Below are 53506 nucleotides of genomic sequence, written 5' to 3' on the forward strand. Positions count from 1 at the left end.
GTCCCCCCCACCTCTTTTCTACTTATCCTTTTCTCTCTTTTCCCCTCTCTCTCTCTCATATTTACTATCGAATAAAGCCCATACTATTGACTGGCATATGGTCTCATTTGCACCTTAATTCGGGCAGAGGTATTTCCAAAGAACCTTAATAATTGGATCATAACACATGGCTTACCTGGTTTCACCCTCATGCTGCAGCATGAGCCTCCCAGAACCATCATGTCTTCTGCTAGGTTCTCCTGGTTGTCCCAGAAGGAGTTACCAGGAAGCTGAGGAGGATAATTTGAAGCAGCTCTGTGGGGCAGCAAGTACTAACAGGATAGCAAGATCTCATCCACTGGTAGCTGGGGGCACAATGGTCAAGCTGGTGTGGCAGCAGTTCCAGCAGATGACGCCATGGGGAGCTGCAGGGGTGCTGTGAGGGCTTCCCAGAGTGCCCTGGGCAGAGGGCTACTGCCAGTAGCAGGGCCAGCAGGAGCAAAACACATGTGGGGTGTGCAAGCAGGTCCATAGTGAATCATGACTGGCTGGAGTCGCCTGGTAACAGAGGAGGAGGCAGAGCTGGGGTGGTGCTCATGTCACAGCTTGGAGCAGGACCAGGGCTTCAGGGATGGAATATCCATCACCAAGAGACTATGTCATACTCATAGCATTCACGGCATAGAATCCTACAATGGACTGGCTTAGAAGAGACCTTAAGGATCGTCCAATTCCACCCCCCTGCCATGGGCAGGGACACCTTCCACTAGAACAGGTTGCTCCAAGCCCCATCCAAACTGGCCGTAAACACTTCCAGGGATGGGGCAATCACAACTTCTCTGGAAGCCTTTGCCAGGTCCTCACCACCTTCATACTGAAAAATAAAGATAAAAATCATAGCAGGACCTTTTCCCGGAACCTTTTCCAAGTAGATGTATCTGGAAAATCTTCTTTGGGGATACAAGCCCATCCTGCCTTCTCTTGCATTTTAGTCTTTACTACACTCTGTTCCTTCTGGCCTTAAATCCATTCCCCCATCCCAAATCTACCCTCAGCACCAAATCCACACCCTAGCTCAAAATCTGCACCTCCTAGTCCCAAATCTACTCTCCTCAGACTCAAATCCACTCTCCGGCCCAAATCTACTCCCAAATTGCTCCCCAGCTCCAAATCTTCCCACAGTCCCAAACCTACTCCCCAGTACAAATCTACCCCCAAATCTGCTTTCCCTGCTCCCCAAGCTCCAAATATGGTGCCTTAATCCCAAATCCACATCCCAAGCCCAAAATCCACCCTGTCCCATTGGCCACTCCTTCCTCCCAGCCCCTCACAGTGGCCTGTCCCACCCCAAAAAGCAGAGACATATTGACAGTAGCAGGTTTATTCTGCAGTTTTCTTTCAGAGGAGCAGGGCAGCCATGGTTGGCAAGAGGCTGGAGTGGGAACGGAGCTATCCCCGGTGTCAAATGGTGCAGTTCCCCTCTCCAAAACGCCGGCACTTCATCACCTTCAGGTAGGTCTCCACCTTGTGCAAGTCCTTCTTGAAGCAGGAGAGCAAGCCGTAGTTCTGCAGCAGCGCATCCTCACTGCGCAGGTGGATGTCAAATTTCTCATAAGTGGGTTTGAGGATCTGGGGACTCAGCAGGCTTTGGTCCTCCAGCTCCTGCAAGAGCATTGAGAGGTGCTGGGGGACGTCGTGGGGGCCTGGGAATGAACTTGGGTCACAATAACCTCCTGCAGTGCTCCAGGCTGGGGCAGAGTGGCTGGGAACAGCACTGGGAATACTGATCAACAGGAGTTGAATGTGAGCCCACATGTACCCAGGTAGGCAAGAAGCCAGTGGCACCTGATTTGCATTAGCCACAGTGTGTCCAGCAGGACCAGGGCAGTGACTGCCCCCTGTCCTGGGCACTAGTGGGGCACCTCCGGTCCTGGGGGCAGTTATGGGCCCCTCCTGACAAGAAAGGCATTGAGTTGCTTGAGCCTGTCTAGAGAAGGAAACTCAGCTGGCAAAGGGGCTGCAACACCAGGAGCAGCTGAAGGAGCTGGAGTGGCTCAGACTGGAGAAAAGGCTCAGTGGGGACCTTTTCACTCTCTTTAACCCCCGACAGGAGGGTGGATTCAGGTGGGGGTCGGGCTCTTTTCCCAGGCTCTGTCTTGTTAGTAACAGGACAACAGGACACAGCCTCAAGCTGTGTCAGAGGCATTTCAGGTTGAACATCAGGAAGAATTTCTTCGCAGAAAGGATTGTTAAACATTGGAAGGAGCTGCCCAGAGAGGTGATGAAGTCACTGTCCCTGAAGGTGTTCATGTAATGGCTGGGCATGGCACTCAGTGCTCTGGTCTGGTTGACAAGGCTCCCACTGAACTTTAAATGAGGTCAGAAGTTTATCCCTCCAGTCTTAAAGCATATTCAAAATATACATTTGAGTGTATATGTTTGCAGGAAGGACAGTGATGCAGAGCTGATGCTACAATGAGAAGGGAGCTGGGCACAGGGCTCCAGGGAAGGAGCAGTTTGTCTTTGGGGTCTTAAAATAAAGAGGAAGTTTCAGGGTCTCTCTGTACCTCCTCCAGTCTGGGAGACAGAGAAGCAGGCAAATAATTCCTTCTTCCACTTTACCAGCAAACAGAGCTGCAACCCAGACTGAAGCCATATACATTTGGAGTGGAAAGCTGCAGTTAGCCTCTCCTCCTACTCTGCTGTAGTCACCAGCTGCCGCAAACAGGACAACGTTGGTTAAGGAAAATGTGCCATAAATGGGTGAAATATGATTGTTTGGCTGGTTTCTGTGTACTGTTTCCTAATGCCCAAGCACATACCAAACGGAGACCTTAAAGACTGTCTTGTTCCAACACTCCCTGCCACAGGCCTGGACACCTTCCACTAGACCAGGTTGCTCCAAGCTACACCCTACATGCCCTTGAACACTTTTATAGTTGGGTAGCCACAGCCTCTCTGGGCAACTTGTGACATGGCCTCACCACCCTCACAGTAAAGAATTTTTCCCCCCAAAAAAAATCTGGAAGTGGTACTGGTACCTATCCCTACTTTCTCCTGCTGAAGTGCCACGACAAAAGGTCTCTGTTTACTCTTTGAGCCTGAATTTAAGAGTAATTTTAATGGTGGAAGATGTCAACAATATTCCAGACTCATTTCTCACAGCTGCAGGCCTCAGAGCTCTAGCTACAGGGTGAACCTTCTACATAAACTAAATTACAGAATAAACCTAACTGAAAAGGTGTTCTGGCAGATAATGCCCAACTTCATTTTAAAAAAACACAGCAAAAATAAAGTAGACTATATAGGCGACTTAGAGCAAAGGTGGTGAGTGACTTTTTACATGGGCAGATAGAGACAGGACAAGGGGAAATGATTTTTAACTAAAAGGTGAGAGAGATATAGGTTAGGTATTGGGAAAAAATTCTTCTCTATGAAGATGGTGAGGCCCTAGCACAGGTTGTCCAGAGAAGCTGTGGCTCTGACATCCCTGGAAGTGTTCAAGGCCGGGTTGGATGGAGCTTGGAGCAACCTGGTTTAGTGGAAGGTGTCCCTGCCTGTGGCATAGGGTTGGAACAACATAAGCTTTAAAGTCCCTTGCAACCCAGACTATTTGATGGATCTATGATTGGTTGTTTCTTGAATAGGATCACCCCTCAGCTCTCAGGATACTGTATTAATATATGAGGGAAACACCAGAGTATAGGTTTCTGTCTGTACACAGATGTATTTATAAAATGTTGTGAATCCTCACAAAATTTGCTGCATTTCAAAGTATTTTGCATGGAGATGTAGCAAATATTATTTTGCTATTAGTACAATTGAATATTGTTGCTGGGTTTGGGAAGACCTTTAGTGTGGATTGTTGTGATTGTTGATCAGTAGTGCTTTGTGATGGGTGTTAACATTTTTTATCCTCCCTAACGATGAAATCCTATGTGCAGTGTCATGATCTCATTCTCTAATGGTAAGCAAAGTCCTAAGGATGCCACTGGTCTTAGAAGTGGACGGTGGTGAGATTTCTCATAGTCTTTGGATCCCTGAGAGATGAGTGCCCTGTGTCTGGGATATCTCTGTAATTCCATAGTCATGCTACATGCTGCAACTTACCCTCATCAAAGCTTGGATTCCTTCCTCCAGGTCCTTTAGTTTTTCATACACTCTGTCCGAGGTGCCAAAAACCAGATTGTTTGTGAACATCTTGCTGAGGTACTGCACTGGGGTCAGCCAGGACTGAATGAGAACCAGGGAAAACCGAAGCAGCTCCATGTCCTGAAATTAAGACAAGAAAGGGTCAAAGCTGTGCAGGGGTATTTGGTAGAGGGTCCTGCTCCCTCTGGAACACCTGGAGACATGGCACCGCTCCTGCACCATTCAAGCTGGGGAGCACCACTCAGACCTGTGTCCTGTGCAGACAATAGGTTTTCTCATCCTTGGGGTGGGAATATGACTTATAGTGTAGCCCAGAAAAGTATTTATTTCTTCATGCAGGGTTCAACGAATCAAAAAGGGAGGGGAAGGAAGAATCACCCAAGTGTTCACAGATAAAAATCTTCTATTCCTGCAGTGAAGCACAGCTGGGGTCTTCAGGCAGGTCTGTGCTTGCCCCGAGGGCGAAAAGAACTTACCGATTTCTGCTGGGCATCATCCTTCTTCAAGGGAGCAGGGATGGTTTCCGAGTAACAAAATGCTACCTGGGAATTCTTGTTTGTGTGTCTTTGGTCCTCTGGAATGTAGGTGCGTTCCTATGGAGAAATCCCAAATACACTCAGATCTGTTGCCCATATTCTGGAGAAGACCTCAGACACATCCCAAGCTGTTCTGAGTGATTACTCTTTGCAAGAAATAAATGTGAGGCATGAGGTGCCTCTGGACAGGGTTGGCAGGTAGGAAGCAGGAATATCATGTTGGCACAATGGCTACTGGACCTAATGATCTCCCTAAACCAAGGTGCTGAGGTGAACACAAACCACATCTGGACTAGGTTCTCCCAAGGAGTAAATTACCCCAAAGGACAGCTCTTGCCAAAGTGACAGCTCATGCCAGCTCCTTTCAGCAGAAGAAACTAGACAGTTTTAAGCACTCAGACTCTCCTAGGGCCAGAGGTGACTGACACAGGAAAGTCTTGTTGCATATCTGTGCCATGTCCCAGCTGATCCTGTGAAGCCATGATCCTGAGAAGTGTGGTGTGCAAGATCAGAGTAGGGGGACAGAGCGCTGAGAGGAGGAAACAGGGTCCAGTCTGATGAGACATAACCTGTCCTATCCTGTTAACACCCTCTATCCTCATCAAAAGTGAACAGAGGAGACACCAATATTTTAAAGGTCTCTGTTACACAGTCCTTAACCCATCAAGCTAAAGTGGAGGAGATGCTCAGAGTCCACACCACTTACAAATTCCTTGTATGTCTCGGCAGCCAGGAGGTGAAGGTGCTGAGCCCTCAACACAGCATTGGCAAACAGGCTGGAAAGGGGTATGGCTGGGAAGGTGGCAGCTTGTTGTGGCCACTGCAGTCCCAGAATGATCATGGCAATGGCGAGAGGAGAGAACCATGACCCTGCAGCAAAGCATAGAGGAAGGTGTTAGCAGTCTTCAGGAAACTGGACTGAGGAGAGAGAGTTAATTCCCAGTCTCTTCTGTCCATGCTGGCTGATTGCTTATCTTCCACCAAGAGTAAGCTTAGCCCTCTCCAAAATTCTTCGAAACCCTTTCACTGAGACCTGCCCCCTGACCTTCTGCTTTTCCTAGTATTATCAGCAGTGTAGTCCTGGCTGGAGTCATGGTTGCTCCATGAAAACTAGTGTGTGTCCCAATGCTTTTCCCTGATACACTCATGTTTTTCCTTTTCTCATGAGTACTTGCCCATATGAAAAGAGCATGGTGCACTCTGGTTCCATGAGCAAGCAGAGGATGATGAGTGCCAGGTGAGGGCCTGGGAGCACCTCACTGTAGCCAGGGTTTATGCCATGCTGCTGATGTGACATGGGCTGTCTGCTCTTGCTGGGGTGAGAGATGGTGACATTGCCTGTGCTCCAACCAGCTCTCTGGGATATGCCTGTAGAATTTGGTGATCTTTGTCAAGCCTAAATATTTTCAGACCGTGACATCTGACTCACACTAGTGTCTGTCTGTGCCGCAAAGACTACACACTTAATCTCAGACAAGTACCCCTTGATGGAGAAACACCCTGGAACCTGTAGAACTTGGCCTGTTGGGGCTAAAGATTAAGTTGTGGATTAAAGTCACACTGCAGGGAAAGGTATTCTTTTTCATTGGTTTATAAATTGCCATACTTTAGGTTAGGGCTGTCACAAGAGTGTGTGTATCCCACCACATACCACCCCATTGCCATCTCCTCTCACCCTACACACATGGGAACACTGACAAATTCTTTAAAACTGAAATTAAAAGTACCTGGAGCCATTTCTGCCTGGTGAGTTGCTCAGGTGTTGCTTGACAGTGAATATTTCCTCCTTTCATCTGGCAAAGGGAACTGTTGAGCCACCCTTTATATAGCTGGGCATCTGTTTAAAATGTATCTGTGTGTCTATGATCACAACAACTCTGCATCTTCTATGTGCATAAATGCACAGGTGTTCACAATGATGCTACCTCATTGTAGTCATTTATACACAGATGTACAAGTTGGGAAGGTTGTTTGCCTCAAGGATGAAATCAGTGCTCAATGATTTCACCATATCCTGCTGTTTATTGCAAATAGAAATTTCCTAGTCATTGGAAGACCCGTCCCAAGTCACACTTTTATATGGTGGAATTTGCTTTGTCCACCTGATTTTCCTGCCTGGCTCTGCAGCCTTGGCTCACAGTTCACAGGCTTGACATACCAGTCTGGGAGATTTCTGACTTAAAGCAAATGGCAAGTTGTTCTAGGGCAGGTCTAGATTGGATATGAGGGAAAATGTCTTCTTCAAAAGGGTTGTCCAGCCCTGGCACAGGCTGCACCTGGGACTTTAATCCACAACTTAATCTTTAGTCTAAAGAGGCCAAGTTCTACAGGTTCCAGGGTGTTTCTCCATTAAGGGGTATTTGTCTGAGGTTAAGTTTGTGGTCTTTGCAGCACAGACAGACACTAGTGTGAGTCAAATGTCACAGGCTGAAAACGTTTAGGCTTGACAAAGATCTACCACGGGCAGTGGTGGAGTCCCCATTCCTGGAGGGATTCAAAAGTTTTGTCCATGTGGCACTTGGAGACATAGGTTAGTGGTGGGCTTGACAGTGCTGGGGGAACAGTTGGACTTGGTGATCTCAGAGGGCTTTTCCAACCTAAATAATTCTGTGATTCTAAGATGTGTTTCCCTTTATTGTTAGTGGGGATAGAGCTGGATGGATGTTGTGTGATTAATCCTATTTCTTTCAATTTCTTCCAAAATGTCAAATGTTCAGCAAATAGTATTGCTGAACAGGTTTGCTGTGGGTGCGACAAAGAGCTGTCATGCCTAGGCGCTTTTTTGGGTTCCAGCCTGCCGACTTTGCAATCCAGATGCCAGAGCTCTGGGAGGTTTCTCTCATCCTCATTCTGTGAGAAGATCTGGTTATGGACATCTGCCTGCTCCTTCCTAAGCAGATTAAGCAGAGGGCTGCTGTGGAAAGGAGGTAGAAGAGATAGGGAAGAGAAGATGGGGAGGAGAATCATAGAATCATGGGACGATTTGGCTTGGAAGGGACCTTTAAGGTCATCTCGTTCCAACCCCCTGCTATGGGACACCTTCCACTAGACCAGGTTGCTCCAAGCCCCATCCAGCCTGGCCTTGAAGAGGAGAGGTCACAGCATACCTATCCCTTCTTTTGAGCAAAACGAAACAGAACCTCAGATGGGCAACTACAGGGGCATCTTGAAGGTGTTCTACTCCTTATAAGGCACCGATTACCCCAAACCGCACTGATTTGAGTTTTTGTTTGGAGTTCAGGGTCTGTTTCTGGTCGGGTGTTGATTTGGCTTCTCTAGACCCTGTGTTTGCCATGCCTCCCCCAGACCCTGTGTTTGCCATGCCTCTCAGTGTGGTTCAGTTTCCAAGAGGCAGCATCATCCCCAGAGCAGCTGGAGCAGACGGTGGAGAGCTAGTTAATAAACACGCTGGGGAGAGCATGGTCTGTTCTGATGAGCCCATGAAGAGGTGGAGATGTGGTGGTGTCACAAGGTAAATGTCAGTCCTTGGAGAACTGGGAACAGCTATCAGGTGTCCTGTCACCCAATAGCTGGCAACATCTGGTTGTGTTTTTCTACTCCAGATTGTATTTAAATATGTCAATATTTGTCAGAGATGAGCAGAGCAGCAGGACCTCAGCACAACCCACACTGCTGCCTGTGAATGATGAGGTACAACTGCAGCACCTTGCACCCATGTCCTGCCGCCTCTTGCTGTCACTGGCTGGCTCTCTAGCTTTGTTAGTGAGAGCCTGATGCTAAGTCAACATTTTTTATGTTGTAGCCAAACATGGAAATGCTGGAATGATCAGCCTGTACAGTTCCCCTGAGGCTTGGGTTCTTCCCAGTCCTTTCTGGGGATTAAAGGAGAAAGAAACATCGTAGGGAAGGCAGTATGTCACTGAAATATTGGGCTGGGGAAACACACACCACTGGCAGAGCTGCAGTTGCATAAGATCACAAAGCTCAACTTAGCATTTTTCTATATTTCAAAGACAGGCCTTCACAATGTAAAGTAGCACCTCCTAAAAATAATGTGTCACTGTAATTTCCAAGTTCCTTTTTTAATTTTTTTTTGAAAGAGAAAAAAACCACTTCTCTTCAGGATGTTCCCATGTCCACCTACCTTACCCTGAGAATCACTACTTGAACAATTTGAACTGAAGAAGTGAAACAACTTGCTTGCAGGTATGTGTGCTCCTTGATTCCTGGGGACCTGCCAGGATGGGGTGGCTGTGTGGAGAGGATCATCGCAGCCTGATGGGAGAGTACAGATGATAAGTCCTCACTCAAGGACCCACTGCCATCCCACAGCCTAGTCTCTGCAAGCTGGAAGGCAATGATGTGATTGACAGAAGTTTGAAGTGACAGTTGATGCCTCTTCCAGCTCATTGTTCAGAAGGTAAATTCCTTTTTGGATTTGATTTACAGGTTTTATTTACTAGAGGTAGGACTGCATTATTTCACTCAATCCATTTGGAAAGATTTTAGAATTATAAATTCTAAAATTCTATTTTTATATATCTATGTGTGTGTGGGTGGGTGTGGGTATTTATGTGGGTGTGGGTGTGGGTATTTATGTATGTGTGTGCGTATATATATATATATGCATATATGCACATGTATGTGTGTGTATATATATATATATATATATAATTTTAAAATTCTGTAAAATTCTAAATGACCGGCATTGGAAGGGACCTTAAAAATCATCTCGTTACAAGCCCTGCCCAAGGCAAGGACACCTTCCACTAGACCTGGTGGTTCCAAGCCCCATCCATTTTGGTCTTGGGCACTTCCATTGATACGGCAGCCACAGCTTCTCTGGGCACCCTGTACCAGGGCCTCACCACCCTCACAGGGAATATTTTCCTCCCAGTAGCCCATCTAACCTTGCCCTCTGCTAGTGTGATGCCATTCCCCCTTGTCCTCTCAGTGTGAAACCATTTTCCCTTATCCTGTCATTACACTGCCTTGTAAATAGTCCCGCTCAATCTTTCTTGTAGGCTCTCTTAGGCTAAAGAGGCCCAGGACTGCAACTCAGTCTGTGCAAACTGGCCCCCCCTGTTCAAGCACCCCTGACTCCAGTTTCCAACCTGTGGAAATATATTTTATGATTATTTATTCTGAAAACCCTCCTGTTTTCTGCATCTATAAATGTTGGTTGAAGTTTTTAGACTGGTTCTTTACTAAACTACTCTAAAACATGCTGTGTTTCTGATGACCAGTCAGCCTGGAGGTCCACTACTTGTGCTCATTTGCCACATGGATCATTACCTCTCTTCCCTGCTTCTGCAATTGTTTTTCTGTGATAATTAGCCGTAAGAAAAACCATATCCAGAGAAGTGTGCAAAAGCAGTCAGTAAGACTATCTATGAAGTTCAATTTCCCTGTGACTGGCTTCGGGCTGCAGCAAAGGAGCCAGATAAAGAGATTTCAGATCCCGGGAATAATCCCTATCCATGCCTTGGGGAATGTCACAGTCACTGCCCATGCCTCAGTTTCTCCATCAGTAAAATGATGGTGCTGAAACTCATTAGCAACACAGCTGGAAAGCAGGTAATGATTGCAGAGAGGTAAATTAAAAATAGATCTCACCTCTTCTGCTGAAAAAAAAGCAAAGCCAGTCAATTGAGCCAGTTTCCAATGGTTTTTTAAAAAATCTTTAAATTGAAATGCTGCAACAGCAAGTTGTCCAGGAACAGGCTGCAGCAGGGAATAAAAACAGACTCTGTGAAGAGTCATTCATTCTGATTTTCTCAGTCTCTCTCTCCACCAGTGGATCTGACACCATCACATGTCTCCCAGCATGAGATGCCACTGAGGAACCCTCAGCCTTAACCTTCCTGGGCTGAATTGTTTGGTCAGTGCCTCTCCAAATAAATGCACTGTCCTATGGGATGGGGAGGGAAGGTGCTGAGGCCAAATCCCAGCTCTATCAGTTCCACAGCCCCATATGGAGATTCCCAAAACAGGTTATGCTGAAGACTTTGCTGTATGCCGGTGGGTGTGGAGAGGAGCCATCCCAAGGTGCACAGTATGAGGAGAACTGGAGCCTCTCTGCTCTGGAGACAGGCTGAGAGAGCTGGGATTGAGAAGGCTTCTGGGACAGCTTAAAGCCCCTTCCAGTGCCTAAAGGGGCTCCAAGAGAGCTGGAGAGGCACTTTGGACAAGGGCATGGAGTGACAATACAAGGTGAAATGGCTTCACACTGACAGTGATGCCTGATGGGTTTTTGTATTTTTTATTTTACTTTTATACTCTCTTTATATATATCCTTTATATATAACCTTTTTTTTTTTTTCCGTTTCTGTACTTTTTACTCCCTGTATCTTAACCCTACATGTCTATTACCCTAGTACTCCTTGCCCTGCTCAGAATCTTTTGGGAAGACGAAACAAACCCACAATCTCAAAAGCATAATGCACAACTTTGAACAGGGCCCCCATCACTGAGTTTTTTGTAAACTAAGTAGCAATCTTTTGCGGGGGGGCAATTTTAATAAGGGGGCAATTACTTCATTTGTTAGACTTCTTATTAGAGACTTTTAGATAGGTATTCTAATCTAGGCTGTCCATAAATTGTATACGGGGGATATCGTCGGGACTTTTGGGGCTTTTTGCTTGCCTTTGGGGCTTGCTTGTTCGTTGGTGCACATCTGGAACCCTATTAAACCAAGGTAAAACCCCTTTCCTATACTGTGTGTCTGCGTCTAAAAATTTTTCTAGCAATTTAAGGCATCTGTTCTGGCGAGCCAGGCAGGAGGAAAAGGAACCCCAGGTTCTGATCTTAGACCGAGAAACACCCCGCTGCATCCCCCCCACTGCTGGCACTAGGAGAGAAAGGCGGCGATTTCAAGATCGAAATCCGGGAGTTTCCCAAGACCGCAGGAACACAACTAGAGAAGTAAGATCAAAGGGGTTGTTTTATGATTTTGAAGATAGCTGCTAGCAGTCGAGAGATCTCCAGATCTCCAAGGGTGAGAGCGTGGCCAGGGAAACCATAAAAGGAGGTTTTTTAACCGCTCTGTTCCCACAGAGTGGGGAAATTGTAAAAAGAGGGGGATGCCCTTCGTAAATACTCACAGGGAGCCACATAGGGCTCACGGGGGGAGCTGTGGCTTGGGGGGGGCTGCAGCCCACAGGTTGGAGTGTAAGTTCAACTGCCGAAGTTCGAATCCCACCAGGGTTTCTAAGCTGAACACGCGTGGTTTTCAGGCTTGCTTTCTTTGCTCTGCTGGTTCTGTGCTAATTTTAGGTTAGGAACTTTTTCCTACTGTTTCTTTCTGTTTATAAGTAAAATATGAGTAGTGTGCTATCTACCAACCCAAACATTCCGCAGGATTCCCCGCTGGGTTTGATTTTGAAAAACTAGAATCTGCTAACAGTACGAAGTGTTGATTTACATTCCAGTAAATTAACCAGACTTTCACTGTAAATATAACCTACATTAAAACTAGAAGAGTAGAGTAAATAACCTCAGTTAAGCAGTTTAAATAATGAACTTATTACAAAGTTACTCATAGAACTCCGAGTTCAAAGCCGGTTTAAAGAGTTAAAATATGCAGAATTGTTTTCTATATTTCTAAATCGAGAAGAAGCGTATAAGCAAATAAAAAAGAACAGCTTTGAGATACCTTTACAAAAATTAGAAAATAAAAAAGATAGACAGAAGCAGCCTCCAACAAAAGATGAAGAAATAGACATGACAGACACAGACTTAGTGGCACCAAATTTATGAAAGAAAGCATCACACCAACTGCAACAGGGGCCGGTGCCCCCTCTCCTCCCCCCTCTTCCTCCTCTTCTTCCTCCTCCTGCTCCCCCACCGCCATTCTGGCTGTCTGCTCCCCCCCTTCACTTACTTGATACAGCACGGAAGAAAGAGGAGGTGTGGCCGCCTCCTCCCCCACTGCCACCATCCCCGGAGTGGTCTGATGACGAAAATGAAGGCGAGAGCAAGAGCAGAGACAAGGGTAGAATCAGGGGTAGAAGCAAGGGCAGAGGCAAAGAGAGAGACCGGGGCAGAGGGAAGGGCGGAACCGGGACTGACCAGGATGGAGAGGAAAGAACGTCTACCGCTGGCCCCTCCCAGACTGGGGAAAGGGGGGGCGGCAGGTGTCACCCTCTCCACAGCTCCACTAGAGCTGAGATGGAAAAAATCCAAATCAAGTGTGAGTCAAATGAATCCAGTGTAGATGTAAATAGCTCAGAAAAAGAAGGGGAAACCGAGGCTGAAGCTGCAAGCAGCAAACCTGCTGGGAAGAAAAGGGGGAAAATAGCCCGGGAAGCTATCGGAGCTGCCAGTCCAGTAGCAAAACGTACTATATCTAAGAGAGATGAATCAAGGAAAGGGGAGCCTGTCCTGGAAGTGCCTCTAAGGCAAGCTGTCGAGAATCAAAAGATAGTTTATATCAAAACTCCTTTCTCCCTCTGAGAACTCCAACAATTGAAAGAATCAGTTAGAACATATAGAAACAGTCCAGAAAAAGTAGCCATGCGGTTTGAATTAGCTATCAAGGCACAAAACCCAGATTAGAGTGACCTGAATGTAATGTTAGATGAAGTACTGGATAGTACAAAAAAAGAGATGGTTATCAAGGCTGCTGTAAATGCTGTGGAAACTCAAATTGCAGCTGGAACCATTCAAAGACCTGTTGGTAATATTTTTCCTTTAATAAATCCAGGTTGGGATCCCAATGTGCCAGAGGAAATGGCCAAATTAAAACAGTATCAAAAGTGGATAGTTATTGGACTAAAATGTACTGTTCCTAAAGCAATTAATTGAGCCAAAGTATATGAAATTAAGCAAGGTCTAACTGAGACCCCCACAGATTTCCTGAACAAGCTCAAAGAGGCTGCACGGAAGTACACAAACCTGGACTTGGATTCCCCAATGCAGCAGTCTCATTTAGCCTACATATTTGTAGGCCAATCTACACCTGTTATAAAAAAAAAGCTGCAAAAATTAGATGAGTATGATATAAATAGGTTGTTGAGTGTAACCTAGAAAGTATACTAAAATAGAGATTCAACAGATAAAGATACTGGTAAACCCCATTACAAGAAGAAACAGGGTCAAGAGAAAAGAAAAAATCCACCTCACGCTCCTCTAGCCGAGGACCAGTGTGCCATCTGCAAGAAAGAGAGACACTGGAAGAACGAGTGTCCAATGCAAGCGAAAGAGATGCCCACATCTTCTCAATTAGCTGTAAATGAGAATTGACAGGGACCGAAGGCATTATCCACCCCAGCGGAGCCTTTGGTTATAATTAAGCTGGAAAAAGATAATGTTGAATTTTTAGTTAATACGGGGGCAACATATTCTGTGTTAAATACTTTAAAAGAAAAACTGAGTCAAGATACTGTAAATGTAATTGGTGCCACGGGGGTAAGTGAAACAAGGCCTTTCTTTCAACCTTTAAAATTTAAACTGGGGAAACATTAAGTGACTCATGAATTTTTATATATGCCAAATTCTCCAAAACCATTGTTGGGCAGAGATTTATTAGAAAAATTAGAAACAAAAATTAAATTTTCCAAAGAAGAGAGAGCGAAAGTTATAATTCCTGAATCTAAATTTGTCGAAGCAGCAACTATTCTTATCCAAGAATGTTGTAGAAAAATTCCTAAAAAAGTTAAAGATGCAGTAATTCCAATAGTATGGGCCAGTGACTTTCCTGAGAAATCCAAAAAAGCTGAACCTGTGAGTATTGCACTCAAAGCGGGAGCAACACCGGTAAGGCAAAAACAATACCCTCTAAAATTAGAAAGTCGTAAGGAACTGGCACCTGTAATTAAGAAATTTCTCAAATTCGGGTTGCTAGTGGAATGTGAATCCAAATACAACACACCCATCCTACCAGTAAAAAAGCTGATAGTAAGAGTTACAAGCTAGTGCAAGATTTGAGGGCAATCAAGAAAATTACAGAGGACATACATTCAGTTATACCAAATCCCTACACCTTTCTAACCACATTAACAAATGAATTAAAATGGTTCTCAGTCTCACATCTCAAAGATGCCCTTTTTCTCTATTCCAATCCACAAAGATAGCTAAGAGCTTTTTGCTTTTGAGTGAGAAAATCCTGAGACAAGAAGAAAGACTCAACTAACTTGGACAGTGCTACCCCAAGAGTTCAAGAACAGCCCAACAATATTTGGACACCAGCTATCAAAAGAACTGGAAAACTAGAAAAAACAGGAACCAAAAAGAGAAATCCTTCAATATGTAAATGACATCCTGATCGCAGCAAAAACACGAGATGACTGCATCCAACTCACTGTAAGTCTTTTGAATTTCTTGGGCATGGGTAGATACCGAGTCTGAAAGGAAAAGGCACAGGTTGCCAAAGAAACTGTAGTATACCTGGAGCTAGAAATCTTCCATGGTCATCGACATCTTAACAGAAAACAGAAAGAAGCTATCTGTCGGCTTCCAGAGCCCCACAGGGTGAGAGAGATGCAAGCTTTCCTCAGCATGGTAAGTTAGTGTCGACTTTGAGTAGCAAAGTATAAAATACTAGTAAAGCCTCTGTATGAAACCTTAAAAACAACTGGAAAAAAAACCATTAACTAAACAGAAAAAGCGAAAGCTACCTTTAAACAATTAAAACATTCCTTAATGTCTGCTCCAGCTTTAGAGCTACCAGATTTAACAAAGCCCTTCGAACTATTCACATATGAGTGGCAAAATGTAGCTCTTGGAGTGCTAGCACAATATCTTAAAGATCAGCAAAGAGCTGTGGCCTATTTTTCAAAACAGCTAGACAATGTTAGCCAAGAGTGGCCAGGGTGTCTGAAAGCCATGGCAGCAACTGTCATCCTAATCCAGGAAGCTCAGAAATTCACCCTTAGGCAGCACATTGTCATGTATGTACCCCACACCGTGATTTCTGTGCTAGAGCAAAAGGGGGGACACTAGTTATCCCTTAGCAGAATGCTTAAATACCAGGCTGTATTGTTAAAACAAGACGATGTCACTCTAAAAACAACATCTGTTGTAAATCCCGCAATGTTTTTGTCATCCACACTGCTCGATAACGTACCTGAGCATAACTGTTTGCAGACAATAAAAGAAACCTATTCCAGTAGACCAGACCTGAAAGATGTGCCTCTGGAAAATCCAGATTGAGAACTTTTCACTGATGAGAGCAGTTTCATACGGAACGGCAAGCGTATTACAGGCTACGCAGTGACCACCACAGATGAAGTAATTGAGGCAAAAGCCTTGCCTTCAGATGTATCATCACAGAAAGCTGAACTGATTGCACTGACCAAAGCTCTAGAACTGAGCGAGAGAAAGAAGGTAAATATATGGACTGATTCCAAATATGTATTCAGTGTTGTTCATGCCATAGAGCTATTTAGAAAGAACGTGGCCTGCTAACTGCTCAAGGTAATGGCATTAAACATGCCAAACAAATCTTAGCACTCCTGCAGAGCATCTAGAAACCTACAGAAATAGCTGTCATGCACTGTAAAAGTCATCAAAAGGAAAAAACAACTCCTGAAGTGAAAAATCGCTTTGCTTATGAAATGGCAAGAGAGATAGCAGAAAAAGGCATTTTTGCAATAGTGCCACAGAAAGAAGTAGATCTGACAGGGTTTGCTCCAAAATATGATCAGAGTGACCAACAGTTAATTAAATCTCTTAAAGCTGAAATTAAAGAAGGTAGGTGGGCTGTTACACCTGTAGGCCAAGTTGTAGTCCCACCCCCGATCCTTCGAAAAATAGCGCAAAGAGAACATGAGAGTACACACTGGAGAACAGAAAACCTTTTAAAACATCTAAAAAAAGTAGTGATAGAGAAAAAAATTACTGACATCGTGCAGTCTCTAACAAGTAAGTGTAAAACATGCTGCAAAAACAACCCTGACACAACTAAAAGAATAGTGTTAAGAGTGACCAAGACAGGGCATCTCCCAGGAGATTACTGGCAAATAGATTTTGCTGAAATGCCACGGAGAAAAAGATACAAATATGTATTGGTATTAGTTGATACATTCAGTAGATGGCCTGAAGCTTATCCCTGTCGCACCAATGCAACAAAAGAGGTAGTAAAAGCTTTTCTCAATCATATAATTCCAAAATTTGGGGTTCCCTTGAGAATGTCATCAGATAAGAGACCACATTTTATTGCAACAGTGGTCAAGAAAGTTAGCAAGATCCTGGGACTTACTTGGGACCTGCATACACCATACAGGCCCCAAGCAAGTGGCAAGGTTGAACGTGTGAATGGAACCCTCAAAACCCAGATTAGAAAAATTTGTCAAGAAACATCTATGACATGAGTTCAAGCTTTGCCTATAGCCTTACTGAGGGTCCACATACAACCAAGGCGAAGAGACAACATAAGTCCCTATGAGATTCTATATGGCAGACCATATCAAGTTCCACATATTCCAGGTGAAATTCACATGAGGAGAAAAATTGATTTGCAGAAATACTTAATGGCTTTGAGTTCCACTTTGCAGAAGCTCCAGCGATTCGTTGTCCTGTCCAAGCCTATAAGATTGGACACCCCTGCCCACCCGTTTCAGCCTGGAAACTGGGTCTACGTCAAATGGTGAGACAGTGACCCCTTGCAACCCAAGTGGAAGGGACCATTCCAAGTCTTGCTGATCACCCTCACTGCTGTCAAAGTTGCTGAGAAAAGACCGTGAATCCACTATTCCAGAGTGAAGAAAGCTTCTGCTCCTGAAACTACCGAGAAAACAGAGACTGATACAAATCAAGATGATAGTTAAATTGTTCCTTACATGTATGCTGTTTTTCCAATTGGTAACCATGACTCAGGGCTCAGCCCAGGAGTTGCACAATACTGTGATGCAAAATGTATCCAAAGCTCTTAATATGAGCAATTGCTATATCTGTACTCAATTACCACCTCCAAATGGGAAGAGGAAATAGTCATTAATTGGTATTGCAATAGAAAAAAAACATACAAAAAGGTGGCAACGGATCAGGCCCAACACCACCTTGCTGCCTCCTATACCCCTGAGCGGCCTGATGGAACGTGGGAACTATACACTTCGCTGCGTGCTCATGAATGCTTCAAGAAAGGCCGTTCTTCCACCATATTGTCATAAGACCAACTTTAGAGAAATACTTAACCCAAGATCTGTAACAAAAATGAAGTTGCTGAGATGGAGATTGGCTCTGCCTTTTAGGACGAGAGTGCATTGGATATGTGATGATAAAGCCTGGAAAATTCTACCTGTAAATAGAGACCAGGCCTGTGCCCTCGGGGCTGTAATTCCAAATATAACAATATTTGACCAAATTGAAAAACCACTAAGAGGAAGTAAAGAACTCTTAATCCCCTCATTGAACATCCCACAGTTTTCCATAGTATATTGAGAGCCTTCCTTCCCTCTTATGGGATAGTTAAATTGGAAAAGGCAATCGTGAATATATCGAGTGTTATTGAAAATATTGAAAAACATACTGCTGATGCAAGAAGAAGTCCATGGCCTGTCAAGGGCAATAACACAGTACAGGATAGCTCTCAAATTCTTGCCCGGCGCTCATGAAAGGGTATGCGATATTATCAATGGCAGCTGTTGTTCCTTTGTAGACCAAGATGAGAAAATCAGAGAAGATTTAGAAGAAATTTAGAAGAGAACTCAAATTCTACACGAAGTGAGTTCAAGAAATTACACCTTGAAATTTGACCAAATTTTCCATGCCCTCACTTAATGGTTGCCAGACTGGGCCTGAGTGAAAGAAACATTTATAATTATTGTAATTGTAGTTATTATTTTTGCCATAGCTAGTTGTATAAACCGAAGTTGTAGATAGAGTAGTTTAGAGTAGTTTAGAGACTAAACAAGGTAAAAGCTTGTTAGTCTCCAAAAAGAGAGGAAATGATGCCTGATGGGTTTTTGTATTTTTTATTTTACTTTTATACTCTCTTTATATATATCCTTTATATATAACCTTTTACCCTTCCCCGTTCCTGTACTTTTTACTCCCTGTATCTTAACCCTACATGTCTATCACCCTAGTACTCCTTGCCCTGCTCAGAATCCTTTGGGAAGACGAAACAAACCCACAATCTCAAAAGCATAATAACCTTGAACAGGGCCCCCATCACTGAGACATGTTTTTTGTAAACTAAGTAGCAATCTTTTGCAGGGGGGCAATTTTAATAAGGGGGCAATTACTTCATTTGTTAGACTTCTTATTAGAGACTTTTAGATAGGTATTCTAATCTAGGCTGTCCATAAATTGTATACGGGGGATATCGTCGGGACTTTTGGGGCTTTTTGCTTGCCTTTGGGGCTTGCTTGTTCGTTGGTGCACATCTGGAACCCTATTAAACCAAGGTAAAACCCCTTTCCTATACTGTGTGTCTGCGTCTAAAAATTTTTCTAGCAATTTAAGGCATCAACAGAGGGCAAGGTTAGATGAGATATTAAGAAGAAATTCTTCCCTGTGAGGGTGATGAGGCCCTGGCATAGGTTTCCTGGGGAAGCTGTGGCTGCTTCATGCCTGGAAGTGTTCCAGGACAACTGGATGTGGCTTGAAGCAATGTAGGATAGTGGAAGGGTGTCCCTGCCCATGGCAGGGGGGTGGAATGAGATGATTTTAAGGTCCCTTCCAAAACAAACCATTCTGTGATGCTATGGCTTAGGGTGTTCAGCGCAAGCTGTCACAGATTTGCTAGCTGCTGGGTGCTCAGTTTTGGTTTGATCTTTGTGGCTTCCATTCAGAAAAAAAGGCACTTTTCTAGTCCAGGGGTGCTACTGGGGATGGTCAGCAAATGCAGAGGCTGCCAGCATGGCTCAACTGCAATTTTATAGGTTTGTGAAAGTGTTGCCCAAACCAAGGAAACACAAAACAACCGAAGTTATTTTATGCGGTGCTTTACTGAGGGCCCTGGGGACCTGGGACTCGCGTCCAAAAGTCAGAGCCCCAACCTGCTACAAAATCACTGAGTATATATATGTTTTCTTTCCAAATTGCTTCATCTCAACGAATTTGATTTCTAGACACATCTACCTGATTTATGACTACATTGTGACTTTGTTTTTCGTTAACTGAACATTCTTTATCATCATTAATCTACTACACCCTATTAGATAAGTCACACACTTCACTTAGCAGATTACTTAAATAAACAAACTGTTCTATAGCTACATTCCTTAGACAAGTCTTTCTACCCTCATCAGTATGCTCTATTGATCCTTTTGATCGCTACTGGCAACTTCGCTACACAACACTGTTTACACTCAGGCCTACTGATCCCTCCAAGCCTTAGCATGACTACTACTAAAGTCTTTATTCATGGTTTTGCAACAAGGCCATTCTTAAAATGGGTTCCATTGTCAGACTCGATTCTCTCAGGGGTACCATGTCTCCACAGGACTTGCTTTTCCAGACCCAAGATGGTGTTCCGGGCAGTAGCATGAGGCACAGGGTAGGTCTCTAACCATCCTGTGGTTGCTTCCACCATGGTCAACACGTAGCGCTTTCCTTGGCGGGTTTGGGGAAGTGTGATGTAGTCAACTTGCCATACTTCCCCATACCTGTACTTTGACCATCGTCCACCATACCACAGAGGCTTCACCCGCTTGGCCTGTTTGGTTGCAGCGCAAGTCTCACAGCTGTGGATGACCTGTGAGATGTTGTCCATGGTCAAGTCCACCCCTCGGTCATGAGCCCACCTGTATGTCGCATCTCTCCCTTGATGACCAGAGGCATCATGGGCCCAACGAGCTAGAAATAACTCTCCTTTGTGCTGCCAGTTCAGATCCACCTGTGACACTTTCACCTTGGCAGCTCGGTCCACCTGCTTGTTGTTACGATGCTCTTCATTAGCCCGACTCTTGGGTACATGTGCATCCACGTGTCGAACTTTCACGGTCAGCTTTTCTGCCCGGGTGGCGATGTCCTGCCAAATCTCAGCGGCCCAGATGGGTTTTCCTCTGCGCTGACAGTTAGCCTTTCTCCAGCGATCTAACCATCCCCACAGTGCGTTGGCTACCATCCAGGAGTCAGTGTAGAGATAGAGCCTTGGTCATTTCTCTCGTTCAGCAATATCCAAAGCCAGTTAGATGGCTTTAAGCTCTGCAACCTGGCTCGATCCACCTTGTCCCTCAGTAGCCTGTACAGCTTGTCGTACGTGGCTCCATACTGCAGCTTTCCATTTCCGATCTGCGCCTACAATTCGGCAGGAACCATCGGTGAGGAGGGTGTAAGGGTCGATCCAAGAATCGAGTTCTGTCTCAACATTTCTCATCAGAAATTACAGGTGCAGGACTTATGCAGAGAATGCTGTGTACTTGCCTAAGGCTGGTGCGGAGTGAATGCTTCGTGCCTGCCTAAGGTGGTACAGAACGAAGACTTTGCACCTGCCTGAGCTGATACAGAACAAAGGCCTTGTGCCTGCCAATGCGGGTATGTGACGAAGGCTTTGCACCCGTTGCCCTGACACCCATTGTGAAAAACCTGCCGACCATGCCTCGGACACTCCTCCCTTGACCCTGTCAAGTGGAGTTTGGCATATCTCCACAAGAATTAAGGGGGGGCAAAGGCGGCTGGCAAGGAGGGACCAGGTGTATGGACTAGCATAAAAGACAGCTTTGGAGTGGCTGAACTCTGAAGATCTTCCCCACCGAAAGATCACATCGATCTTTGCAGAGGCCAAGGAACGCCGACTGACCGGGACTCCAGGGACGCCGGACGTCTGTGGACCCGTGGTGGTAGCTATAGCCCCTTTCCTGCCCTTTTCTCCCCATCTTTTCCCAATTTTCTCTCTTTCTCTCTCTATCGCAGGCCGCTTTACAGGCCAAATTAATAAAGTTCCCCCTTGGATTGAAATTTAACTCCCTTGACTTGTTGCATTTTGTGTTTTCCTTTCCTTTTTGCACTCTGAGATCGTAGCTGGTATGAACCATCACGCGTCTGCTTACGAGTGGACCGTGACATAAATTGGCGTCACGGACAGGATCCTGATAGAGGCTGAGGGACAAAACCCCTCGAAACTCATTTTTGAGGACTCTATTGGGATTCCGGCTATCAGGACTTAGAGTGCAAAAAGAAGGGGAGTTAAATTTTTGTTTTAGTGACACCTGAGAAAGGGTAAGAGTGGCCATTGGCAAGTATCTAACTTTCTCAAGTAGATTTGAGCTGTTTTTGTTGTTTTTGAAGTTGTTTTGTTTTAGGATTAAGAATTTGTTTCTCAAGTGAATTTTGAGCTGTTGTTGTTGCATTGTTTTTGGAGTTGTTTTGTTGCAGGATAGATTTTTGAGCTGTTTTTGTTGTTGTTTTGAGGTTGTCTGGTTTCTGAATCAGGATAGAGAGTAATGTTTCTCAAGTGGATTTGAGTTGTTTTTGTTGTTGGTTTTATTTCTGAGTCAGGATAAGGAGAAAGATGTCTGGCAAACAGGAGAAGAGAGATTCTCAGTTGGTGGATGATAAAAATGTATTATTTACATTTTTGGCTAAATATGGTGCTCGACCCTCTCCTATTGGGGAAGATTGGGCTCGAGAGAATTGGAAAAATATGCAGAGTATAGTAGATCGGATTTCTCTGCTACAGAATGAGGCTAAGGTTAAGTTTTTACTACCAGGAAAAAGCAGGACAATAGTCTGTTCTGTTTTGGGTGCCAGCTTGATCGCAGCCATTGAAGACCGTCATAGGCAGCGTAGTAATGAGGAGAAAATCATAGAATCCTTAGAAAACATGATGCATTGTCACCAAGAAATAATCTCCAATCTAGAAAAAGAATTAGAGCGCCAAAAGGAAGAAAACCATTCATTACGGGTTGCTCTTGAAGTTAATCGTATTATGAATACCACTAATTCACAGAACACTAGCTCACAAGACACAGTATCATCAGGATCAATTAACCCAATATATCCACAAAAAGAATTAGAACAGATGAAAAAACTTGATGAAAATCCTCCTGATTTAAGACCCTTAATCAAAACTGAATTTTCTTATCTTAATGATGAAGATACAGACCCCCACATAACCACCAAGGAAACGCCCTATTCTGCCACTGAACTGGCAAAGTTAAAAAAAGAATATGGGCGTCTTACCAAAGAATCTGAAACAGAATATGTGTGGCGTGTGTCTTTAACTGGGGGTGATCAAATACAATTGAGTGAAAAGGAGGCTGAGGGTTACTGGGGCCACGGAGTTTTCTTAACAACAGGTGATCATCGTGCCCCATGGTCTCTAACTCAGCGCGCTGCTTACTGGGCTGGAGGGTTAAATCCTCTGGACAGGGGAGACCCCTTGGCAATAATAGGCACAGCTGACCAATTACTAGAAAGTGTACATAAAGCTGCTTGCCTACAAATGATACATGAGAGAAAATTAATTCCTGGATGTGAATCACCAATGATGTTACCTGTCAACCCTGAAATTATGACTCCTTTAATAAGGGGACTCCCCGAGTCACTCAAAGCCACAGGGATAAGTCTTCAGAGAACCATAGCGTCAATAGGTCCGGTGGAAAGATTGGAAAGTTTTATGCGCAGAGGTGATAATAGCAGAAATACAGGCAGTACTGATCCAGACTCTTACGCTAGTTCCTCTGACTTTTCAACACCAGCCCCGCCAGGTAACAGACCTCACCCTAGACTTAAAGTATGGACATGGGGGGAGGTAGCACAAGAATTAATTGACTACAGTAGAAAATACTGTCTAATAAAGCCTCTAGAAGAGAGATCAAGAGGTATCAGGCAAGTAGGAGTTAAAAAAGCACTGCCCTGCCCCAGCAAAACTATGGATGCTGCCAAGGAACTGCCACAACCTAAACCTGTTTCGGCCCGACTTGATTGGTGGCGTTTAGGGCTTAAAAAAGGAATTCCTAGAGATTTGATGGATGGTTTGCCTTTAGAAAAATTATGCAAATTGGTAACTCAGTGGCGTGTGACAAAACCACCTTCCTCTGTGAAAGAAAGCGCACCCGTCACAGCTTCTGCCCCCCCTTTCACTGAGACTGCAGACAAGACATTAAAACACACTTTTTCCCTAGAACAGGGAAACTAGAATCTCCATTTCCTAATGGTGGGTGGGGAAATGGAGAATGGATTTATATTAGACAGCTCACTAAAACAGAAAAAGGAGATGTGTTAATCACAGCTATTGTGGGTCCCAAACGTGCACCAGTGACCTTTTTAATTGATACAGGTGCACAGATTTCTGCCCTGACTGAGGAAGATGCCAAGAGGTGTGGAGTTTCTCCCTTAAAATGGAATCTATCCGTGCTTAATGCTTTGGGATCAAGGGAGATCATGAATGTCGCCCCGGTAAAGTTAACTCTACCGGGGGAGGAGAGCCCAATTACTATTATAATGGTGATTGGTAACATTCCTTTCAACCTGTTGGGGATAGATGTCCTTAAGGGGAGACAGTGGGAAGATACAGAAGGATTACTCTGGTCTTTTGGAATACCACAACTTCACATCAGATTGTTGCAAGAAGCTCCACCACTACCGTTTAGCAAGATCACTAATGTCAAACAGTATCCCCTTCCTTTGGGAGCCAAGGAAGGTATAAAACCAGTAATACAAGAAATGAAATAACAGGGAGTTGTGATAAATATACATTCTCCTTACAACTCCCCAGTGTGGCCAGTAAAAAAGCCTAACGGGAAGTGGCGACTTACAGTTGATTTCCGAAGGCTAAATGCCAACACTGATCCTCTGACTGCTGCAGTCCCAAATTTAGCAGAACTGGTTACATCTATTCAAGAACAGGCTCATCCAATCATGGCAACCATAGATGTCAAGGACATGTTTTTTATGGTACCATTGCGACCAGAAGATAGGGATCGTTTTGCTTTTACTTGGGAAGGGCAGCAATATACTTTCACCCGACTCCCCCAGGGGTATAAACATTCCCCTACATTGGCACATCATGCTTTAGCCTCGGAGCTGGAGCAAATCCCAAAACCCGAAGACATTGCTGTCTATCAATACATCGATGATGTATTAGTAGGGGGAGATAAAATAGAGAGGGTGGAGGAAACTCAACAGAATATAATTTCCCATCTAAAAAATCTGGGATTACAAATTCCCCCAGAGAAAGTCCAAAAACCCTCCCAAGAAGTAAAATTTCTGGGCATATGGTGGAAAGGAGGAATGACCTGTATCCCACCTGACACTCTCACCTCCTTAGATCAAATTAAAATGCCTCGGTCTAAAAAGGAGCTTCAACATGCTTTAGGTCTTTTAGTATTTTGGAGAAAACACATCTCAGACTTTTCCATTGTGGCTAGACCCCTTTATGATTTACTCAGGAAGGGTGCCAAGTGGGAATGGACTTCTGTCCAAGATGAAGCACTACAACTGCTGATTTTTGAAGCTACTGCACACCAAGCCTTGGGACCTATCCATCCTACAGACCCTTTTCAGGTAGAGTGGGGTTTTTCCTTATCAGGGTTGTCAGTACATTTATGGCAACGGGGTCCCGAAGGTCCAACTCGACCTGTAGGATTTTATTCTCGTAGTTTTAAGGATGCTGAGAAAAGGTATACTGTTTGGGAGAAAGGTTTGTTTGTGGTAAGCCTGGCTTTCATTGAAGTAGAGAAAATAGCACGTAATCAACCAATTGTGCTAAGAGGCCCCTTCAAAGTAATAAGAGCAATCACTGCTGGAACTCCTCCCCCTGAAGGAGTTGCACAGAAAGCCTCCGTACGAAAATGGTATGCACAGATTGAGCATTATTGCAATGTGTTTTCTGTGACAGAAGGAGCCCCCAAGAACCTTTCTATCCAAGAAACAGAGAATCTGGACATCAGCCAAGACAAACCTGCCTCAGTCATCCGGGTGGCCCCTCCTTTTTCCCAAGACCAAACAGTAAATGCTTGGTTTACCGATGCTTCTGCTAAAAGAGAAGGGAAAGTGTGGAAATATAGAGCAGTTGCCCTTCACACTTCCTCTGATGAACAGATTATCACCGAAGGAATGGGTAGTGCTCAAGTAGGTGAACTAATTGCAGTATGGAGTGTTTTCCAACGAGAAGCCCAAAACCCTTCTCCTGTTTATATCTATACAGACTCATATGCTGTGTTTAAAGGATGTACTGAATGGCTTCCCTTCTGGGAACAAAATGAATGGGAGGTAAACAGAGTACCAGTGTGGCAAAAGGAAAAGTGGCAAGAGATTCTGAGAATTGCTAGCCAAGGCAACTTTGCTGTAGGCTGGGTTGCTTCACATCAGATAGATGGGAGTACTGCAGGAGAGTGGAATAACAAAGCTGATGAACTGGCTAGACTTGCTCCTATAAAAGAAGAACAAACCTCTGAGGATTGGGAGCGCTTGCTTGAGTGGCTGCATGTTAAGCGTAAGCACACCGGTACCAAAGACTTGTATCGAGAAGCCCTCGCTCGTGGCTGGCCAGTTACCAGAGAGATGTGCAAAACCTGTATATCAGCCTGTGAGCAATGTCGATCACGACTCGAAAGACATCCCCTAGAGGATGATCCTTTGCATTTGAGAAAAGGTAAAGGCTTATGGGATGCTTGGCAGGTGGATTATATAGGTCCCTTTAAAAGATCAGGAGGAAAACACGTTGTGCTAGTCGGTGTTGAAATTACATCAGGTTTAGTCCAAGCTGAAGCTTTTAAAAGGGCCACAGGAGACAACACAGTGAAAGCACTGAAAGAATGGTTTGGAACTTTTCCAAAACCCCAGGAAATACAGTCTGATAATGGCTCTCACTTCTCTGCCAAGGTGGTGCAAGAATGGGCAAAGACTGAAGGAATTAAGTGGGTTTTCCATACCCCCTACTACCCCCAAGCTAATGGAATAGTAGAAAGGACCAATGGTCTTCTAAAACGACTCCTGAAACCCCATGAGGGGAATTGGGATGTCCGATTGTGGGAAGCTGTCAAAGGTGTAAATGATCGTTGGGGGGTAAATGGATGTCCAAAGATCACTGCTTTTTGCCCAAAAGCTCCTACTCTAACTCCATCTGTGAAAGAACCTGATGATTCTAAAGAATCATCCTATTTCTCAGGTCAGCCAGTTCTGGTGGAACTCCCTACAGTGGGAAGTGTACCATTGGTACTAAAGACCCCTTTAAATAAACATGTATGGATAGCCACCAATGCCCTGGGAAAGGAACTTAAAATTAATACCCGCTGGATTATTCCATCATTTTAATTCCTTTTTGCCTAAAAAAGGCAAGTTTTCTATTCTCTGTTTTTGCAGGAGAACCCCGTGGGACTTCAAGAACTCCTACAGAAGAAATATGAATAAAAAATTGAAGACTCAAATCTGAAAATGACCTACAAAATTTTGATTAGGTTGCTTCTTCTTTTCTGCATTACACCTTTTACCTGTAACCAAGATAATAATGAATGGCCTTGGTCTCAAGCTTTTGTGGGATATTCTAGCTCTTTCGGGAACTATCCTAAAAACAGACATCCAAATTTGGCTGTAGTTGTAATACATGATGACGAAATTTACCATTCATCCGAGTGGGGTTGGGATAAGAACGAGTGGATTAGAACCCTACCTGGTTTTATTGATGAAAAAATTCAAGTGGGATGCAGAAAAGTAGAATCTGGTTTTCAAAATGAAAAAGCCTCTTATATTTCAGCTCGTGGTTATTTTTCAGATTTCAATATGACATCCAAAATTCACCCTGGCATTTCAAAAGAAATATGTCCTACTAGAGATTGGAAATGTTCTAAACAAGATGCTTTTTCCTTGTGTTGCCGCCAGAAATTTACAGACAAATATACTCCTGTAGACCCGAGTAATATTAATGTAGAAATTATCAAATCCTGTCAGGTAGAGCAAGGTGATTGCTGGTTCAATTTTACTATGGTTAATTCTCTCTATGTGGTGTGCGAGTGGGTTTTTGACCCAAAGAAACCACCATTATCGGGTTTAAACCAGAAGTTCAAAATAAATGCTGTGACTAAACCAAACCTAGTGGCAATACTCACACACCAAAATAAGGACATTTCCCTTGATTTAAACAATAAGGAAACACCCTTTTTTGTCATTACTCAGGGTGATGATATCTATGTAAGATGTCGATTAATGGCTGAATCCCTCACCGAACCAGTAAACAGCTATGGTATTGGACCACATGGCTCTATCCTATCATGCAGAACTCAAAATCTGGACTGTTGGTTAAATTTCACTGAAGTAAAATTTTTCCATAAGGTTATGTGTGGAAAAAATGACACCAAATATTGGGGAGAATTAATAATAGAAGTTTCAAAGCCTACGATTCCTCCAAAATTAACACTTCAACCAAAAATCTATGAAGTTGGACCCTTTGTGATTGGAAACACTGGCCAACAACAAATGATATTTAAACCAGAATGGTCTCTAAAAAAGGTTGAATTACTAATGCAAAATAATATCTCAGAAATTCAACCTGCCTGTTCTCCTTTTTTGCGCACCTCTTATGAGGGATGGACCACCTGGCTACGTAGATCTTTTCGGAGATGAGCATCAAGAGACCTGACTGGTATTTTGGGAACTGGATTGGGGGTTCTAAATAGCATTGATTCAGAGGTGTTATTGAACAAATTGGCTACTACAACCTTCGATCTGACAAAAATGCAACAGCCTTTACAATCTTCCCTTTTGGCTTTGGGAACACATCAGTGGCTACTGTCCAATGTGTTACCGAAATGGGAGAAAATAAACATAAAAGATCATGAACTGATTCTAGACACACTCGGTGTGGCCCAAAGTAATATTTCTTTGGCTCTCAGTTGCATTCAAGCTCAATTGTGGATGCAATCAGTGGCCGCATCTATTATAAGAGAAGGAGAAGAAGGTATTTTTCCTGCAGAAATCCGTAAAATAGTTTGGGATAGTGCCAACAATTTTGAAAGGAACCTCCAATCATGGTGGAAGTTAGTAAATTTTACCTATGATCCTGTTAGTAACACTGCTACAGCTTATGTGTTGACTATTCACAATACTTCAGTATCTATGATTTATCCTGTTTTTGCATTAGGCTTGAATCACAATGGGACTATACTCTATCCTTTCGAGCACAGAGCATGGGCCCAAAAGGTGAATGATAAATGGCAAACAATAGATTTGGAATCCTGCATTGTGCGGGAACAACTAGGAATTATCTGTGAAAGTAACACCATCAGAACACAAGATTTTTGTTTAGACACTGACCAAAAGGTTTGCCATTTTGAAATTCGTCCTGAAATTAACCCTGAAACCGTAATCATTTACATTGGCAAGGGTTGTGCATGCTTAAGAACTGTTTGTAGTAATATCACAGTAGGAAATGTAGTAGCTTATACCAATAATCATACGAATTTTTGTGTTTGTAATTTTACTGAAATCATGGGGTGTGACTTCTCTTACTCAGCTCCAGTCACTTCCCACCAAATTCTGAAATCTAACTTCACATTGATTCATGAGCTAATGCCTGTATCTATTGGAATGAACATAACTCATACAAAAGAATTGCTGCAGCATAGAGATTATATTCAAATATTAGAGGAGATCAAGAAAAATGGACAAAAAACTCTAATAACAGTTCACCATAACGTAGACAAATTACAAAAGGTCATGAAGAGGGTGAAAAGGGATGGAGAACATAATTGGTGGGACACACTTTTTGGGTGGTCACCTACTGCCACAGGCATTCTGAACAAGCTGTGTCACCCAATCGTCGTTCTCCTGATCCTTTCCCTAATCAGTATCATCCTGTCTGTAATTTTGTACATACTTAATTGGCGAATGATCAAGCAAATGAAACTTTTGTCATCCACATTTAATACACGCAAGCCCTTGAGTGTTATATCCAGTATTGACATACCAAAATCTTTTGATATTGAGCAAGCTGCATGGCAAAAGGTTATGTGAAAATTTCCTTCCTTTCTTGTTTCCCTTCCTACCCTTCTCTCCCCTTCCCCCATCCTTAGTGTTACCACCATGTGGTCCCGAAGACACCTCATCACAAAGAAAGACAACTCACCCAGAAGACGACTCATCATGAAGAAGACAACTGGTCCTGAAGATAAATGTTGAGCCACCGGGTGGTGTAAGGGTCGATCCAAGAATCGAGTTCTGTCTCAACATTTCTCATCAGAAATTACAGGTGCAGGACTTATGCAGAGAATGCTGTGTACTTGCCTAAGGCTGGTGCGGAGCGAATGCTTCGTGCCTGCCTAAGGTGGTACAGAACGAAGACTTTGCACCTGCCTGAGCTGATACAGAACAAAGGCCTTGTGCCTGCCAATGCAGGTATGTGACGAAGGCTTTGCACCCGTTGCCCTGACACCCATTGTGAAAAACCTGCCGACCATGCCTCGGACACTCCTCCCCTGACCCTGCCAAGTGGAGATTGGCAAATCTCCACGAGAATTAAGGGGGGGCAAAGGCGGCTGGCAAGGAGGGACCAGGTGTATGGACTAGCATAAAAGACAGCTTTGGAGTGGCTGAACTCCGAAGATCTTCCCCACCGAAAGATCACATCGATCTTTGCAGAGGCCAAGGAACGCCGACTGACCGGGACTCCAGGGACGCCGGACGTCTGTGGACCCGTGGTGGTAGCTATAGCCCCTTTCCTTCCCTTTCCTCCCCATCTTTTCCCAATTTTCTCTCTCTCTCTCTCTATCGCAGGCCGCTTTACAGGCCAAATTAATAAAGTTCCCCCTTGGATTGAAATTTAACTCCCTTGACTTGTTGCATTTTGTGTTTTCCTTTCCTTTTTGCACTCTGAGATCGTAGCTGGTATGAACCATCACGCGTCTGCTTACGAGTGGACCATGACAGAGGGCATAGGGTCTTTCACTCTCCGGCAGCTCGTTATACGGGGGTGCTTCCTCGGCACATGCTACTTGCTCCTCTGCTTCTTCTGGAGATAATTTAAAAGTCTCACCTTCAGGCCAGTTTGTTATAATTTCCAGAATCCCAGGGCGATTTGGGTTTCCAATACGGGCGCGCTGTGTGATGAGGGCAATCCATTTGCTCCACGTGGCATCAGTGGCATGGTGGGTAGAGGGAACCCTTCCCTTAAACATCCACCCCAGCACTGGCAGTCGGGGTGCAAGGAGAAGTTGTGTTTCTGTGCCGATCACCTCTGAGGCGGCTTGGACTCCTTCGTAGGTTGCCAAGATTTCTTTCTCGGTGGGAGTGTAGTTGACTTCAGACCCTCTGTAACTTCGACTCCAGAATCCCAGTGGTCGGCCTCGGGTCTCACCAGGCACCTTCTGCCAAAGGCTCCAGGACAGACCATGGCTCCCGGCTGCAGAGTAAAGCACATTCTTTACCTCTGGTCCTGTCCTGACTGGGCCAAGGGCTACCGCATGAGCGATCTCCTGTTTGATCTGGGTGAAGGCTTGCTGCTGTTCAGGGCCCCAGTGGAAATCGTTCTTCTTGCAGGTTATGAGGTAGAGAGGACTCACGATCTGGCTGTACTCAGGGATGTGCATTCTCCAAAAGCCTATGGCGCCTAGGAAAGCTTGCGTCTCCTTCTTGTTGGTTGGTGGAGACATCGTGGTGATCTTATTGATGACCTCAGAAGGAATCTGACGCCATCCATCTTGCCACTTTACTCCCAGGAACTGGATCTCTTGGGCAGGTCCCTTGACTTTACTCTTCTTGATGGCGAAACCGGCTTCCAGGAGAATTCTGATGATTTTCTCTCCTTTCCCAAATACTTCCGTTGCTGTGTCCCCCCACACAATGATGTCATCAATATACTGCAAATGTTCTGGAGCCTCACCCTTTTCCAGTGCAGCCTGGATCAGTCCATGGCAGATGGTGGGACTGTGCTTCCACCCCTGGGGCAGTCGGTTCCACGTGTACTGCACACCCCTCCAGGTAAAAGCAAACTGAGGCCTGCACTCTGCTGCCAGAGGAATGGAGAAAAAGGCATTGGCAATATCAGTGGTCGCATACCACTTTGCTGCCTTGGATTCCAACTCATACTGAAGTTCTGACATGTCCGGTACAGCAGCACTCAGTGGTGGTGTGACTTCATTCAGGCCACGGTAATCCACCGTCAGTCTCCATTCTTCACTGGACTTACGCACTGGCCATATAGGGCTGTTAAAGGGTGAGTGAGCCTTGCTGACCACCCCTTGGCTCTCCAGTTCCCGAATCATCTTATGGATGGGGGCCACAGAGTCTCTGTCAGTGCGGTATTGCCGGCGGTGCACTGTTGCTGTAGCGATTGGTACCCGCTGTTCTTCAATTCTCAGTAGTCCTACAGTAGATGGGTTGTCTGAGAGACCAGGCAGGGTATTCAGTTGTCTTATGTCTTCTGTCTCTACGGCTGCCATCCCAAAAGCCTAGCGATGTCCCTTCAGGTCCTTGAAATATCCACTCCTGCGATAGTCTATGCCGAGGATGCATGGGGCGTCTGGACCAGTCACAATGGGGTGTTTCTGCCACTCGTTCCCAGTTAAACTCACTTCAGCTTCCAGTACAGTCAGCTGCTGGGATCTTCCTGTCACCCCAGAAATAGAAATGGATTCAAGTCCCCACATACCTGGATGGCATCAGGGTGCATTGAGTGCCGGTATCAACCAAAGCCGTGTATCTTTGTGGGTCAGATGTGCCAGGCCATCGGATCCACACAGTCCAATAGATCCGGTTATCCCTTTCCTCTACCTGGCTAGAGGCAGGGCTCCTCTAATCCTGTTTTTGGTGCATGATGCTCTCCTCCTGTAAATGTGCTCCTGAGGTCCCTTCAAGAGGATCACTCATATTGTCATTTCCATTCTGTCTGGGGTTCTGTCCACAAGAGACTGGGGCAGTGTTGTACCTAGATGAGCCTCCTGAAGTGGATGTTTCTGTTTTCAATTCGCGTACCTGGGCTGCTAAGGAGGAGGTGGGTTTCCTATCCCACTTCCTCATGTCTTCCCCATGCTCCTGTAGGAAAAACCAGAGGTCACATCGCGGAGTTTGTCTTCTTTCCCTGGCTGGGGGACGTCTGCTCCTGATGGCAGAGACTCTGGTTGGTTTCGGTGTGGCATGGAAAAATCCTTCTTTGAACTCTTTCCTTAGTTTCTGGTGGCTCTCTTCAATCAAGCTCCAGACTTGCGTGGCCAGGTTTGTTTCCACCGATGAGACACGGGTGCGTAGTGGAGCGGTGACAGTGTCCTCATAAATTCTCAGTTTATTTGTTAACACGCCCACCTTGTCTTCGCCTTCCCTCCACTGCAGTGTCGCTAGGTAACGAGAGTGTATCTCTGGTCCGAGCTGCGCGAATCTTAGCCACATTTGTGAAGTGCACTGGACATTATCTGGGCTCTTGAGGAATCTCTCGTTTTCCGAGAAAATGATCTCTAGCACGGCCAATTCCTGCAGGCATCGGATACCTTGTTCTATTGTGTTCCATTTTCTCTGGTGCATCTGGAGGTCTTCTTTGCAGAGATATCTGTCCCATACACTCACCAGCAATCGCCGCCAGAGGCTGAGAGTTTCCTGGGTTTTCCCAATCCCCTGGTCAATGACCACATCCTGGGACAGGGATCCCAGTTGCCTGGCCTCACTTCCGTCCAGAATGGTGTCATTAGCTGCGGCGTCCCAGATGCGGAGCAGCCAGGTCAAGATGGACTCGTTCGCCTGCCAGGTGAATTCCCTCCGTAGGTCCCACAGCTCCCCCAGGGACAGAGAGCGAGTGATGATCTCTGGCTCTGTCTCTTCTGCTTGGTGAGATGGTCCTGCCGCATCCTCATCGGTCGCTATGCGGACTGATTTGCTCTTTGATTTCTTTTTCTGGACGGGGGCAACCACTACTGGCTTTGGCTGTTCTGATTCAGCAATGGTCTGTGTTGAGACATTGACTGCTCGTTTGGTTCCTTTCCTCTTGGTGGCAGTTTGCGTGGACGTGGTGCCTGCTGACTTGTTTCTTTTCTCCTCCTCTTCGAGAAGACACTGTACAACACCAAGTATTGTTCTGTTTCTCAGCATGAGGTACACGGTGCTGGTCAAAGAGAACAGAACTGACAAAAACATTATGCCATCCCTAGCATCCAGATGTTGCCCGAACCGAGGAAACACAAAACAACCGAAGTTATTTTATGCGGTGCTTTATTGAGGGCCCTGGGAGCCTGCAGACTAGCGTCCAAAGTCAGAGCCCCAAACTTTGACAAAATCACTGAGTATATATATACATTTCTTTCCAAATTGCTTCATCACAACAAATTTAGTCTCTAGACATATCTACCTGATTTATGATTACATTGTGACTTTGTTTTCGTTAACTGAACATTCTTTACCATCATAAATTTATTACACCCTATTAGATAAGTCACACACTCTACTAAGCAGATCACCTAAATCTTTTTAGATAAACAAACTGTTCTATAGCTACGCATTCCTTAGATAAGTCTTTCTACCTCCTCAGTATGCTCTACTAATCCTTTTGATCGCTACTGGCAACTTTGCTTCACAACACTGTTTGTACTCAGGCCTACTGATTTTTCCAAACCTTAGCATAACTACTACTAAAGTCTTTATACATGGTTTTGCAACACAGAGAGAACTCAATGTTGTCAAAGATGGCTGTGCCTGGCCTGAAATGCTGGAAGAAATTGCTCTCTCCTCCTAGCCCCAGAGGGTGGGTGCGATTGCTGAGAAGGTCCCAGACGAAGCAGCTCAGGTTAGGCCAGGCAGACAAAGTCAAGTATATATAACGAATGGTGTTCATTGCCTCACAGGTAACCATGCCATAGGCATAATAAACCAATAGAGCAATTCTCATGCCATTCCCTGGTCGCAACAGGAGCAATACGACAGGCAGATAGTATCCCATTTGAGGAAAAATATAGAGAGCGAGATACAGTATATATATTATAGATAAGCTGAGCATCATGGTGATAGGATTTCTGAGTTTCCCCAGGTCGTGCAGCATGTTGGGCGCCAAAATATGTGTTGGTTTGAAAACAAACCAGTGGGAGATCACAAGTCAAGATTGAAATTAAAAATAAGTGAAATAATACAAGGAAAAGCACTGACAAAGTCAGATACAACCTAACACCCTGTTAGGGTGGTAGTAGCAGTCCAAATGAAGTAGTCCAGTTGAAGCGGTGATCCTGTGAAGGTCAGGTCTCCAGCTGAAGATCCAGTGGTAGCTATCGTCCTCTGGGAACCCAGTAGACAGGGCTCCCTCAGGCAGTTCCAGGGCCAGGTTATATCCAGGTGGGAACATCTGGTTCTTCCCTCCTGGGCAGAGCATCCCACAATGGGATGAGATAAGTCCATGAGTCACACGGTGGGTCCCTGATGGCCCATTGCCTGTCATGCGGGGTGGGTCATTAGCAGCTGGTAACAGCTAACGGATGGCCCATTGCCTGTCATCCAGGGTGGGTCATTAGCAGGTGATAGCACCTAACGGCCCACAGCTGGTGGTAATAGAATACTTAACTACGTCTATATTGCAACCTAGGACAGCCATTTATCTGCCCCATCATAGTAAAACTAAGAGAAATCAGTACCTGGGATGGAGCTTAAATATTGATGGATTTGTGGGTTAGATCACTGTTGGAGGCCATGGCTTGTTCCCTATTTGCTGTCTAAACTCGTGTTCATGGATGAGATACCTGTGCTTACGCCCTGGTATAATTCAAACAGCCTGTGCAAGCTCCAAGATTTCTTTTAAAAAGTGTAATTCAGCACTTTTGGTGGTTGAAAAGACCTTTGTAGAGATTGTCCCAAAATTGCAGTCATGCCCATTATGTGAGGAGGAGGCAGTAGGTTTTCCCATGAATCCTTGAACATCCTGGCAACTGGGTAGCTGCATCTTTCCCTCCTCTGTAGAAAAAAACAACAGAGAGAGCTTGGTTTGTGCCCAGGGCTCTTGATTTCTGTAGGCAAGGTCTGGAGAACCTATATGGCAAAGCTCTGGGAGCTGAGCTGGAAAAGCTCTGCAAATTCTTGGTGAAGCAGGTCTGCTAATAATCTGTGAAGGGAGGGAATGTCCTCTTAGCTGCCTCAGCACTTGGAGCAGCCTATCCCAGCCTCTCCTTTGGGCTCTTCCCTCTCTTTTTTTGTCCTTCTGGTTTGTTATTCACAGGGAAAGGAGCTTTCTAATCTATGTCTCACTCTGCCTATTCCCAAAACATGCTTCCCATTTCCCTAGGCCATGTTGATATTATGAGCCGGGATGTGTACAGACCTTCACATGTAGGGCACCTCCTAACTACCACCCCTTTTCACAATCTTTTTCCTTATTCTGTATTTAACACTACAGAAAATTTTATACATGAGGAAGGTAGGGAGCTGGAAGAAAATAGAGAACTGTATAAATGAAGGGACAAAAAACACAAGCATCATGAAGGAAGTGATAATCTGGATGGGAGAGGAGGCCATGCCCTAATGGAAAACTGATTAAAGGGAAAAACAAAGGAGAGCTAGCCAAGGTTAGGAGAAGGACTGTGGAGGGGGTTGGAATTAGATGATCTTGAAGTTCCCCTTCCAACTCAAAGCATTCTTGGATTCTGTGAAGAAAAGGTAAGATTTTTGCATTGCAGGAGCTGGCCTGGTTTTGATGTCGTACCCAAAGTCCTAGACCTGGATATTCCATTGCTGGCCAGATGGGGACAGCAGAATTAACGATCCACAAAATTATGGCTTTAGCTCGACGGTGAGATGTGCTGTGATATCACTGAGGAGTGCCCACTGGGTTGCACAATTCACTATCATTACTTAGAAGAGAGCATTTTCTTCTTAGAAGAAAGGAATAATTACTTAGAAGAGAGGAATTTTCTTCACAGTAAAAAAGGTCCCACCTTATTCAGAAAGAGTTAAAAGGTTCTGTTGCTTAAGAAATTTAAATCCCTTCAGAGCTGTCAAAACTAAAAAATAAAATAAGAAATTAAAGTGGGGGAAAGGGAGGAAAGAAATTACTGGCGGGTAGGTTCCTTCTCTTTGGAGTGACTGAGACCCAAAAGAAAGGCTTAACACCAGGGTTGAAAGGAGTTTCTTCTTCAGGTCCAAAGAAATCACTTCTAAACAGGAAAGTGGATATGCAACCACTACTGCGCTGTATCCAAAATCCCTGCATACCCTTGATCCTCACTTACTCATAACCCCTGTGGGATTCAGCTCACTTGTGATGACCCCACATCACCCCACCACTTCAACCAATGTAGCTGCAAACACTAATTTGGATCCTATATTTGCACCATGGGCTATAGAGCACAGACATCTCATTATGTGTTGTGCTCAGCTGTGCTGATGGAGATGGACATGAGTGAGGGTGGATGAGAGGAGAGCTGAGAGTACTTGCCATGAGCAGATGGCAAGAGGCAGGGAGAGTAGGGGAGAGGGGTGTCTCAGGGGAATAAATCTAGCTCAGGAAAATGTTTCTTTTCCTCTCTGGCCCAGCTGACTGAATTTAAGTGAGGTGCAATTGGCCTCTCACCCTTCAATGATGCGCTTTTGAAAGGAAAGGAGGGAGGAGTCAATCAGCTGAGGTGTAATTGAGGGATGACTGATGGAAAGACCTAATGCAGGCACCTTTGCTGCACTGCAATAAAATAATACATGGATGAAACAACTCCCTCCTTTCCTGATGGCTTGGGGAGGATTTTGAGGACACCATAAACACCATCTGCATCTCTAGGGATGCAGCTCTAGGGGTTAGGGAGGAGCAGGCTGGCACAACACCAATCAGGATGGTCTAAAACAGCACAGCACCTGAGGTTTTGTGGGGATGGGGAGGTCAGTCAGTGCCCAAAATTTGCAACTTTGGCTTCTCGCGAGCCAGAGATCTGCCAGAGTTGGTCCACAGCAGCTCAAACATGGTCTGGGCCAACTCACAAGGGAAACAAAACATGGTACAGCTTTCTCCCCCAGAGGCGAAGGATCCCTGTTGCATTTTTTCCATTAAAGGACAAGGACCTGCTCTTGTCCCAGTCCAGCTATGTGGTTTGGTGCTTGCCCAGAGTGTGCTATGTAATTAGCTGGAAGAGAGGACCATGCAAAAAGTGTCCTGCTGTGGAGGTAGACAGTCACTCAGAGACAACAGGCACAGGGACAAGGTGTTCAGCCTTTCCATGGTACAAAAATCCCTGTTAATCATCATTACAAAATCCTGGAAGTCATGGGGACCATTGAGTGAGACGAAGTAAGAGAAGGAAGGGGAAGGAAAGCAGCAGGTCAGGGAGGTCCCTTGCTCTAAGGCTTCCAGACATCCTCAGGCTGGCCTAGTACTTTTCTAGTAATACTTGGAGAGTTTGAGGTGATACGTACATTCATCTTCCTGTTTCATCTTCCTGTTTCGTCTTTCCTGTTCTGATCACTGTTTCTAGGAAGATATGTTCAGGGCATCCTCTCTGTTCAAGGAATAGCACAGGAAGATCCACAGTCTGCTGTGGAGCACTTCTGAGCTTTCCTTGAAAGCCAGAGGGTCAAAGAAGTGTTCAAAATGTTTTGGGTTGGCTTTTTTTTTTTTTTTTTTTTTTTTCCCAGGAAAGGGAGAAAGTGAGGAATTGCATATGTATTTGAGTATTTCCAGCCATCTGGTCCTTGCCAGGGACAGTAGTCCAACACATCCCCACCTGCTCAGCACGCTGAACTTTGTTTTCATTTTCAGACCTGTGCTATGCATGAGCATTGTGACCTTGCACTGCTTCAGCCACCTGCTGATGGTTCTTGGTTGCCTGTTTGCATGGCAAGTGACAGTGGGATGTTATTAGGGGCTTTTCCTTCCTGAGTCAGTGACCTAAGGGAAAATGGTTAAAGGGAAAAACGAAGGAGAGCTAGCCAAGGTTAGGAGAAGGACTGTGGAGGGGGATGCTGACAAAAACAGAGATACAGATGTCATGTCCTGAGATACCTCCCTGCCTGTCTCTGCCCTGTGACCTGTCCCACCTCAACTGTTAGGGGATTTATCATCATGAAACCTTTATCCTAAACAAACTTTGGGATTTTTTCCTGGAAGGAGACTCTGTTGGGCTATTGATCCTCTTCTCTGTGAGATGCCTACATGCTGCTGTGACAGTCTCCCTTTTGCAGGTGAAGACCCAACTATAATGAGGCTGAGAGCTTTGGCTAAGGTGAGATTTGTAATGGAGCTGGATGATGAACCTCAGTGCTTCTCCTAGGGGCCCAAAAGCCACCCTTCCTCTCCTCTATGTACCCTGCATGTTCACCTCTATGTACCTTTAGACAGATGTAACCAGAGGTGAACTTGAGGTTTTGAGAAGGAATCTGGACCTGTGTTCAATGTTTGGGCTGTAGTCAAACTATAATTTATTCCTCTTTTTTCCCATAGTACATCCATGCTCTAATTGCACCCATCTGCTACAAAGCAGGGACATAAGTCTGCTTTGAATTTGTCTGCTCAAGATTCTAAAATCTTATACAGATAATTCCGTACTGATAATTCTGTACAGACAACACAGGGCACCCATGAAGTGGAATACTCACATGTAGACCAATTTCCTGCACCCAGTAATCTGGATTAAAACAGCCTCCTCTGTCTTGGCCCCTCCACAGGATCTACTCCAGGAAAGCCACCTCTGACCTAAGTTTGTTTAAAACAAACTTCATCTGGGATTAAGAGAAAAAAGCCCCAAACACGCTCTATCCCCCAGGAGCCATCCCCAGACTTTTGCTGAAACTCATTACTATGAGTTTAATCACAGAATGGTTTGGATTGGAAGGGACTTTTAAAGATCCTCCAGTTCCAACATCCCTGCAATGAGAAGGGATACCTTTGACTAGCTCAGATTGCTCAGAGCCCCAGCCAACCTGATCTTGAGTGTTTCCAGGGATGGGACAGCCACAGCTTCTCTGTGCAAACCGTGTCAGTGCCTCACCACCCACAGAATGAAAAATGTCTTCTTCATATCTAGTCTGCATATATCCTTTTTCAGTTTAAAACCATCCCCCCTTGTTCTGTCCCTTCAGGTCAAATAAAAAAACTGTGTCTCCATTTCTTACAAGCCTCCCTATTCCCATGCTACATGCTGTACAAGCCCAGACTGCTGGACCTCTGTCTGCATTTGCAATTTTAATGATACCCATAGCAGCAGGGAGAAGAGGATGACACCCTGCCAAGAAATTTCTATTGGAAAGCAGAGCAAGAACGGGCTGAAGTACAGCCTGGATAAAGCTACAGAGTCCAGGACTGGTGGTTTTCTGATGACACCCAATGGTGTGGACCAAGACTGCAGCCAAGGTGTTCTGGCCTCTGGGCCAGAAATAACCTGAAGTGTGTAAACTGTCCTTAAAAAACACCAGATTAACTAGAACATCAAAAGAAATACCAAAAGAGAAAGAGAATGCATGTATAACTTTAGTGTATGGCTGGTGTAGGACGGCCCATCCCTCCTATCTTCAGAGATGTCCATAGTGGTTTTATACTAATTATTTTATTATCAGCAGAGCATTTAAAAGATCTAAGCATGGACAAGCATCCTGATACTGTCCAGTGGGAATAGATGGTCACTCCCTCAAAATGCAAAACAGGGATTCCTGCCCCAGAAAGGCTACCCACAAGGAGAGAACAAGTAATTGATTGTGCATGACTTAGACAAAAAAAAAAAGGAAAAGGATGAACTGTTGAAAAACATCAAGAGGGCATATTTTGGCAACCTGGTCTAGTGGAAGGTGTCCCTGCCCATAGCAGGGAGGTGGAAAAAGGTCTTTAAGATCCCTTCTAGCCCAAACCACTCAGTGACTCTATAAGTACTTCTAGCAGGAACAACTGCAATATGTGAGCCCAGGGAAGAATTTTACATGAATGGGAATGTCAGCATTCAAATATGATTTTCTGGATCAGGGTTGTAATGGTTTCAACCTGGCCAAATGCCTGGCACCTACTATGTCTGATCTCTCTGCCAACAAACAGGAGAGAGGCTCAGGGGAACCCAAGCAGAGGTCCCATAAGGTTACACTTTTGAGTTTGTCTGGGGCTTCCATGGGCTGTCCTTAGTGGCCAGATGGATTCCACAGCCCCTGTCCTGTGCACAAGCATATCATGGACCAAGTAGAGGTTGTCAGCTTTTGTGTGGCGTATTAAGATGCTGAGATAGGTGGATCTTGAAGCTCTTTAAGATTTTGGAGAACTAGACAAAATTTTCTCATTCTGAGGCTTTGTGTCTCAGTTTCCCGTCTGAGCTATATTGTGACCAGCTGAATTAGATTTTTTTTTCCTGCTTTTTCTTTCTCACAGAGAAATTCCTGACCTTTTCCAAGTCAGAGATGGGAGCAATCTTTGAGCTGCACAGCCAGATTTCATCTGCATCCTGGAAAGACATTTGTGTGGTCTCACCCCAGCCAGGCAGGCAATTTCCAATAATGTAGGTTTTTACCCAAAATGTCACCCAGCTTTATTTGACAAATGTGAAAGTTCAGCATTCACATCCACTTTGACAAACCTGTTGTCTTGTGCATCATAAAGTAAGCAGGTATCACCGTGCCCTCTCCAGGTTGGGTGTCAGAGTCTGAAATAGTTCATGCCTCAAACATTGATATAGTTTTGCTCATTATAACAAAAACTGTATAGAGAAGCTACAATCAAAAAGCCTCCCTGAAGATACCTGACTGGGACTTTGGACTGAGAGTCAAACTGCTGAGATTAGATAAAGGGAAACCTATTGTTCAGTCATCTCAGGCTGAGGGAAAGGAATGTATCCATAAAGGCCAAACCCACTAGCTGCACTGAGAATCATCCCTGGTTGAGTTAGGGCTGGGGGCAGAGCACAGCTCAGAGAAGCCAGGTTTACACAGACTCCCTCCCCAGCTGAGGGGTGGGGGAAGGTTTGGGGTGTGTGGTGTAACCTCTGGTCAGAGGCGATAAACACCCATCCTCCGTTACACAAACTGGCCCAGCTGTGGAATCCCTGATGCCACCGGCCACATCCATGTTCTTTCACGTGAGAGGCAGCTGAGGGGGAGTCACAATCCATCAAAGACCTCTCAAAGTGCTAGGCCTTGCACCACAGGACTGCATGTGATGCAAGCAGTCTGCTGCAAGAGACTGCCCCCTCCTGCAGGGGAACATGCCTGGACATTGCCACCTGGCCTGAGTGTATATTAACCCATGGGATTCTGTGCTTTAGGGGGGGACCATCACCACCAAGAAGACCAGCAGGAGAGGATCAACGCAACATTGTTGGGATCCACAGTGGCGTGGCGTGGCGTGGCGTGGCGTGGCGTGGCGTGGCGGGGAGGGGAGGGAAGGGAAGGGAAGGGAGGGAAGGGGGGAGGGAGGGAAGGGAAGGGAAGGGGAGGGAAGGGAAGGGAAGGGAAGGGAAGGGAAGGGAAGGGAAGGGAAGGGAAGGGAAGGGAAGGGAAGGGAAGGGAAGGGAAGGGAAGGGAAGGGAAGGGAAGGGAAGGGAAGGGAAGGGAAGGGAAGGGAAGGGAAGGGAAGGGAAGGGAAGGGAAGGGAAGGGAAGGGAAACTTTCTGTGAAAACTGATTATCACATTTGACTATTACAGCTGGAAGCAGTGTTTTCAGAATTACAACAAAAATTATTTTGAAAACTTAAAAAATATTATTATTATCATAATTATTATTATTACATGAACAAAAGCAAAATATTGCTATCTTCCTGGAAAACTCTTTCATGGAACATTTACACTTTTTAATATCTCTTTATTGGTCTTGAGGAATAAAAACATAGTTCAACATGTCAAGCCACCACCAAATTCACATCCATTTATATACATGCACACATCGACCCTCCATTGATTTGCAAGTGAACTGTGAAATAATTCACTGAGAACCCCTCAGATGGCAAGCTCATTATTTGGCTTATCTAACTGATAATAACTGCTTAAAGAGAGGAGGAAAAAAAATTGGCACTCTCTGCCGGGTCTTTCCCAGGATGGTTTGTACGTAAGAAGGATTTTTCCTTTATTGGGAGGAGAATGCATGTTTGGTTACAGGACAGACTAATTGTTCAGCCACAATCTGTTCACACAGCAGAGGCTGAAACCAAGTGAACACCCAGCCCTTAAGGGAGATCAGTTTGAACGGATGTGCCTGGGCAAATAAATTTGCTCCTGGCCTTGAGGGGACCCATGGAAGATTGCAATTTTCTGGCTCTTTTTTTCTCTTCCTTGAACAATTCTATGTTATAATTGGGTTTTTTCCCCTCCCTTAATTGCTGTACATTTAGGAGTGTGAGCTTTAGAGGGGCAAGATTTATGGTAGAAAAAAGGCTTTAATCTTTTCTTGCCTGAACACGAAGTACTGACTCATTCTACATGCCATTCGTATAATTATAGAATTGAAAAGGACAAGTTAAATTATCAGGTCCAACAATTACACTAGCACAATCGCCACTAAACCATGTCCTCAAGTGCCATATCTACACATCTTTTAAATCCCTCCAGGGATGGGGACTCCATCGCTGCCCTGAGCAGCATGTGCCAGGGCTGGACAAGACTTTCAGAGAAGGAATTTCCAATCTAAACCTCTGCTGGTGCAACTTTAGGCTATTTCTTGTTGTCATAAACTCATAGAATGGTTTGGGCTGGAAGGGACCTTAAGGATGCCTGTTACTTGTTCCCTGGGAGCAGAGCCCAACCCCCACCTGGCTCCACCCTCCTGTTGGGGAGTTATAGGGAGTGAGAGGGTCCCCACTGAACCTTTTCTCCAGGCTGAGCCCCTCCCAGCTTCCTTAACCACTCCTTGTCCTCCAGACCCTTCCCCAGCTCTGTTCCCTTCTCTGGACAGACTCCAGCCCCTCATTGTTCTTTGTATCAGGAGGGGCCCATAACTACCCCCAGGACTGGAAGTGCCTCAGCAGTGCCCAGGACAAGGGACAGTCACAACCGTGGTCCTGCTGCCACACCAGTGCTGGTACAGGCCGAGTGCCATCAGCCTCTTGCCCACCTGGGCATTCTCCAGGTTGTTTTCAGCTGTTCATGATGATCTACTCCATGACCTTCCCCACCACCACAGTTGGCCTGATAGGTCTGTAGTGCCCTGGATTTGCCTTTCAGCCTTTGTAGATGGGCCTCACATTTGTGAACATCGCTTGGGACATACCTGGTTAGCCAAGACTGCTGGTAAATTATGGAAAGTGCCTTGACAACCTCTTCCACTGGCTCCCTCGAGTACCCTTGACTTCATCCCATCTGGCCTCATAGACTTGTCTGCGTCTAAGTTGTATAGCAGGTCCGATCCCCCTTGAATTATGGGGGCTTCATTCTGCTTCCCATCCCTGTCTTCCAGCTGCAGGGTTTGGGTACCCAGGGAAAAATCGGTCTTGCTATTAAAGACTGAGGAAAAGAAGGCATTGAGTACCACAGCCTTTTTCTTGTCCCATTATGTCTCTGTAATTGCAGCTCTCTGGTAGTTTTCATGTTGATCCAGTATTATTTGCCTGACCAGGTCCAAGCTGCAGCACCTGGACCCCAAGAAGCTGAGAACGGACTGAATCAGGGCATGCAAGACTGTTGTGTATCAAGCTGGTTTTGATGCCAAGAGGAGCTGGTGTGCCTGGAGGTTTCCAGCTCCTGTTTGCTGTCCACACCATCTGCACTGGTGTAGATGCACTTCAGTTGGGCTGTTGATCCCAGTCAAAGACTTACAGTGGAGAAAGTAAATGTTTCTTATTCAAGGTCATCTGCACATGTAGGAAGTACTCTTTTTGACTTGCAGTGGCATATTTTAGCAGTGGGTTTGGTGACTGGTCTGCACACAAAGATGGCATTAGCTGTTGCCTCTGGCTGTACCTGGCTGGGCAATGTGCATTCCATCAAGCACTTATTCTGACACTTTCCATGTGTATCAGATGGAGGACAAATAAATTTCATGTTGAGATTCCTGCATTTCCTTTTTTACCCCACTGGCCTTCATGGAAGCAATGTTTCTTCATAAGATCTATGCAATTACAGGGGTAGATAAAGGATGGGTGCCAAGCATGAAGGGGGATGGGATTAACTTTCTGATAAGAAGAAAGTCCTTTTTAAAGGAAAACAACCCCACATCTGCCTTGGTGTGGAACATATTGAGCCAGTATGATTAATAAAACTAGAACAAAGGCTGAAGAATTAGAATATCAGCATCAGGATCCATGTATATTCGGGGGCATTTCAGCATCCAGGACACACCTTGGTCCCCAGTGGGTGTATGGTTTCCACAGGGAGATTTTCCTCGCCTGGGACAGGAAAAATGCTCTCTTCATTGTTTAGCCTCTCCTGACAAATGCAAAGGGCTGTCCTATAAAATCACAGTTGGAAGGGATATCAGGAAGTCTCTAGTGCAACCTTCTGCTCACTGCAAGTTCAGTTCTAGTATCAGCTCTGGTATTTATCCAGTTGTCCCTTGAAAACCTTCAAGGGTGGAGCTTGCACCACCTCTCTTGGCAAACTTTCCCATCAGTTCTCTTCTGAATTCACCTCTGCTGAAGCAAAAACATTCTCCAGCCTCTGCCAGTGTCCCAGAGGTGGGATGAGTCTTTTTGAAAGATCTGGTCATCCCTGGACAGGACAGTTCTGAAGGTGCTGTGCTGTGGCTACAACAGCTTGTAACACAGCCAAGTTTAAGAAAAACAGTGTGCCAACATCTAAACCTGATTGTCAATCAATACTGATTGTCCCCCACCAGGAGGGAATAGGCTGAAAGCAAAGCAACCCAGAAGCCAGAGAAAGAGTAAGAAAACCCTGTGTAAAGGTGTTTCATGTGATACACTGCGCGCTTATCACATTCCCATCTGTATCTGAGAAGGGAAACAAGGCACCACCAATGTTTCTCTAGGAGATCGCCACCTCCCAGGGACAGTCCTGGTAGAAACAGAAATACTGCATCACGAGTCGGGAAGATGAAAAGTGAGAAGGAAAGCCCTGAGTTTTTATCATCTGTTCTATCCAGTTTGTAATCAAAACCAGCAGCTGTTCTCTCTGGCCCCTGGTTAGAAAGGGAATTCTCATCAGCCAGGGAAGCAAGGGACAAAGTCTCACGAGTTGAGAAGTGGAAAAGCTTCTGATTCACTGTCAAAAATCTCATCTGAAGCCAAAGCAAATCCAGCTGTGTCCTCTACCCAAGTGAGTCGTGACATCTGGATTTATAAACATAGGTACGGACATATTAATGAGTTCTGGAGAGCATCTGCTACCAGCTTCATTACAGATGGGTGGAAAAAATAAAATTCCAGGGAATTCTTCTGGTGGACATAAATAGTTACCATGTAATCAGTAGCTCAGTATTCTCCTGACCTGAATAAATCTCTGTTGTTTATCCCGCCTTCAAATAAAAGTTCCATAATCAGAATCCTTCCACTCACTTAATCTTTTTGAGGGTCACAATGAAGAGAGCTTGTTGGTATCTCTTTGTAGCCCCCGTACTTCATCTCTGGCAGAAAAGCTGTTTATGGCTAAATCATGTCTGAGAGGCAATTTTACCTCAGCCTAATGGCATACTACAGAGATTCATATTGCTTGTAGCATTAAGACTGGTGCTGCTCAGCAGCTGAAACAGAGCATGCTTTTGGGGCTTAGAGGTTGGTGCCTGTGTTATATAGGCCCTTGGCAAACTCAGCCTTTTGGACCCCAAAACCAGCTGTTTGGGTTCAGGTTAAATATCTTTCTAACCCAGTATTTCAAGATCATATTTCAAGAATAGAAGGTACAAGTAAGATCTAGAATCAGAAGGGTTTAGGCTGGAAAGAAACATCATCCTGTTCCAGCACCCTGCTATGGGCAGGGACACCTTCCACTAGACCAGGTTGCTCCAAGCCCCATCCTACCTGCCCTTGAACACTTCCAGGCACGGGGCAACCTGTGTCAGGTCTTATCACCATCACAGCCAAGAATTTCCTCCCAATATCCCATCTAACCCTGCCCTCTGGCAGTTGGGAAGCCGTTCCCCTTTGTCCTGTCATTCCAGCCCCTTTTCCTAAGTCCCACTCCAGCCCTCCTGGAATGCTTTTAGGCACTGAAAGGGGGTCTAAGGTCTCTCCAGAGCCTTCTCTTTTCCAAGCTAAGCACCTCCAGCTCTCCCAGCCCGTCTCCAGAGCAGAGGGGCTCCATCCCTCAGAGCATCTCCATAGCCTACTCTGGAATCACTCCAGCAGCTCCACAACTTTCTGATGCTAGACCCCAGAAATGGAGGCAGCATTGTAGGTGGGGTTCTCACCTGAGCTTTCACTGTATGTTATTTTTGTAGTCATTTCGTAGGTTTGGCTTTCCTGAGCCCATGAAGATTTTTGACATTCATTAATGACATGAAGGGAAACATCTACTTCAGCATGTTTGCAACTTCTGACCTGGTTATTTAATTAAATGACTTTTAGTTTGTACCTTATAAAAATGACCAAATATCCCTTATCTATTCTCTTTAAACCATTTCTGGCATCTGTACATTTTCTCTTTATAAGCCTAAAACATTTTTGCTGTCTAGTGCTGCATTTTCTGTAGCTCTCCAAGCCAGACGGTAGTTTTGCATTGAGTAACGCAAGGATCGTTTCAAATCCCTCTCACCAAGGCACTGCAGACAAAGCAAGTAACCAAGAAAGCCCATGTTTGCATGCAAGGAACAGACTATGGAAGCTGAAAGAACTGAAGTAACAAAAGCCTTGGCACAGACTATGGGAGATGTACACTGAAACCCATGTTCTGCCATGCTGGGCAACTCTGAGCAAACAAAGCAGAAAAAGAGCTCCTTGTTGCTCTGGGCACCTATAGCTTATCAGATTCAGTGGGAGGGAGATAGTTCCTACTTTGGAGGTATCACACTACCCTAGTGGCATGAAAGATGAGAAAACCCCTCTGAAGAGAGAGCACTGAGAAGTAAAAGACATTACACTTGGGGACCGAGGGGGTCTATTTTAGCATGTTAAATGATCGATGAGCCTATTGCAAAAGGGTGAGGGCAACCCAAAGGACTCACTCGATTGTGCTCATTAATCTACTTTTGCATGGCCTAAAGATCCATCTATTCATGTGCATGAAGTCAGCAATTTTCCTCTACTTTTTTTTTTTTTTTTTTGGTCATTGTAAAAATAAAAGGTGAATCAGAGCCATTCTGCGGTTTTAGCAGCAGGTGACAGCTTGTGCATCCTTTCACATCAAGGGTTAAAAGGAGGGCTTGGGCCATATCTATAGCCCTACTTTTCTCCTTGATCCACACCTATTTCCAAGCCATCAGGGGCATGCGCAGCTCCGCACAGTTCAGTGCTAGGGAGAGACAGCTCAGGCTGACCTCCTTAAAAACGGACATTACTCTCCTTCCCCAGTTAATCCAAATGCCCTTCCCCAGATCACATCTGTCCTGTTTATCTACATGTAGAAAGAAATGATGCTAACTCCAGAGTGCATGTGCCCTACTGCCCTCTCCCATACACATTGCTCTCTGTATTACCCTCTCCGTCCAAGTACCACACAGTGAAAAATAATCACTTTTGGGTTTGAGTTTTTTACAAGCCAAAAAAGTCCAGTGTTAAGAACTCCAGCATTATCTGACTCATAAGTTGCACTCTCCAGGTAAGACCTTGTGAAGACTCAACTTCCCTCTCAAGGACATCTCATCCGTGTTGGGGCCCTGCACAGAGACAGGGCCCCTCCTCAATGCACTCTAAGCCCTTCTGTAAAAATGTTTGGGAAGCACAAAAGCCTGCACTTTATCCTCACTGAATTCGAGACGTGGAGCAGAAATATGGTCTTTTTCTCCTGAATGACATGGAAAAGAGGTACAGAACATTAGCAATGCAGCTGTCAGTAACAGCAAGACAGGGAGGAGCCAAGACACTGGGAAAACCCAGCACAAATAAGGGAAAATATATGATACCAAGGCAGCTTAAGAGAGCCAAGCCAACTGGAGAGAAAATTGAAGTCCAGGTGGAACAATTCTTTTGATAGAGATTCTGTCTTACTGGAAAACACGAAATGGCGGATAAATAACATACAATTGAAAGACCGTGAAGGAAGATTCTTGGAGGAGGAATGGACTGGGTCAGAGAGGAGCTTTAGTCCTCCACAGTGGCACGTGGTATTTGAGCAATTTTGCCCTTAAAGACTTTGAGTAGAGAAGGGGGGCCTGGTGTGGTTTCTCTGCACCCTCCCATCTAACTCATTCCCCGATGTTGCCTGTATTTTTATATTGTCATAGCAGGGATAGAGGCAGCCCTGGGGGACATCCACAAACTCACCGTTTTGCTGAAGCTTGTCCAGCCCCCTAAGTTGGACCAGCCATCCTTCCCTCCCTTGCCCAACCTTGCTTTGAAATATTGTATTATGCAACATTAAACAGAGAGGTATATTAACAGAACCATCTCCTGCATGTGGTCACTCCAGGTAAATTGCCTTTTCGTCTTTGCTGGCTTGCTCCAATCTGCTGCTCTCCCATCACTGGCACACAAGCAGACATCCTTTGCTCTCAACACTTGCATATGAATTTCTGGAAGCCTGGAAGTCACTGTGATATCCCAGCCAGCAGTGAGGATTGTGAGATTTGCTCTTAGGGTCTTCCAACATGATGGGGTTGACCTTAGAAGGCTGCACTGACCAAGAGTGCAACCACATCTGCACACAGATAGAGATGGAGGTGACCAGATGGGGATGTTTGGGACAAATGGCACTACAGCACTCTGGCCATTTAAGGGAGGGCAACTAGCCTGTTCCAGACCAACTTAACTTAAACAATGTGGCTCCCTGGGGTGGGACAGTGCAGCAGCTACTAGGAGTTGTAAACACAAAACCTATCTAACTACTACTTTTCCTAGTGCCTAAAGAAAACTGGAGAGGAACTTTGGATCATGCGTGGAGTGAGAGGAAAAGCAAGTAAAGGAGAATTGCTTCAAACTGATACAGGGCAAATTTGGATAGGATGTTGGGAAGAGTTTGGAACAAAACACATTCTCCGCTGTGAGGGTGACGAGCCTTTCACACATGTTACCCAGAGAAGCACTGGATGCCCCACCACTGCAAGTGTTCAAGCTGAGTTTGGATGGGGATTTAGGCAAGCTTCCGGCAGCACTTGCACTGAGAGGCATAAGGTGCAGCGAGAAGGAACGAAAAGGAGCTTGCCACGACATCAGACATGCATATCTCCAGAAGATATTGCTATCCCAGAAGGAAGCAGGTGAAGAGAAGCTGTTCTTCCAGTACCCCACTCTCTTCACTGCCTGTCCAGGGTAATGCTTTAGGCAGGATTATTTTGATTTCTTTCATGCCGCCTTGTATCTCTAGTCCATTATGGCTTTCTTTTGATGAGGTGTTTTGATTTTTTTTCATCCCTTTTTTTCATCTCAGCTAATTGAGACCATAGAAACTTTCTTTCACCATGTCTTTAGTTTTGCTTTCTTATTGGTATTAGATGTTTGAAATATCATTGTCTTTTATTTTAGCTATACCGTTGATTTTCGCTTTGGGCCCCTTTCAGATTCAGAGCCCTCATGCAGGGTTCGTGTCAATTCTTTGCGAAATGAGCTGGATGTGGTTTTTTGCAGCACCCGAATTTTTTCATTGTATTCTAGCGACACTCAGTCGTGTGGGAGCTCTTCAGTTGTTTGAATGTTGTTTGATAGTAGGGCGAAAGCTCTGAAATGCTTTACTGTAGAACTCACTTGCCACAGAGTTTTTGACTCTGGAATAAAATTTTAACTCATCTGATTTTGAGTACCCTTACTGAAGTAACCTTGCTAAAGGAGTTGGAGGTAAGTTTGTGACTGGGGACACTTAGCAGAAAAACAAAACCATATCCAAACCTCAGCCTTTAGTAACATCAAGGTAACCTGTGTTTTGTATCTAGGTATCATCCAAGGAGCTGTGGCCGTATAACTCAAGACCAAGGATCAAACAATTCAGTGGTTACTGTGGTTTTTTGAGCCTGCTTTCTTCCTTCTATGAGGCTTATTGAAGAGGTGTTGTAATTAATACTGGCCTGGTCTCAAATCAAATTATCATCTTCAACAAAAGAGTTCATTTTTAGCCTTTGAGTCCAAAGGACAAAAAAACCCAAACAAAGAAACAAAAAAAAAAAACCAAACCAACCCCACAAAGAAACCAACCAAACAAAAAACCACAAAACCTAAACAACAACAACAACAAAAAATGCTCCCCCCCAAAAAAAAAACCCCAAAACAAAAAACACATGAAGAGAAAGTAGGGGGAAGTAGAAACTTCGTGATTGACTTCAATTTCTCCAGTAGACTGGAAATGGTTGTGTATGTATGCATAAATTACTGAAGGTTTACAGAATTTTTCTTTGAAGTTGTTCTTGGCAGGTAAGTAAAAATGACAAGTCTCTAAGAAGAACTGACTTTATTTCTAGAGGTCTTGAATCCAAATCAATTACTGCAAATTTTTATTCTTTCTACTTGATGATGTTTTTCTAGTTGTGTTACCATCTTACTCTGCTGTGTCTGGGAATATTTTGTTGAGGAGGACAACACAAAACCAAAGGGAAAAGGCAGCCATACACAGGGACATATCAGAGTAAGGCAAACATGTTCCATAGCATGTTCCATAGCTGCGAGAGTAGCAGCTGCACATTGTGTACTGCTGCATTGTAGTTTGGGGTCTGAAATTTGAACTACTTTTCTTCTTAGTCCACAGAACTGCCCTCCTTCCTTTTCTAGTAGTGCAGACTCACAGAGTTTGTTAACTCTTATGTTTTGGTGAAAGCCTAAGAAACCTTTCTACCCAAAACAGGCTCGGGGGTTCTTCTCTTCAGTCAGATGTCAAGAGTCCTAAATATCTTGGAAGATGACTGTATGTGGAGGAATGATGAATATTGCAGACTGGATGGACAAGCTCCTCACAACAAACGACAGGTATTTACAATTTGAAGTATTGTGTTGAAGTCAAATACTACTTGTAAAACATTTGGTTCAACTGATATGTTCTTTTCATGTAGTTAGGCTTCCATGAATGCATTCAACGATCCTGACAACTCCAAATTTGTGTTCACGTTGAGCACACGAGCAGGAGGTCTTGGCTGACTGCTGATGTTGTAATTCTCTATGATTCAGACTGGAATCCACAAGTAGACCCCCAGGCTATGGTAAAATTCCAGATGGACATTTTGGTGTTTGTTGGTTTTTTTTTCTTTCTCTCTCACAGAACTTTGCTAGAAACATGGACTTCCAAAAGAAATTGGTGTTTTCCCATTGTAGCACAGGAGTAGGATTTGTGAGACCAATTTTCAGTTCAAGTGCAGCCTTCTGCTGTGTGGAGCCATTAGTCACATTTGGGCTACACAAATTTCTGTTCACGTTGAGCACACGCATGCAGTGGGAAATGCTGGATGTATGCATGAAGGAAAACAGCTTAGGTGATTCAAAAAAATGAAATCAATCCAGGTTGTTAATCCCAAAAGTAGAACACTTGAAAGCTTTACTATTGCAGGGAGTGGAGGTGACTGTGTGAAGCTCAGCTTTGATTTCCAATGTTTGTAGAAGTTGTTCAGACTGGGTGACTGGCTTAGGTGGGAAAGAGGCTGGCCAATAGGTATGGTGTCTCTGATCAGGGAAGGCAGCAAACAGTGGTGTTACTGCTGTGGTTCAGAGCTCTTCTCAAGAGAAATTTGATAGGCAATTGCCTCTTTTCTCAGAAAAATTTCTGCTGTAGACTTGCAGTGTAACAACCAGAGGCAAAAGAAGATGATGCCGAGCACAGGTAGGTAGAGCAAGTGAGCTGCAGGCATCTGATGGCAGGAACAAATCACCTGATGGTGATTATTTTTCAGCATCTGGATGATTTTTGTCTTCCAAACGATGAGTTGATTTTGACTTTTTTTGATGATTGGATTGGATCTATTTGGCCGAGAAAATTTCACATGGCAATCACATTCTGATGGAGTTATTCTGTGTGCAGAAAGCTTTTCTCGCAGTAAGTCTTTGAAGAATTCTCTGCACAAGAAAGAAACATCTAGAATTTGTGAATGATCTAGATGAGTTGGTTTGCTGTGGTGTTTTGGGGTTTTTATGCCATTAACAAGGTTGCAGAGGCCCCAGTCCAGGGCTTCTCCTGCCTGGACTGGGACACAGCTTCCCTGTTTACATCAGTACTCAAGGCCCACAAGATGTGCAAGTCACATCGTTGGATTTCTTGCCACCTTTTTCCCTGGAATGCCCCCAAGCCTTTGGACAAAGCAGCTGCTGAGTTGTACTGCTCTGTACTTCAGGAAAAAACCTGAGGGATTTTCTTTTTCCTTTTGTCTTTCTTCCTGTGTTAGAGAGAAGGCAAGGGGGACACTCCCAGGAAGAAAAAAAAAATTGAAAGAAACCCAACCGAAGGATTTCAGCCTCCAGCAAACAAAGACTGCAAGAAATTGAAGTGAGTATGCAGCGGTGGGATGTCAGGAAGATGTGTAAATCTAAGTCTTTCTTCAGATGGCTGAGACGAAGAACTGTATCTCTTGTCGTGATACTCGAGAGGTAGTTTCTAACATCATGTGCCTTCTGCAACTTCAAATGCTGCAGATTGGCCTTTACAAGCTGGAAGCAAGCAGTGCAGAAAGCAGCTCTGTAGGTGCAGGTGCGTTAGGCTAGGGAGTCTTTCCCTTCTGACATCATCCTCAAGCCCAGAGGCGTTGGGGCTGACGTGGAGCTGGGGGAAAAGATATTGCAACTGCCGTAGGAATGGAAGAGCCTGAACTCTAGAGTTCCTTCCTCCCTTTTTCTCAGGGAAAATGAGCAGCTGTCTTAGTCATGTGCTGGCTTTTGGAATGGGAAGGATGGGAGGTGTTTTGGAGGAGAGAGGGCTCTTGATCAGGTTGGGGATGGTGCTGTGCTCTGTGTCAAATAGTCCTCTGCGCAGCATCAGCGGTGCCAAGACAGAGACGCTGGAGAGCACGTGTGCAGGGAGTAGAGAGCAAAGCATGGGAAAAGTGGGTGCTGAAAGAAGGCAGGGCAATGACCTGTGCACAGCAGAGTTGGGCAAGAAGTGCAGCGTCACACCTCAGCCTTCTCACTAGGTTTCACTTCATTTCCTCCTCCTCTGATGCTGCAGTCCATGAGCTGGGATTCATTGCTTGCTGCATTCT

At 44.9% G+C, this 53506-nt stretch overlaps 2 protein-coding genes and 1 pseudogene across 2 annotated transcripts; 2 read left to right on the forward strand and 1 right to left on the reverse strand.

Annotated features, from left to right (window-relative positions):
* Positions 1-1440: 1440 nt before the first annotated feature.
* Positions 1441-5528, reverse strand: LOC146445446 (somatotropin-like). Its single transcript, XM_085059476.1, has 4 exons — positions 5374-5528; positions 4608-4724; positions 4090-4251; positions 1441-1641 (listed from the first exon to the last, which is right to left on the reverse strand). The coding sequence occupies exons 1-4, from the start codon at positions 5506-5508 to the stop codon at positions 1441-1443; spliced, it is 615 nt and encodes a 204-aa protein (XP_084915602.1). The 5' UTR covers positions 5509-5528.
* Positions 5529-21921: 16393 nt separating this feature from the next.
* LOC146445447 (uncharacterized) lies at positions 21922-23655 on the forward strand. Its single transcript, XM_085049988.1, has one exon. The coding sequence runs from the start codon at positions 22027-22029 to the stop codon at positions 23653-23655; it is 1629 nt and encodes a 542-aa protein (XP_084906114.1). The 5' UTR covers positions 21922-22026.
* A 4011-nt stretch (positions 23656-27666) lies between these two features.
* Positions 27667-29914, forward strand: LOC146445448 (uncharacterized; annotated as a pseudogene).
* The last annotated feature ends 23592 nt before the right edge of the window (positions 29915-53506 follow it).

Source organism: Lichenostomus cassidix, chromosome 1, assembly GCF_008360975.1.
Source record: "Lichenostomus cassidix isolate B80296 chromosome 1, HeHo_3.0, whole genome shotgun sequence".
Taxonomy (NCBI): domain Eukaryota; kingdom Metazoa; phylum Chordata; class Aves; order Passeriformes; family Meliphagidae; genus Lichenostomus; species Lichenostomus cassidix.

Excerpts from the sequence above, each read along its gene's own strand:
- LOC146445446 (XM_085059476.1), bottom strand. The coding sequence starts at position 5,508 with ATGATCATTCTGGGACTGCAGTGGCCACAACAAGCTGCCACCTTCCCA. Across the intron at positions 4,725-5,373 it reads CCGAGACATACAAGGAATTT|GAACGCACCTACATTCCAGA; the intron begins GTAAGTGGTGTG and ends ATTTCTCCATAG. Across the intron at positions 1,642-4,089 it reads GAATCCAAGCTTTGATGAGG|GAGCTGGAGGACCAAAGCCT; the intron begins GTAAGTTGCAGC and ends ATGCTCTTGCAG.
- LOC146445447 (XM_085049988.1), top strand. The coding sequence starts at position 22,027 with ATGTCTGGCAAACAGGAGAAGAGAGATTCTCAGTTGGTGGATGATAAA.